The following is a 68,622-nucleotide window of genomic DNA, read 5'->3' on the forward strand; positions in this document are numbered from 1 at the left end:
ACTACGACTAGCTAATTCTGTGTATTAGATAGTATGTTAGAGGGTGATCTGAGCAACAGAAAATAAAACCAGACAAGGTAAAGAGTTTAGGAGCATGAGAGGGGTGTTTGTTGCATTAGTCAGGGTGGGCTGGAACAGTTCTCCTGTTAAGGTGACATTTGAGTAAACCTTGAAGGAGAGAAGGGAGGAAGAAGCCATGAGGGTACCTGTGTTAAGTGTTAATGTGTTAGTTGCTCAGTCCTGTCCAACTCTTTGCAACCCCATAAAGTGTAGCCTGCCAGGCTCCTTGCTGCTGCTAAGTCACTTCAGTCGTGTCCGACTCTGTGTGACCCCATAGACAGCAGCCCATCAGGCTCCTCTGTCCCTGGGATTCTCCAGGCAAGAACACTGGAGTGGGTTGCCATTTCCTTTTCCAATGCATAAAAGTGAAAAGTGAAAGTGAAGTCGTTCAGTCATGCCCGACTCCTAGCGACCCCATGGACTGGAGCCCACCAGGCTCCTTAGTCCATGGAATTCTCCAGGAAAGAATACTGGAGTGGGTTGCCATTTCCTCCTCCCAGGGATCTTCCTGACCCAGGGATCGAACCCAGGTCTCCTTCATTGCAGGCAGATTCTTTACTGTCTCAGCCACCAGGCGATCCCAAATGAATATGGGATCTTCCCAATCCAGGGATCAAACCTATGTCTCTCACGTCTTCTGTGCTGGCAGGAAGGTTCTTTACCATCGATGCCACCTGGGAAGCCCCATCTGCACTGAGTGCTTACTAAATTCCAGGTACCAGCAAACACTTTGCATGCATTATCAGATTTATTTTCCCCATTTTGAAATGAAGGGTACCTGGGGGAAGTCTATTCCAGAAAAAAGGAATAATCAATGTAATGACCTTGAAGTGGGAGAGCACCTGAGTTTTTTGTGGGGAGGGGGAAGAGCAAACCCATTGACTGGGCTTCCCTGGTGGCTCAGACGACAAAGAAACTGCCTGCACTGCCCGAGACCCGGGTTCGATCGCTGGTTTGGGAAGATCCCCTGGAGAAGGGACTGGCAACCCACTCCATTATTCTTGCCTGGAGAATTCCATCGACAGAGAAGCCTGGCAGGCTACATTCTATGGAGTCGCAGAGTTGGACACGACTGAGAGACTAACACACACATACACAAACTCACTGGCTAGAACCCAATGAGTGGAAATCACAGAAAAAGATGTCCGAGTTTAGTTTACGGGTTTTTTTTTTTACCCCCTTTTTTTTTTGTCGTCGTTGTTGTTTTTTACAAATGCCTGCTAAAAACAAACATAAAACTTACCAAAAAGATTAAGATCAAACAGTGTCTTGGTTCAGGGTGAAGTTCTCGGGCTCAGACTGACAGACGTCGTTCAAAACTCATTATTTACTTTCTGTGGTCCCCAAGCAGCTAGTTTGCCCCCTCTGAACCTCCTGCTGCTGCTGCTGCTGCTAAGTCGCTTCAGTCGTGTCCGACTCTGTGCGATCCCACAGATGGCAGCCCACCAGGCTCCCGTCCCTGGGATTCTCCAGGCAAGAACACTAGAGTGGGTTGCCATTTCCTTCTCCAATGCATGAAAGTGAAAAGTGAAAGTGAAGTCACTCAGTTGTGTCCGACTCTTAGTGACCCCATGGACTGCAGCCCACCAGGCTCCTCTGTCCATGGTATTTTCCAGGCAAGAGTACTGGAGTGGGGTGCCATTGCCTTCTCCGCCATTTATCTGCAAATGGGCATTAATATACAACACGGTTGTATTGAGCATTCAGCAAGAAATTTCACTTGGCGGGGTGTCTGACACATAGTAGTACACGCTTTAGAGCCGTTTCTGGCCATTATTACCCACTACTGGCTTTCACTCCCTAATTCCTTTGGGTGGAAGGTGGGATGCAGTTACAAGAGAATAGTCATTTTCCCCTTTAAGAATCCAAGTGGGCTGGGAGCCAGCCTTTCCAAATTTTCCAATCCCGGCTTGGCATTTTCCGTCCGAAGGTCTCCGATTGGACAACATGCACCAATCAGAGGCTGGAGAGGGCGCTGCCAGGCGTCCAGCTCCGCCCCTGAGCCGGCCCTGCCCCCTGCCGGGTCAGCCTCGTTGCTATGGGGACTGGTGGGCGGCGAGGGGGGAAAGCCCCGGATGTTCGTTGGGGATTCAACATGGCGGCGGCAGTGGCCGTAGCGGCGGCGGCGCCAGAGAGCTGAGGGCAGCGGGAGGGCGCCGAGTTCCGGGCCGAGCGGCCAGGCCGCGAACGACTGCGGTGCCGAGCCGGTAGGATAAGCTGTCTGGCCAGGGGGTTGGTGTGCGCTGGGCAATGCGGTGGGAGAGCGTTTACGCGAGTAGGGGGCGGGGCCGCTGGGGTCAAAGTTCACTCGTGGGGGAAAGAGTCGCTTCCAGGGGGTCGCGGGTCAACGCTGAGTGGGAGGGAGTTGTAGAGGAGGTCAGAGGTCAAACTAATGAAGGGGGCGTGGCGAGGGGGGCGCAAAATTCAAAGTTTGAAGCGGGAGCTCGTTGGAGGGCCACGGGGTGAATGTCAAAAAGGGGGGTCAAAATTAATAATTTGATGGGAGGATGTGCCCATGAGGGTCAGAGGTCACAGCCATGGGGGTGGCGGATTGGAGATTTAAGGCAGCAGCCAGTGAAGCAAATGAATGAGATTTGGCTTGGGGGGCATCTTTATGGGATCAAGGGTGGAACGTGATCAAATTGTAGAAAGAGCACAGATGATGGTCCCAAGGGTCAAAAGTTAAAACCCAAATGAGACATATTGCTGGAGAGGAGGGATAGGACACTCAAGAAAGAGGTCAAAGGTGCTTTCTGATGGGGGAGAAGGAACCTCCCCTCCCCCAGATAATGAAAAGAGTAACAAACACTCATAAAGCGCTTACTGTGTATCAGGCCCTGTTCTGAACGCTTACCGTGTATTTAGTCCTGACCACAACCTTATGGGCTTGGTGCCATTATTAAGGGGCTTAGTGTTTTGCCCAGGGCCGCCTAATGAGTTAGTTTTGCAGCTGAGATTTGAACTCTGGAGTCCTGGGCTCAGAGTTCTATGCCCTACTGACTCTCAAATACTCATTATGTTGGTTAATACTTAATGAGTGCTGAGGCTGTACTCAGCACCCTGTGTGCCTAGTCTTACTATACCACAATCTGGATAGACCCACTTCACAGCCAGGAGAAGTGAGGCACAGAGAGCTCCTGCTAAGTAATGGAGGAAGATTCCCTGCTGGATCTGAATAATTCCAGAGCTCCGGCCTCTGGTCGCCACACTGTATACAGCTGGAGGTCTGTTCCTGGAAGCAGGGAGCTGGGCAAGGCTGGGCCACCCCTTGGGCAGGAATAGATTGTCTCTTTGGCCTCCGTGGAAGGGTGTGATCTGGGAGGAGAGTTTCCCCTGGGCCTATGGGATGCGGTGTTTGTGGGTGGCCCAGAGTCCAAGTGAGTCTGGCAGGCTTCTGGCTAGGGAGGGTGTCCTTGGGTGGTACTCTGTACAAAGTTGGGTGTTCTCTGTACTTAAAACCGCAACCTCTCATCATGGCCCTCAGTCGCTCCCACCTCTTGTTCTGCTGCTTTCCCCACCCCTCCAGGAGGTCTAGCCACGCTAGCCTGCTTGCTGTTCTTTGGCCCTGCAGGCTCATGCCTGTCTCCAGGTCTTTGACCTTCCTGTTCCCTCTGCCTGGAATCCTGTCTCTGCTCTGTACCCTCTCACTCACCAGTCGCTCACAGCTTGACCGGGACCACTCTGTCCCCAGACACTCTTTATCTCACTGTTGTTCTCTGCCAGCCCTTCACTCTGTCCTTAACTTATTTATCAGAGCACAGTTGAGCTGCCTCCTGCTAGAAGGTGGGCCCATCACAGGCAGGAATTTTCCCATGTTCTTTCCCTGAATCCCCCCAGGGTTGGTGGCGATTGAATGTTGGGCATGGTGCTGGGTCTGCAGCAGTGGACAGGACAGCGGGGAGCCCCTGGCCCCCAGGGGCCCTCAGTGTCCCTTGGTGGGAGCAGACTGGGACCAGACCCCTAGCCAGTGAGACATGGCTACATCTCGCCCAGGGTGATGTGGCCTGCGAAAACATGCTCGGGGATGAGGAAAATGCCCCCACCCAGGGCCCCAGACTCGGAAAGTCCCTTGGGCAATCTCTGAAGGATGGGTAGGAGGAATGGGAAAGGGTGTGCCAAGCAGAAGGAAAGGCGTAAGTGGAGGTCAGGGGTGCAGAATTGGGGGCTTGTGGGCAGCATGGAGCCTGAGTGAGACCCCTAGGGTTCCCAGCTTGGAGTGGGGCGGGCAGTGGAGCAGAGGCGGGTGAGTGGCCGCCCTGTGTGTGTAGAGCTCTGAGGCAGTACTGGGGAGTGGTTCAGAGAGGGGACGCTGGGACAAGGATGCCTGGCTCACACCCAGCTCCATCACTCACAGGCTGTGTGATCGTGGGCAAGTCGCTTAACTTTTCTGGGCCTCAGTTTCCCCCTGTGCAAAATGGGCATAATGATAGTGGCTACCTCAGACCTGCTGTGAGGATGTGGAGCGCAGAGAGCTTGGCCCAAGGCCTGGCGCGTGGTAGGGGTTGTGTCAGCCCTAGTCTTCAGGCTACTGCTGCCTGGGGAGGGCCTCAGAGGTGGCAGTCAGGCCGTCTCCACCTGCCTCCTGGCTTGCTCTGGCAAGGTCACCAGGTGGGCACGTGGCCAGGGAGCCCTACCAGTCCTCACAGTGGCAGCTCGCTCGGCATCTCAGGGCTCCGCACAGATAAAGGGGGGGCTTTGGTGCTGGATAGGGATTTGGTGCCGGACACCCACATTCAGGTTCCCTCCCGGTCACTTAACAGCCATGGGACATTGGGCAAGTCATGTCTTATTTTCCAGTTTTGTTCTTATGATACATTTTAGACTAGTGGAAAGAGTAGAGCTTCAACATAGCAAAACACTGACGCTTCCAGCGTCCAGCCTGGGACCGTGGATACAGTTACAGGCCCCTGTTCTCTGCCCCGCCTTCCTGATGGTAGCCACGGGGCTGGATTTGGCCTCCAGCCTACCATCGCAGATTTTCCTACTGTTACTACCCTCGGAGGGATTCTCAAACGACAGAGTAATAGCTCTCAACCCTGGCTCCACGCTGCAGTCACTTGGAGAGCTTTCCAGAACGCTGCTGCCCCAGCCCCCTGGCCCCTCGCAGACTCTGGCCTGGGTGCCCTTGTCTGGGGCGGGGCTAGCCTCAGCGCGTGGTTGCAATGGCCGGCCAGGGTGGTCTGCTCTTTCACAGGTCGTTATCAATGGCGCCACGGGAAACAGCCCGCTGCTGCTTCTCTGCGTCAGTGTGGCTGTTTCTCTGTGTGGAGGGGTGTAGATCTAGAGCAGGTTGCTCATTTCCCCCTTGTGTGTTTCCTTTTGTGATGGTGCGGCACCAGAGTTACCCGTTTATCTTTTGGTGGCTGTTTAGGTGGTTCCCATTGGGACTGTAACAGACAGTGCTGCCACGAACACTCTAGAGCGTGTTTCCCTGTGTACTGCAGCTGGAGTCTCTTGGGCGTATGCCGCACAGTGGACATGCTGGACCTTCCCGAATTACTCTGTTCAGCATTCCTACCAGCGTGTTTCCCAGCAGTGCCTGAGGGTTCCCTCGGCTCCATGCGGCTTCGGGCAAGCTTGCAGTCTTTGCTGAAACAGTTTCCTCAGCTGTGAGGTGGTGGATTTTATACCACCTGCACCCCTTCCCTGGTCTGGTTGCGAACAGGGGTACGGTTCATGTGATGAGCTTAGCTGGGGTCTGACACCTGTTGAACCCCCACACCCAGAGGAGAAGGCAGGCTGGGAAAGGCTTTGCCTTTCCAGGGTATCCAGGACAGTGGCTGAAACTTTGACCCACCTCTCCTAGGGGATCGTCTCCAGGGCTGGCCTTTGGCAAGGGAAACATACTGACTTAAACCTCCTCAGGAAGGAGGCAAAGAGAAAGGAAGTGCCACTCAGAAGGGGACGAGCAGAACCTGCTTACACTGCGTGTGTGTGTGTGTGTGTGTTACACTGCTCATCGATCCCCGTGGTGACCAACACAGTCAAAGCCCTGTCCTCAGGGCTCACGGGACCGTGAAGGAGACAGACCTGGCCCCAGACAGTGACGGCCCAGAGTGGTCAGGCTGGGTAGGGATGCTCAAGCAGAGTGGTCAGGGCTGGGACGAGGTAGGGACTACAGGAACCCGGAGGCGGCTCCTCACTCCACCTGGGGAGCCAGCGAGGGCTTTCTGGAGAAGGGAGATATCTGACTGATGAGAGGGAGCCAGGCGCAGGAAGAGCTGGGAAGAACAAAGCAGGTAGTGGGTACAGAAAGTGTGAAGGTCCCGAGGTCCGAAGGAGCTTGGGATGTTCAGGTCCCACCAAAGAAGCCAGTGTGGCAGAGTCAGCAGCAAGACCAAGGACATGGGAAGGTCTGGCAGATAGGATACAGCAGGGGTCGATGGGCTGAGACAAGGAGTGTGGATTTCTTTCTGTGTGTGATGAGAATCATCGCAGGGCTTTAAGCAGCATCTGCTTTCCCTTTTATAAAGATCGCTCAGGCTGCCATGTGGGGAACAGATCAGGGAAGGCGGGGGAGGGAGAGGGATAGTCTGTGCCGGGGAGGGTGGGTAGCATGAGGCTGGTGGAGATGGAGAAGGGTCCTGAGTGCTGGCCAAGGTTTCGAGTCCTTTACTTGTATGAACCCATTTGATCTTCACAGCAGCCTACAGGCAGGCACGGCTGTGTGGGGGTGTATTCGCTCAGTCGTGCCCGCCTCCTCGCAGTCCCATGGACTGTAGCTGGCCAGGTTCCTCTGTCCGTGGAATTCCCCAGGCAAGAATGCTGGAGCGGGTTGCCATTTCCTCCTCCAGGGGATCTTCCCGACCCAGGGATCAAACCCATGTCTCTTCATCCCTGCATTGGCAGGCGGGTTCTTTACCACTGGCCACCTGGGAAGCTCATAGGTATGGTTATTAACCCCATTTAGGGATGAGAGAATGAGACCCAGAGAGGCGTGTGACCTGCCTGGGACACACAGCAGGCAGGTGGCAGAGGCAGGGCTTGAACTCCAGGCCTCCGGGCTCCAGAGTCACTGCTTGTTTTCACAGTGGCCCTCCAGTGATTTGGAAGCAGGCTACTTCCTGTTCTTAACCCAGATTCCTGTTTGGACAGAAACTCTTTAGGGGGCAGCCTGGGTAGTTTCTGAGCCCTGGGCCCGCGCCTCCCTCAGGACCTCCCACAGCTCCTTCCCCTTCTGGTCCACTTCGTCACCCCTCCTTGTCCTGCTGGCTCCTAGTGAGCCAGACTTCCTGGCCAGACGCCGCTCGGGGTGTCCCCAGCAGCTGTTTCTCCCATCACCCCAGCCAGGCGGCCACAGATGCTGCCAGCAGGAAGCGGTCTCCTTCCCAGTCACGACCAGGGAAATGGGACCCTTCCCGGCCCAGCCACCCATCCGGGGCTGGGGCTTATTGTCTCACAGCTGCCCTGGCCCACAGGAAGGTTGAGGGGGAGGCAAGGAGGGTCAGAAGGGGAGCTTTCCCAGGTCCCAGGGGAGCCAGCTACGGCAGATGTAGCAGAAGCCACCACTCACCGCTGCTGGCGTCACAGGGCCCTCTGGTCCCACCCTGACCTTCCCCGGGGTGCCACGTGCTCTGCTGCCGTCCTCGGAGCAGTGGCAGCTTCCTTGCCAGGGCCACGGGTTCCCCACACCCCACAGCCCGACCCCTAGTGAGGACCCCGGGGCTGCAGGGAGGCCGGGCCGCCGCGGGCCTCTCCTTCCTCACATGGTGCTCCTGCTGTTGCTTCGGTTGTGTCCAGCTCTTTGAGGTCACATGGACTGTAGCCCGCCAGGCTCTTCTGTCCGTGAGATTCTCCAGGCAAGAATACTGGAGTGGGATGCCATTTCCTTCTCCAGGAGAATCTTCCCGACCCAGGGATGGAACCCGCATCTCTTGCATCGCCTGCATCGCAAGCAGGTTCTTTACAGCTAAGCCACTGGGGATGCCCTCCTCAGCTGTTAAATGAGCTATTGGGAGGGTTGGAGGAGACTGATGTCGACGTGTTTGCATGTTGCCAGGCACACAGTAAACTCATCGGATGTGCCCCGCTCTGGGCTGCAGCCTCCTCTTCACCTGCTCCCAGCCCCTCAGGACACTGTGCCAGCCCCCAGCTCCCAAGTGCTAAGAGCTAGATGTGTGCTTTATAAGCATCTCTCAGCAGCTCGGCCCGGAGCCTTGAGGAAGGGGTGTTATTAACCTCATTTCTCTTTTCCTGCATTTTAATTTTAAGAAGGCCCATTTTTGCCCCAGCGGCATGTATGATCTGTTCGCAGTTGAGAAGCCACGCAAAGCACAGAGAGTGTGCAGCTGTAGGTCTCTTTCCCACCCCAGTGGTTGGCCCCTTCCCAGAGACAGCCTCGTTCCGGTTTCTCTTCTTTCCTGGACATTTGTTCCTGCGCGTCTTTTCTCCCACTTTTGTTTTGCTCACATGGAGCTGACTCTTCACGTTTGTATTCTGTCCTGCTTCTTGCACTTTTCACTCTTAAGTTCTGTGTCAGGAGGTCAGGGGCTCCCTTGCACTTTCTACTTAAGTTCTGTGTCAGGAGGTCAGCGGCTCCCTTGCACTTTCTACGGCTGGGGCAGGTTCCATGGTGTGATGTCTTCCTGCACGTGCCTGTGAGCTGTGCACACCCCTGGAGGTGCTTGGGGTCTGAGACGTGTGCCCGGGAGCCCTGCAGTAGTGTCCCGGTCTGCCAAGAGCCCGTGCCTATTCGCACTTCCCACCCGCTATGTCCAGGGGCGCCAGGGTCTGTCTCCTCCCATGCTCACCCTGCAGACGGGTGTCATCAGATGCTTTGACCTCGGCCAGTCAGACAGGTGCCGAGTGGTCCTTACTGTGGTTCTGATTTTAACATGAGCAAAGGGGAGCATCTTTGTTGAAAGCCATTTGGAATTCCTTTCCTGTCTATGTGTGATATTTTGCTTTCCCTAAAAAGAAGAAACTGAGGCAGAGGCTAGATACCCTACAGCATGTGAGAAAGGCAGATGTGGGACTTGAACCCAGGCAGGCCTGCCCTCTCCAACCCGGAGCTCTTCACGTGTCTGATGTAGTCGAGATTGAGGACACAGACTCTGGAACCTCCCTCTCTGTGCCTCCGTGTCCTCATCTGTAAAATGGGGATGATAACGGCACCTCCTATATGGGGTTGTTCTGAGGATATAGATGCCTACTGCTCAGGTGGAATGCATAGTCAATGTTCAAGACCGTCAGCTGCCAGCATTAGTCCTCATAGGATTTCTCTTTGTTATTGGTATTAGCAGGTACCGTTCTGTGTGTTTTGAGTAAATGAATTTATCCCAACCTGCTAGCAACCCCAAGATGTAGATATTTAGGGTTTTGTTGTTGTTGTTGTTGTTGTTGTTTGTTGGGGCTGCGCTGAGTGGCATATGGAATCTTAAGTTCCCTGATTGGGATCCGAGCTTGCACCCCTGCAGTGGAAGCTTGGAGTCTTAACCACTGGGCCACCAGGGAAGTCCTAGGTGTACATGCTCTTGAGTGAAGTGAGTGAAAGTCACTCAGTCGTGTCTGACTCTTTTTGACCCCATGGACTATACAGTCTATGCAATTCTCCAGGCCAGAATACTGGAGTGAGTAGCCTTTCCCTTCTTCAGGGGATCTTCCCAAGCCAGGGATCCAACCCAGGTCTCCCGCATTGCAGGCAGATTCTCTACCCGCTGAGCCACAAGAGAAGCCCAAGAATACTGGAGTGGGTAGCCTATCCCTTCTCCAGTGGATCTTACCGACCCAGGTTGCAGACAGATTCTTTACCAACTAAGCTGTCAGGAAAACCCCGTACTTGTTCTTCTCTCCCTTTTAAGAGGAGGAAATTGAGATCCCAGGAGACCAGCCTGGTGTCACAGAATCAGCAGGGCTGGGGTTTGGCCTGGGGCTCCTAACCACTGCGGGGCACTCCCTGAGCCACCCCCCTCACTGAGCCAGGGGATTAGGAGGCTGTCCCTCTCGCCCCGTCTGCCCCGCGCCCACTCAGGGCTGGCTGCAGCGGAGCTCGGAGGGCACACCTTGGCAGGTGGGGGTGCTAAGCAGGGGCCCCACGGAGAGAGCCTCCCTCCCCCGCCCTCTGCTCCCCTCCGCCAGCCCCAGCCCAGCCCTGGAAACTCCTGATAAAGCGGCATTGTGTGGCAGTTTCGGGCTGGCTTCCCCCAGCGGGTTTCAGCCACTCCCACCCTACGGGAAGCGGCCTGGGCCGCCTCCCCTCCCCCGCCCCTCCTCAATCAATGCTGGGAATGGGGAGGAAGTAGGACAGCAAGAGAGGGCCAGGCTCCCGCAGTCCCCCAGGTGAGGACCACCCCCCATCAAGCCCTAAGCGCACGCGCTCTCTTTCTGGTGCTTTCTTTTTCCCTAGGGACCCCTCCTCTGCTGCCTCCAGCGCCTCCACAGCCCCCTTCTCCCTCCTCCCCGTCTTCAGCAGAAGCCTGGCCCCAGGTCGCTGTGTGTGTCTGTGTGTGTGTGTGTTTAGGTATATTGATAATTCCACCTCTTTTTCAACCTTTAATAATTGTGAAGCTTAACTCACCTACAGAAAAGTGCATCAGTGCACATATCAGTCTAACAGGTAATTATAAGGTGAGCAGCATTTCCCCACACCTAGGCGGAGACTGAGAACACCCCACCCCAGGGCCTCCCTGTTGACCACAACCTCAGTAGCGACCATCTCCCTAACTGGGGGTCACCGGCTCCCTGCAGTCTGTCGGTTTTACCAGGTGTGCATCCCGAGTCCTAGCCTCCACCTTGGCTGCTTGGGCCCTTTGCATGAACGCCCTCCTTCAGCATGCCCCCGTCTGGTCTCCCTCATCCTTGGTCTGTGAGGCGCATCCCTGTGGTCGTGGGTGTGAGTGGTCTGTTCGCTGTGCAGTGTTCTAACCGACTTACTTCTCCACTCCCACTGCCCGGGTGTGAACGTGCTCTTTGAACATGTCTGCCAGGATGTCTGTGCCCACACTTCCCCAGGGATCACGTCCAGGGTCCAGTGCTCGAGTGGGGAGTGGTGTGTCTCTTCACCTTTAGCAGACCCCACCACGCAGCTGTCCAGAGCAGGGGTAACCGCACTCGCTCCTGCCGGCAGCTGCACAGCCTCCGTCCCCAACAAGAGGCCTGTCAGATTCTGTAATTGACCTTGGAACATTTTATATTCTCATCTCCTGCAGAAGCTTATCACCAAGATGAGTCCTCTTGTGCTTTTCTCCTCCCTGGGGTTCCCGTCCATGCTGGCTCTTACCCATCCCACCTCTTATGCTCGCCTCTGGGCTCTTGAGACCCACGGTGAACACAGCAGGCTCCCTCACTGCGCTCGGTCTGGCAGGGGACTCTATATGGCCCAAGAGTGACGCGGAGACACGGAAAATAGACCAGGCTCCGGGCCCCATCTTCTCCCAGCGGCCCTGCCTCGTTCACGGGTGCCCCATCCGCCCTCAAGGTCGGGCTGGGGGTCTGATGTCATCCTGACTCCTCTTGGCCTCTTCCTCCACATCCAGGATGTCCAGAAAGCCTGCTCTTCTACCTTCAGATTAGAACCTGGGGCCTCCCACTCTTTGTTGTCACCCCCTAGTTCCAGCCACCCTCAACTCCAGCCTCGACCGTGGGGACAGCCCCCAGCCCGCCAACTGCCCCACAGTTGGTCTGCACGCCCAGCCGGAGGGGGCCCGGGTCAGATCCCGTCCCTGTCCTGCGGGGGACCCCTTCCCTGGCTTCATCTCTTTTGAGGAACAGCCTTCAAGGTCCCAGAAGATTCTGGCCCAGCTTCCCTGCTTGCCTTCACTCATCTGCTGCTGCCCTGTCCCTGGAACATTCCGGGCCGAGTCCTGCCTCAGGCTCTTTGTTCAGCGCCCCCTCCTAGGTCTACAGGAGCGATGTCACTCTCTCCCCACCTTCGCCTGCTTGGCTTCCCTGGTCCGCTCACCGTCATTACTGTTCCAGTGTGACCCGGTGTGTTGGTTGGTGTCCTCCTCACCCACCCACCCCCACAACTTAGCTTCGTGGCGGGGGTACGGGGCGGGGGCAGGTAGGCGGCTTACTGTGTCCCTTGCTGTATCCTCAGGGCTTGACTTTCCCTAGTCAAGCCCTGGTGGGCTGAATGAATGAATGAGAGGTTGTAACAAGTGGAGTACATCTTTGCCAGGGTGTATGTTGGGCCAGTGGGGAGGAAGGGTAGTTCCCCTCAGGTGAGGATTACAGAGCAGGCTTTCCTGAGGAGGAATTGCCACTTGAAGGGTAAACTCGGGGAGGTAGAGGGTCATGGGTTCGAGGCTGAGAGAGCTGCCTGTACAGATGTCCTAGGCAGGAGAGCGCAGGGCACCTTTGAGGAACTGAAAGAAGACTGTCCTGTCTACTCTGGAATTGAATCTTGACAGCCACTTGGGCCTCTCCGTGTCCCAGTTTCTTCCTCTCTAGAACCGAGGCTCCTCTGGGTGTCCCAGGACGTATCTGAGGTTCTGCTCCTAACACACTTATCCTCGGGCCTGGCAGAGAACTAGGAATGTGATTGGTTTATTATCTTTTTTCCAACAAATACTCAGGAGTGCCTGGCCCTTTGTGGCCTCCAGGGACACTGTACTGATAAACGAACCCAGTTGCTACCCAGTTGGAGCCTGTCTCTTGGACTCTCAGCCTTCTGGCCACACCCCTGACACATCCCAGCTCCAGCTCCGAGGCAGGAGGAGGCCTCAAATGACCTTGAGCCTGGGGAGTCCTTATTCCTGAGGCGGATTAATAGAGAGAACTAATTGAGGGCTTGCACGTGCCAGGCCCAGTGCCTGTACAGAACTCCCACGCTGCTTCTGCTCAGTCCTTCCCGGAAGGATTCGACCCATTTCAGAGATGAGGAAGCGAGGGCAGCGCCAGTGGTGAGTGCTGGGCCCTTCCTGCCCACTGGTGCCGAGCTGGCGTGGTGGCGTCTCCTCCCGGGGCCAGAGCAGCCTTGCTTGCTCTGTGAACATCTGGAGTGCACATCGGGAGCGCCCCCTGTGAAGGGCCCATTCCAGCCACTTGCCTCTTTCTCCTCCAGGCTGTCTGCATTTTCATTTTGAATTTCTGTGAGTTAAGTCTTAAGAGTCTGGACCAGAACCTGTGTTTCTAAGATGGTCCTCCTTACATTCTCTCATTTGGTGCCCTGTCTTTTCAGTTTCTTTAAATTGTGTCTTTTGATGAAGCTTTTAATTTTACTGTAGCCAGATTTATCATCTACTTCCTTTATAGTTTTATAGTTCTACTTTTCACATGTAGCCGCTCTTTGTTCTGGAATGTGTGTGTGTGCGCGCGTGCACGCAAGTGTGTGGTGTGAGGTAGTCACCCAGCTTCACATTTTCCACGTGGCTCCCCAGTCATCCGTATACCGTTATGACAACAGCCGTAGTTTCTCCTCTGCACCTGGGCCATAAAGTCAAGTCTCTGTAAGTGGGTCTGTTTCTGGGTGCTCTCATTCTTTGTTGTGCTCAAGTTTGCCTATTCCTGCATCAGTACCCCGCTATCCTAATTCATATCGTTGTCTTTTTTCTTAATATTTTCATTTAAATGGCCATGCCGGGTCTTACTTGTGGCGCAAGAGATCTTCAGTCTCTGTGGCAGCAGGCAGGATCTTCAGTTGCAGCATGTGGGATCCAGGTCCCTGACCAGGGATGGAACCTGGGTTCCCTGCATTGGGAGAGCGGAGTCCTAGCTACTGGACCACCAGGGCAGTCCCAGTAGTTGATAATAAGTCTTGATGGCGTGGAGAGCAAGCCCTCCCACGCACGCGTCCTTCTTCCCAAGTGTCTCGGCCAGTTGACTTTTTGTAACGCCACTTAGATATGAGACAAGCCTCGTGCCCCAAAAGCAGACATGACATTGAGTCTCCCAGTCCATGAACGTGGTCTGTCTCTCGATTTGTTTAGGTCTCCTCTGATGTCTCTCAGCAGAGGGTCACACTTCTCCAGCCGGGCCTTGCCCACCTCTTGCTGGGTTTATTCCGGGCACTTGGTGACGTGGCAGAGGGGAGCCCGTGGCCACCTCTCCCGCGCGGTGCCTTGCTCCCTGGCCTCGGCCCGGCTGGGTGAGGCCCTCAGAGCAGAGGCAGGAGCCTGGCTTCCCCGTGCTCTGCTTCCTCCCAGGCACCGCCCCTGGGCCCTGGCAGAGGGCGGGCAGGTTGCCCGGAGAGGAGGTTGTAATTTTCCTGAATGATTTCAAGGGCTAATTAAAGGTTTTCCTTGACTAATCAGCTTACGGTTTAATTATCAGGAAACAGGCTCAGGGATGCAGGAAGCAGCTCACTGGGGTCTCCTCACAGAGTGGCCAGAGGGAGCCAGGGCTGGGCCGCTCCCCCCGGGGTGGTGGTGGGATGTGGGGACACCTGAGGACCCCCCGAGGCCCGCCGCGGTTCTCCAGCCCTGCGAGGGGCCCAGGTGCGGGGCAGCTGGTGCCTGTGGTTGCGATCTGCGTGCATCCCTTCCCGGCTCTGACCCTTCCATGGCCCTCTCTGCTGGGCTGGCCCTCCGCTTGCCTCCCGCGCTCCAGCCTCGTGGGTCTTTGTTTCCTGCTCTCACCTCGGTTATTCTCTCGGGCTCGGGCTAAAGGTCACCACCTCTGGGCAGCCTTCTCAGGCCACTCCTGCCTCCAGAGCGGGTGATAAACTCTGCCCGCCACATGCCGCTGTCAGCATCACTCACCCCACCACCGATAAGGGCTCCACGCCTGGGCTGCGCCCTGTGGTCCAGCACTGGGGTCACGGGGGACCCAAGAGGAGAAAGGGGCTCAGGACGGGCACCCCGAGGAGAGGGCTGGGAGTGGGCTTCAGGCCCGGAGGACTGAGTGGTTGCCAAGGCCTTGGGGGAGCAGGGGGCGGTTGACAGCCTGGCCAGTGACCTGGCCAAGGATGGGCTCTTGGCAGTTTGCGAAGGGGGAGGGGACCTGGGGATGGCCGTGCCAGGCCTGGCTTCATTCCTCGCATTCCTCAGCCGGCCCCAGACTCCGGTGGGCAGGCAGAGAGGGGCCTCCTGGGCGGCGTACCCTGCCCTTCCCTCCCCTTTTCCTTTCCGCCCCCTACCCTGCCCCCCATCAGTCTGTCTCACTTCTACCACCCCCTGAGGACTCAGTCCTGGGACTCTGTGTCCAGGCTCCCCCCCGCCCCCATCCCATGCTCCTTAGGGTTACCTGGCACAGGTGTACATCACCGACTCAACGGACATGAGTCTGAGCCAACTCCCGGAGATGGTGAAGGACAGGGAAGCCTGGCGCGCTGCAGTCCATGGGGTTGCAAAGAGTCGGACGCCACTGAGCGACTAAACAACAAAAGGTCAGGCCACTTGAATCTGAATCTCTGGCTGTGGGGCCTGAGCATTGGGTTTTGTGTTATTTGGTGTTTTTTTTTAAGCTCCCTGAGCGACTGTAGTGTGCTTCTGAACCGAGATGAGAGCCACTGGCTTACAGAAATGGTAGAAATCACGTATTAGCTTTCGCAATGTTTGGACACTTTTCTAGGCTTCTGACATGGCGTGATTAAGTCGTGTCAGCCCTGTCACCCCCACAGCCTCACTACAGGAAGATGTGACTATTATTCCCACGTTACTGACGAGGGAGCTGAGGCCCGGAGGAGGCGTCAGGGCCTCTTCATCCCTGGGCCCGCCAGCCCCTGTCTGGGCAGCCGACTGTCCCCTCCCGCCTCCTGTCTTTCTCTTCCCGAGTCGCTGCCTCTTGTCTCTCCTCTCCTCTCCCTCAGTTTCTACTCCCCCCCACTACCCTGCAGAGGCTTCCCTGCTTGCAGGCAGGATCCTGCCGAAGCCACACAAGGGAGATGGTTTCTGCAGACCCAGGATGAGTCCGGGTGCTGGTCCCCCACACGCCAGCCACTCCTGGCTGTTCCTGGCACCTGGAGGGGGAGGGGGTGAGGGGCAGGGCATGCATGCCTCTGCTGGTGGGGGGCCCAAGAGCAGGGAGGAGCGCCCAGGCTGGTGGACCCCCCAGATCCTGTGGGCCCCCAAATCTGATGTTGTCATCCGTTGCGGTTACCATTTCAGGCTCCCATGGAGTGGCTGATAGTTTAATTTCAGGAAAAGTTTGTGCTCAGATGTGACTGTTGCATCGCAGGAGCTATTATGATTCACTCAGTGGGAATGAGGGGAGCTGAGAGTCCAGAAGCCCCTGTGCATCCCCGCTGTGCAAGGGCTCCTGGCCTCCTCTCTCTCATCCCCTCTGGGCAAGGACTGGGCATCCAGCTTCCCTGCTGGCCTCACCCGGCTCCCCCAGCCTCCTCTGTGACCTGGGGCCAGGCCCTGAGCCCCCGGTGTCTCTGCACTGGTTCCCATTTAGAGCGACTCTCAGCCCAGGTCTGCCATCATCATGTCATTATAGTTACTACTGCCGTGACGTCTGTTACAGTTATTAGAGGCAGGATACATGTTTGGATTTAGTAATTAAGGTTCACAAGGTGAGCGACCCACGAATTCTTCACTGTTCTGACTAGGTCACATTCCTTTTTGCAAAGTGTTTAAAACCTCTGTATGATGGGAGTGCCCACACGGTCTTCTGAACAGTGGCCTGCCGCCCTCCTCAGGACGCCCGCCCCAGCTTCGGCAGTTATCTGTCACCACCAGGCTTTTTCATCTGTACCCCATCCCCACCTCCCTGATTCTTTGGAGGCAGTTCTTAAACATCGTATACTGTGGCCATAAATATCTCAGATTTTTTGCATATAAGAGATAAGGAGTCTGTAAACACACCCACACAGACGAGATACCATGGTCACAGGAGAAAAAGAACCAATACTTTCTTAATAGCCTCACATTTCCCCAGTTGTCTTGTCGTTTTTTCCAATGTGTGCGTTTGACTTGGCATCCGGACAAGGTCTGCTCTGCGTTTGGTCGACAGGCCCCTGACGTCTTCTGTCGTCTGTAGGCTCTTTCCTGTGCCCGCTGATCGGGTCATTGATCTGTTGAAACCCCTGATCCTCTGTCCTCTGGAGCTTCCCACGGCCCGGGCCTCACCGGGCACCCTCGTGGTGTCACTTCACGGGTCCCTCTGTCCCTGTGCTTCCTGTATGTTGGGCCTTAGGTCTAGAGGCGCGATTGCATTCGGGTTCCACTACTTCATAGATGGTGCTCTGTAGGAATTCAGGCCAGCCTTCATGTCTGGGTGACTATCTTGAAGTAATTTCTTTTTTTTTTTTTTTGTAAGTGAGTGGATTAAAATGGAAATTCTTAAGTTGCTCTTAGTTAGGCTGGTACGCAGTACAGCAGAATGGGGCAGGGGGGAGCTGAAGGTCTGAGGTTCAGAACACCCGTAGTGTGGGAGCACAGGGCTGTGCGTGAGCCCCTGGCTTCCAGTGAGCCTTCTTCACAAACCGAAGCTTTGGGCTCCTGCTCTTCTGGGACCAGAGGCCCCCAGCTGAGAGCCATCCGTCCCCCCCACCCTCATTCTTCACCCTCCCTCTGCTTATCTTTAGGGGCTCCTGCCCCAGCTCTGCCCTTGGCCAGCTGGGCCCCCTGGGGAGCTTTCCTATCCCCCGCCTGCTTCCTCCTCCTTAACATAGCATGATGGTGGGAGGGCAGCTGCACCTCCGGGAGGGCTGTGGTCAGGAGGTCTGGGCTCCGCGAGCGGCTCTTCTGCATTCAGTGTAGACTCTCTTGACCTCAGCCACACCACCCTCCCCTCACACCCTCCCTCCCTTCCTGCCACACAGGCCTCCTGGGCCAGCCTCAGGCTTCAGTCCTCAGGCCTTTGCAGTTGTGGTTCCTTCTACTCTGAAAGCACTTCCCTAGGTTCCCCACATGGCCCCCTCACTTCCCCTGCTCCTGCTCAGGGACACCCACCCCCCTAGACACCCTGTCCGCCACACACACCCGTGCTCTGTCCCCTCTCCCACTGGTCATGTACTTCCTTGTTTACTTTTATGTTATCTTATCTCCCTCACTCACCAGCGTGTCACCTCTGGGAAGGAGGGACTGGCTTATTCACTGTGTCCCCAGTGCCTGACACAGTGCCTGGCGTACACTGAGTGTGTAATCAAGAATTGTCAGTGCATGACCAATGGGAGTGTAACATGGTTAAGCGAGTGGACTCCGGCCTGGGTCAGACCTGCCATGGCATCCTGGTTCTTTCTGGTTTTTTAATTGAAGAATAATTGCTTTACAATATTGTGTTGGTTTCTGCTATGTGTGTCTGTGTGTTAGTTGCTCAGTCATGTCCGACTCTTTGCAACCCCGTGGACTGTAGCCCGCCAGGCTCCTCTGTTCATTCTCCAGGCAGGAATACTGGAGTGGGTTGCCATTCCCCTCTCCAGGGGGATCTTCCTGACCCAGGGAACCGGGGTCTCCTGCATTGTAGGTGGATTCTTGACCATCTGAGCCACCAGGGAAAAGCCCTGGTTTCTGCCGTACATCAACATGACTCAGCCATAGGTACACATATGTCCCTTCCCTCTTGAACCTCCCTCCCCATCCCACCCCTCTGGGTTGCCACAGAGCCCCAGTGTGAGCTCCCTGAGTCACACAGCAAATTCCCAAGAGTTGCAAGGGACCCAGGAGAGCCGCTGCTCTGATCACAGGACCAGTTCCAGTCTTGGGGGGGCGGTGGAGAGAAAGAGAGTGTGTGTGTGTTAGAGACAGATGGACAGAAAGAGAGCGAAAGAGACTGTGTGTGAAAGAGATCAGAGAGCCACCTGATGGCCTCCCCTGGGCCTGTTGCCCAACTGAGAGAGGAAACACACTTGCTGTGGTTAGAGTCCCCGGGGTCCCTCCCGCAGGTACCCCGGCCTCACTGTGATTCCTTGTTGCCTCCCTAAACAGTATCCCATATCGTATTGTGCTGCAGGTTTGAAAACTGGAGGTAAATGGTTCCCTGCTCATCTGCAGCTTGCTCTCAGTATTGTGCTCTGGAGACTTCTCTAGTGGAGCGATGAAGTCGCCTGCCAGTAGGAATGCTCCCCAGCACGTGTCAGAGGGAAGCCCCTCCCCACAGCCAGATGAAAGCAGCCCTGCCCTGGGGGAGCCTCAGGAGGGCGCCTGGGGGCTCCTCTCGGCTCGCCACCCTCCCTCCTCCCCACCCTCCCCCTTCCCCTGCCCCACTCCATGGTTTGACACTACTGCAGGAGACATAAGAAATGCAGGTTCGATCCCTGGGCTGGGAAGATCCCCTGGAGGAGGGCATGGCAACTCACTCCAGTGTTCCTGCCTGGAGAATCCCATGGGCAGAGAAGCCTGGTGGGCTGCCGTTCATGGGGTCACAAAAGAGTGGGACACGACTGAAGAAACTTGGCACACATGCAGGCACACGTCCAGTGAAGGTGGGCACTCCTCTCCGTGGAGGGCACTGCCGGCTTCCCAGGTTGATAAATGGGATTCAGTTAGAGGCCCTTGACATGGAAGAGGCCTTCCCGGATGCCTGTTAGGTGGGAAGGTGGTTCTGGTACCATTCTGGGTGTGTCAGTTCCACAGAAGGGACCTTCCATGGAGGAGGGTGAGGCCCCCCCGACTCTACGTGGGAATGGACTGGGGACTAGGGAGGAGGCAACAGGGTCTCTTCCCCTGCCCCCCTGCCCCTTGGCTTCCCCCTTCAGCTGGTCTCATCCAGCCTTTCCTGGAGAAACCTTGTGGTTAGTGATCCTATCAAAAGCCCTGATCCAAAGGCGTGGGTTTGCTTCCCAGCTCTGTGACCTGCTAGCTGGATGACCTTGAGCTTGTAGCTCCTCCCTCATCCCTCCTCCACCACCACCCCCGGCGGCCTCAGTTTCCCCATTTGTAAAATGGGATTGTTATACAGATTATTTTATCCATGCAAAGCTCTCAAAACAGATCTAGCACATAGAAATCTCTGTAACAAGTGTTAGGAGAAGGCAATGGCACCCCACTCCAGTACTCTTGCCTGGAAAATCCCATGGGCGTAGGAGCCTGGTAGGCTGCAGTCCATGGGGTCGCGAAGAGTCAGACATGACTGAGCAACTTCACTTTCACTTTTCACTTTCATGCATTGGAGAAGGAAATGGCAACCCACTCCAGTACACTTGCCTGAAGAATCCCAGGGACGGGGGAGCCTGGTGGGCTGCCGTCTGTGGGGTCGCACAGAGTCAGACACGATTGAAGCGACTTAGCAGCAGCAGCAGCTGTCAGTAATGTTGTCAGTACCACTCACTCTTGCACTTTGTAGATAATCACTGCGCTCCTCCTCTGACCTGTCTCCCCACCAAGACCCTGCCCTCATGTCTAGTGATAGAAACAGACATGGCACCAGGCAGTGACAGCCCCAGAGTGACCTTGAGGAAAGCACAGGCCCCCGTGTCATGGCTTTGGTGGGGGAAGCCCTGAGGACTGAGACAAGCCCTGGCTCCAGCCTGGGAAATCAGGGGAGGCTTCCTGGAGGAGGAGACATCGGAGCTGAGGGCTGTACGAGCAGTCAGTGTGTGGAAGCCTGTGTGTTCCAAGGAAAATGAATAGCATGTTCTAAGGTGGGAAAGGGCCTGGCATTTTTAATAAATTATTAGTAGTCATGTATGGATGTGAGAGTTGGACCATAAAGAAGGCTGAGCGCCGAAAAATTGATGCTTTCAAACTGTGCTGCAAAGACTTCTTGAGAGTCCCTTGGACAGCAAGGAGATCAAACCAGTCAATCCTAAAGGAAATCAACCCTAAATATTCATTGGAAGGATTGAATGCTGAAGCTGGAGCTCCAGTACCTTGGCCAGCTGATGTGAAGAGCCAATGTATTGGAAAAGACCCTGATGCTGGGAAAGACTGAGGGCAAGAGAAGGGGGTGACGGACCATAAGATGGTTGGATGGCATCACCGACTCAGTGGACATGGGTTTGAGCAAACTCCGGGAAATGATGAAGGACAGGGAAGCCTGGCATGCTGCAGTCCATGGTGTCGCAGAGTCAGACATGATTTGGAGACTGAACGACAATACTAGTAGTTTTTCATGAAGCTTTTCATTTTGAGATCATTGTGCTTTAATCTGGAGGTGTGAAAAATAACACAGGGAGAGCCCCTCTACCCTTTAGCCAGCTCCCTCCAATAGTAACATTTTGCAAAATTAGAATCAGTACAAGATCACAACCAGTATGTTGTCATAGATACAGTCAGGATGGAGAACACTCCATCACAAGGATCCCCCATGCCCTTTTTACAGCCACATCCTGTCCCTGCTCTGTCCCTCATTCCAGGCAGCCATTCATCTATTTGTTCCCCATTTTTATAATTCTGTCATTTCAACAGTGTTACGTAAATGAGATTGTACTGTACATAACCTTTGGGTGTTGGCGTTTTTTTCACTCAGCATAGTTCTCTGGAGATTCATCCAGGTTGTTGGCTGTGTCAATAGTTGGTTCCTTTTTTTTGCTGAGTAGTGGATGTGCCATAGTTTATTGAACCATTCACCCACTGAGGGACATCTGGGGTGTTTCCAGTTTTTGACAATTAGAAATGAAGCTGCTGTTGACAATCTTGTACAGGTTTTTGTGTGAATGTAAATTTTCATTTTTTCTGGGACAAATACCCAGAAGTGCAGCTGCTGGTATGTAGGTGGATGCGTGTTTAAAGAAACTGCCAAACTCTTTTTCATGATGGCTGTACAACTTTACATCCCCACCAGCAGCGAATGAGTGCTCAATTTCTCTTCGTCCTGGCCCGCATTTGGTGGGTCACTATTCTTTATTTTAGCTATTCTAATGAGCATGTAATGATAATTCTCTGTGGCTTTAATTTGTATTTCTCTAATGGCTAATGCTGTCAGACATCCTTTCATGAGCCTATCTGCCATCTGTGTATCCTCTCTGGTGAATCATCTTCATGTCTTCTGCCCATTTGCTAATTGGATTGTTTGGGTTTTTTACTGTTGAGCGTTGAGAATCCTTTATGTCTTCGAAATATTAGTCCTTTGTCAGGTATGTGGTTTGCAAATATTTTCCCCCAATCTGTTACTTTTTTATATTCTTTACATGGACTTTTGCAGACCAGAAGTTCTTAATTAAAAAAAAAATTTTTTTGTTATTATTATTATTTTAATTTTGGCTGCTCTGGGTCTTCGTTGAAGCACATAGGCTTTTCTCTAGTATGGGACACAGGGGCTTCTCCCATCCCAGTACTAACCAGGCCCGACCCTGCTTAGCTTCTGAGACCAGACGAGATCGGGTGCGTTCAGGGTGGTATGGCCTTAGATTGGGGCTTTTCTCCTTGCAGGCTTCTCATTGTAAAGCATAGGCTCTGGTGTGCGAGGCTCCGTAGTTGCAACGTGTGGCCTCTAGTTGTGGTGCTTGGGCTTAGTTGCCCCACAGCATATAGGATCTTAGTTCCCCAACCAGGGATCAAACCCATGTCCCCTTCACTGGAAGGCAGATCCTTAACCACTGGACCACCGGGGAAATTGTCCAGAAGTTTTTAATTTTGATGAGGTCTATTTTAATAATTTTTCCTTTTATGGGTCATGCTTTTGGTATCCAGTCTAAGAAGTCTGTGCTTAGCCCTAGATCTTGAAGATATGTTGGTTTGTTTTCTAAAAGTTTTGTTAAGGTTTGTGTAAGTGTGAAGTTCAGATAAAGGTTCATTTTTTTAGCATATGGATGTCCCTTTGTTCCAGTACTGTTTGTTGAAAATTCTGTCTTTCCTCCATTGAATTGCTTATAGTTCTTTGTCAAAAATAAATTACAATAATGAGATATAGCTTCGCACCTACCAGGATGGCTATTATCTTAAAAAAAAAAAAAAAGAAAGAAAACTAACGTGTTGGTGAGGAGATAGAGAAATTGGAGCCCTCGTGGATTGCTATTGGAGATGTGAAATGGTGCAGCTGCTGTGGGAAACAGTTTGGTCTTTTCTCAAAAGGTTAAATATAGAACTACCATATGACCCAGCAATTTGACTCCTAGATACATATCCAAAAAATTGAAAGCAGAGACTTGAACAGATATTTGTACACTTTAATGTTCATAGTTGCTTTATTCACAATAGCTTAAAAGTGGAAACAACCCAGGCGTCCAGCAGATGAATGGGTAAACGAAATTTGGTGTATACATGCAATGGAATATTATTGAGCCATAAAAAGGAATGGGGTTTACATGCATACTACACAATGGATGGACCTTGAAGCATCATGCTTAGTGAAATAAGCCACATGTAGGAAAGATATTGTAAGAGTCCACTTACATATTCCGCATAGAACAGGCGGATTCATAGAGAAGGAAAGTTGAATGGGGGTTGCCAGGGGCTGGGGGGAAGGAGGGAGTGGGGAGCTGGCGTCCATGGGCACAGGGTCTTTGCTGGGGATGATGAGAACGTTTGGAGCATGAGTCACGGTGGTGGTTGTACAGCATTGTAAATGTGTTCAGTGCCACTGTGGTTCACACTCTAGGATTAAGGTTGGTTAAAATCATAGATAGACGTATAATAGTAACCCCATCATGTCTGACTCTTTGTGACCCTAAGGACTGTAGCCAGCCAGGCTCCTCTGTCCATGGTATTCTCCGGGCAAGAATAGTGGAGTGGGTAGCCATTTTCTTCTCCAGGGGATCTTCCTGACCCAGGGATCAAACCTGGGTCTCCTGCATTGCAGGCAGATTCTTTACCATCTGAGCCACCAGGGAAGTCGTTATGTATACTGTATAGGCAGCAGTAACCAAAACCATCCCCAGGAAAAAGAAATGCAAGAAGGCAAAGTGGTTGTCTGGGGAGGCCTTACAGATAGCTGAAAAAAGAAGAGAAGCTAAAAGCAAAGGAGAAAGGGAAAGATATACCCACCTGAGGAGAAGGCAATGGCACCCCACTCCAGCACTCTTGCCTGGAAAATCCCATGGACGGCAGAGCCTGGTAGGCTGCAGTCCATGGGGTCTCGAAGAGTCAGACATGACTGAACGACTTCACTTTCACTTTTCACTTTAATGCATTGCAGAAGGAAATGGCAACCCACTCCAGTGTTCTTGCCTAGAGAATCCCAGGGACAGGGGAGCCTGGTGGGCTGCCGTCTATGGGGTCGCACAGAGTCGGACACGACTGAAGCGACTTAGCAGCATACCCACCTGAATGCAGAGTTCCAGAGAACAGCAAGGAGAGATAAGAAAGCCTTCTCAGTGATCAGTGCAAAGAAATAGAGGAAAACAATACAATGGGAAAAACTAGAGATCTCTTAAAAAAAATTAGAGATACCAAGGGAGCATTTCTGGGAAAGATGGGCACAATAAAGGACAGAAACAGTATGGACCTAACAGAAGCAGAAGATATTAAGAAGAGGTGGCAAGAATACACAGAAGAACTGTACAAAAAAGATCTTAATGACCTGGATAACCATGATAGTCACTTACCAGAGCCAGACATCCTAGAAGTGTGAAGTCAGGTGGACCTTATAGTAAGTACTACTACAAACAAAGCTAGTGGAGGTTATGGAATTCCAGCTGAGCTATTTCAAATCCTGAAAGATGATGCTGTTAAAGTGCTGCACTCAATATGTCAGCAAATTTGGAAAACTCAGTGGTGGCCACAAGATTGGAAAAGGTCAGTTTTCAGTCCAGTCCCAAGGAGGGGCAATGCCAAAGAATGTTTCAACTACCATACAATTGTGCTCATTTCACATGCTAGCAAGGTAGTGCTCAAAATCCTTCAAGCTAGGCTTCAGCAGTGTGTGAACTGAGAAATTCCAGATGTGTGAGCTGGGTTTAGAAAAGGCAGAGGAACCAGAAATCAAATTGCCAACATCCATTGGATCATAAAGTATGTATGTGCTTAGTCGCTCAGTCATGTCCAACTCTTTGTGACCCCAAGGACTGTAGCCCGCCAGGCTCCTCTGTCCATGGGGATTCTTCAGGCAAGAATACTGGAGTGGGTTGCCATGCCCTCCTCCATGGGATCTTCCCAACCCAGGGATCCAACCCAGGTCTCCCACATTGTGGGTGGATTTTTTACTGTCTAAGCCACCAGGGAGCCCTTGGATCATAGAGAAAGCAAGGGAATTGCAGAAAAACATCTACTTCTGCTTCAATGACTGTGCTAAAGCCTTTGACTGTGTGGATCACAACAAACGGGAAAATTCTTAAAGAGATAGAAATACCAGACCACCTTACTTGTCTCCTGAGAAACCTGTATGCGGGTCAAGAAGCAGCAGTTAGAACTGGACATGGAACAATGGACTGGTTCAAAATTGAAAAAGAAGTACGACAAGGCTGTTTATTGTTATCCTGCTTGTTTAACTTATATATAACATCATGCAAAATGCCAGACTGGATGAATCACAAGCTGAAATCAAGATTGCTGGGAGAAATATCAACAGGCTCAGATATGCAGATGATACCACTCTAATGGCAGAAAGCGAAGAGGAACTTAAGAGCCTCTTGATAAGGGTGAAAGAGGAGCGTGAAAAAGCTGGCTTAAAACTCAGCATTCAAAAAACTAAAATCATGGCATCTGGTCCATCACTTCATGGCAAATAGATGGGGAAAAGTGGAAACAGTGATAGATTTTATTTTCTTGGGCTCCAGAATCACTGCGGACAATGACTGCAGCCATGAAATTAGAAGACGTTTGCTCCTTGGAAAGAAAGGTCCATATAGTCAAAGCTATTGTTTAACCAATAGTCGTGTATAGATGTGAGAGTTGGACCATTGAAGAATTGATGCTTTCAAATTGTGGTGCTGGAGAAGGTTCTTGAGAGTCCCTTGGACTGCAAGGAGATCAAACCAGTCCATCCTAAAGGTAATCAGTCCTGAATATTCTTTGGAAGGACTGATGCTGAAGCTGAAGCTCCAATACTTTGGCCACCTGATTCGAAGAGCCACTCATCGGAAAAGATGGTCATGCTGGAAAAGATTGAAGGCAGGAGGAAAGGGGAGTGACAGAGGATGAGCTGGTTGGATGGCATCACCAAGTCAACGGACATGAGTTTGAGCAAGCTCTGGGGAGTAGTGAAGGGCAGGAAAGCCTGGCGTGCTGTAGTCCATGGGGTCACAAAGAGTCAGACACAACGTAGCAACTGAAGAACAGACAAGGTGTATTTTACCACAGTGAAAAAAAAAATCAGTGTTTTAAAACCCAGCTGGGTGTATTTGTTTGGGTCTTTGTCTGGATTCTCTATTCCATTCACTGACCTCTGTGTTTTTCCCCACTGTCGTGATTACTGTGGTTGTACCCCAGGCCTTACTATCGGGGAAAGTGAATCTTCGGGCTTTTTTCATCTCTTTCACAATTGAGTAGTTCTGGGGCCTGGCATTTTTGGAGCCCCTCTGGCGCACCCTTGTGTGAAAGATGGCAGTGTGACTTACCGACTTTCAGAGTCACGCTTGGCGCCTGCCTTGCCCTCGGCCGCCATCTGACAGGAGTTGCACATTGTGGGCAGACACACCTCTGGTCTGGGGCCCTCCCTCCATGCCAGGCCGTGGCCACCTTCACCATTTGCCCGGAGCAGTGCTTCGGTCTCGTCACCTGTCCCCACATCCACTCAGGCCCCCTTCATCCCGTCCTCAGACGTGCAGCCAGAGTTATGTCTTCCAGATGCAGGCCATCCTCAGAACTTGCCTTGGCTCCCCTGACTCCCCTGGCGGCCTGGTCCAGCCCGGCTCCGCTGTGCTCTCATCCCTCCAGCCACCCTTCTCAGCTGGAATGTCACATTTCACTGGGTGGTCCTGGACTGTAAGCCCCGGGGGCCGGGACCATGCTGCACCACTGCCCCAGCCTGGACGGCACATGGTGGGCACGTGTTCTGCTTCTGTTGACAAAATACACGAATGCAAGATGGAACCCGTGAATGGGGTGGTGGTGGGGAGACGAGGCTGGAGAGGTGGGAAGAGCTGGGGTGGGTTTACAAAGGTCTTGACCCTCACAGAAAAACAAAGGCTTTTTTTTTTTTTTGGCCACACTGTGTGGCATGTGGAAATTTAGTTCCCCAACCAGGGCTTGAACCCCCTGTAGTGGAAGTGTGGAGTCTTAACCACTGGACTACCAGGGAAGTCCCAAAATCAACCTTTTTTTCTTTTTCATTTTTGTCTATGTCATGCGGCATGTAGGAGGTAAAGGCTTTGAAGAGACTGTTAGCAGAAAAGGAGTTCTGGTGACTTTTACAAATTTAAAAGGATGCGCAGTTACTAAGTGCCTGTGTGCTCAATCGCTAAGTTGTGTCTGACTCTGTGACAGCGTGAACCCACCAGGCTCCTCTGTCCATGGGATATCCCTGGCAAGAATACTGGAGTGGGTTGCCATTGCCTCTTCCAGGGGATCTTCCCGACTCAGGGGTTGAACCCGAGTCTCCTGCATTGGCAGGCAGATTCTTCCCAGGTGCTGCGCCATCTGGGAAGCCGGCAATTACTAAGCACCAAAAGGCGAATGAAAACAAGGCCAAGAGGGGCCAGACTTCACCTGTCTGAGTGGGGAAGATGGGAGGGTGTGAGAACACCCTGGGCCTGAGGCCAAGGGAAGGGCTGAGAGTGGCAGCCTGGCGGTGCTGTGCTTTGCCTGGCAGTCCTCCTGGTAGGCACTTGGCCCACAGACATGCTGGCACACCTGTGAGGTGACTTCTGCCCACGGTTCTCACTGCCGCACCATGTGTAAGAGCAAATGACTGGAAGCCACTGACCTGGCCCCGTGGGGACTGGCTCAAGGCATCGTGGCCCTTCCACGCAGCTGCTAAAGCAGCGGGGCTGTGCTTTGCACAGATGGAAGCCTGGTAAGATCATTAGACGTATCTATCTTTTTTTCATTTAAAATCACAATTAGCCTACATGTGGAAAGCGCATAAAGTAGAAATGTACAGTATGACCAATGACTTTAAGGGGAAGACCCACGTAACCACTTCCTCCAGTTGAAGTAACAGATGGTGCCAGCCCCTGCCCCCGCCCCTGGAGGCAGCCCCTTCCCTGACTTTTGAGGCAGTTGCTCCCTCCCTTTTCTCTTTGGTTTTGCCCCCTTTGTGTGCATCCCTAAGGAGCATATTTCATTTTACCTGGTTTTGAACTGTTTCTGAACAAAGTCCTAGGATGTGTTGGGTTTTGTTTCACTGCTTCTGTTTAATATCATGTTTGATGTCCGTCCACACATGGCTGTGGGTCGCTCGTTCTCGCCATTGTGTACTCTCGTGTGGGGCTAGTGGATCACACAGTTCATTATCCACCTGCTGTGGGCGAGCGTTGGTGTTGTTTCCAGTCTCGCCGATTCAGACTGTGCCGTGTGCACCTCCCCGTGTGTGTCCCTGGGGGTGGATCCAGGAGAGCGCGCCAGGTCCCCAGCGTGTCTTCACCTCCACTGGACGCTGCCAAACGCCTCCTGGTGCCCGCGGCGCAGACGAGCCAGGAACGGTCTTGAGAAAAGCAAAGTGCAGTTGAGTGTGTGGTGTGCAGCCATTTATGATTGTTTTTTAAGTGCAAAAGCATCTGTGTGCACATGCATGTGTGTACACACACACACGCTCACACAGGTATGCATAGGCTCTCAGAAAACAACAGAATCTCTAGTAGAGGTGACTCCACGGCCGAGCTGGGGCAAAGCAGGAGGGCGCCGACCTGCCAGTGTTTCCCCTTCGGGGCCACTGACTTTTGAACTATGTTCCATGTTATAAAGAGACAGAGACTGAGACAGAGAGAAGGGGAAGAAACGGAGGGGAGAGAGGAAGCCTAAGTATGGTAGAACTTATAGTTGAGAATCTGAGTGATGGGGGTTCGTTAGTTTAGTCTCTCTCTGGGAGCATGTTTTAAAACTTCCATTATGCAGTTCTGTTCTGGCGTGAGAGATCCTTTTTCTCCCCCTTTAGCTGTTCCAGGTGTTTGGTTGTGGCATGCAGGCTCTTAGTTTCGACATGCAGTCTCTAGTTCTCTGACCGGGAATTGAACCAGTGTCCCCCTGCACTGGGAGCATGGAGTCTTAACCACTGGGCCACCAGGGAAGTCCCTGTGAGGGGTTCTTGAATGGACATCTCCTTGCCCCTGAGGCCAGTCCCCAGGAGGACCCCTTGTCTCCAGTGAGACTTCCTTTTGGAGGAGGGGTGCTCCCTCCTTCCCCCGCCCTCCCCTGTCCCTTCCCTGTGGGACCTAGTTTCCTTGGCTGGTCAGACCTACCCAGTCCTGACCGCCTCCCTCACCAGAGCCCAAACCAGCCGGTCCGGTTTGGGGACCCGCCCCATTTGGCTCCTGTCTGGGTGGCTGCCTGACAGGTACTTCATGCTGCCGGGGGAGGGGGTAGCCTGGGCCCTGGGGAGGGGGCCCTGAGACCTGCCCTGCAGCGGCCCCAGGCTCAGCTGGAAGCCCCTGGCTTAGTGAGCAGGTGGTAGACCGAAGGGGTAGATGGGGTTTCCAGGCCAGTCAGGCCTCCTGGTCCACGTGATAAAATGGCCTGATAAAGTACCTGCCCATTTAGGGCAGTGGTAAGCTAAAGGACTTCATGCATGCTGAGAGCACGCCCCAGCCCAGAGGAGGTTCTCCGGAAAGTCAGGCCACTCATTTTCAGAAGGGTTAATTACACCCTGGCCAGCCAGCCAGCATGGCACACAGAAGTCCCGGCCCTCTCCACCTTTCTCCCCATTGCCGTCATGGCCTTCCAGCCCCCCTCACACCTAAATATGGCAGTGAGGGGGCGGTTCACCATGATCTCCCCTGGCGAGCCTGCAAGTCTCAAGTTCATCTTGATGGGCAAGGGTGTCGGAGCAGGAGCGCCCCGGTCACTGTGCCCTCTGAAGTTCCTGCTAGAATCGCAGCCTGGGTGCCAGGGGACGCAGCAAGCCCCAGATCTCCCACCACCCTCCCCATCAGAGAGGCTGCTTATGCTGCGGTGCCCTGTCCCGCACCGCAGCCCTGGCCACTGTTTCACACCTAACTGGCCCGGCAGCCCCTCTCAGACGTGCAGCCCCGGGCTGTGTAGCCACTGCTCCCCTGGCACCTCGCCTGGCCTGGGCTTGAGATGGGGGCATGCGTATGTGGTGGGAGACTGACCCTGCCTACGCAGGGGCAGTGGTTGGGTCCCCTCCCCTCCACGGGGACAGCTGTGGGCCACGTGGCCCAGGCTTTCCAGGCTCAGCCCCGCCTCCCTCCGCCCCGCCCTCCCCCTACCCCTCCCGGGGGTTGGAGCCACAGCCAAAGCTCAACTCCTGCCAGGGCAGGGCCGAGTTGCCAGCCGCTGCCAGGGCAGCTGGGGCACAGAGGCCAGCCAGCTCTCCTCGGTGGGCCAGGGGAACCCCTCGATCCCGGCTCCCTGCTCCGTTTCAGCTGGGAGCCCCCTGTCTGCTGGCCTGCCCCACTGCGGGCAGCCCAGGCCCGAGGGAGGGCCAAGGATGGTGGAGGTGAGCTGGCCCGGCCTCGAGGAGGAGGGGGCGGGCCGCCTGGGTGTGGGGGAGGGCAGCCACCTGAGCGCATGCGAGGGGCCACACCTTTCTCTGGGCCAGGGGCGGGGTCTCGTGTGTGTTTCAGGCGGAGATGGCAGGTGTCTGTCTGCTGGGACTTAGCCCAGGCCTCAGCACAGGTTCCCCCTCCACACATACCCCTCCCCCGAGCATCTCTGTGGGAGCGTGTTCTTGGGGTCTGGTTTGCATGGAGGTGGTTCTGAGGGGTCACTGGGTGACCACAGACTTGGTGGTGTGTATGCCTGGGTCTGTGGTAGGTCTCATTACCCACTGTGTGTGGATCCCATGGTCTCCTTCTGTATCAGGAGGGCTCCTAGGTGGATGGGGTTTTGGGGTCTGCCTTCCTAGGTGAGTCCAGCCGTCACGGAGTGTCTGGGATTGTGTGTGTGCATGCGTGTGTGTGAGTGTGTTTGTAGGTGGCGGCTGAAGTCTATCTTTGTGTCGTCGGCTTCCCCCAGGATCCTTGTATGCGTCTCCAGATCTCTCCGGAGCCCTTGCATCTTTGGAATGGCTCTTTACACTGTTTGTGGAAGGGCTTCTGGGTCCTTAACTTCCTGGGGTCCCGACCGTGGGTCCCCAGTGTTGTGACCCTCTGTTCCCAGGGCTTCCTCTGAGCCAGGCCCCTCTTAAGACTGCTCCCCACCTTCTCCCACTGACGCCACGCAGTCGGCTCCGGCCACTTGCTGGGCCCGAGTTCCCGAGGCAGGAGCTGAGGCTCAGGGCGGGCTGGCCCTTCCTGCGCCCAGGCTCCCACTGTCCCGTTTCAGGGGCTTTGCCGTGTGACCAGAGGGTGTGTTCCTGTGGTCTGGGGATGTGTGGCTGGACGCCCATGCTGCGTGTCTGTGTCAGCTTCTGTGCACTGTGGCGTGACCTTGTGTGCTCTGTATCTTGGGGGTGTGCACGTGTGTCTGTGTGGGAGGGCGGAAACCCTTAGGTTAGGGGGCCGGGGAGGCCTCTGGAGCCTCTTTTCTGCCTCCCGCCCCCCCTCCTTCCTGCCCCACCTCAGGGGAGGAATGAATGAAGTCTCAATCTGGTTTCCCCAGTCTCCGGGGGCTCGCCCACACTCTCAGGTTTGTTATGGCATCCATTCCCCTCCCCGGGGGGCTGAGGGACTCCAACAGTGTGCCCTTTGTGTCTGTGCCCTGTGGAGCCTGGCCGGGGGGCGGGTGGCAGGGGGCCAAGCCTGGGGCTGCCACAGGAGCCGCCTGGCCTCCCGGGGGGCTCGGAGCACCGTCTCTTCATCCAGCCACATTCTCTGAGCTGTGCCCAGACCTGTGCTGGGCAGGGTGGCGGAGATGGCCCCAGGGCCTGTCCTCCAGGGGGACACAGTCTAGCGGGAGAGGCAGACCGGCCCTCGGAACATAAAGGGGGCCCACTGTGCTGCCCCATCCCAGCCCTGGAGAGGGAGCGTCTTAACAGCGACAGGAGGACTGGCACGTCTGCTATGGGGACCCTGCTCGGGGGGCCCTGCTCTGGGGACCCTGCTCCGGGGACCCTGCTCGGGGGGCCCTGCTCAGGGGGCCCTGCTCGGGCGACCCTGCTCTGGGAACCCTGCTCTGGGGACCCTCTTTCCTTCATCTGTTCCTTTATTCGCGCGGAAACAACAGCAGCGCTAATAACCGCAGTCAGCCTGTAGCGGTGAGGACCCACTTGGTGCCAGGCACTGCTCTGAACACTTTGCCAGGTCACCTCTTTCCATCATTCGAACATCCCCTGGGGAGAGAGGAACCATCATGACCCCCCAGTTTGCAGACAAGGACATAGAGGCCCAGAGTCACGATCTCCCGGCCCACGGCTTGACGGTGGTAGAGGAGCCACAAGCCTGGGTGTCCACTCTTCCTCACCAGCTGCCCTCGGAGTCCTTGTGGGCAGAGGCCTGCGGTGTGGCCGGAACACGGAGAGCAGGCTGCCCCTTGCTCCCTGCACGGCCAGCTCCAGGCCCTGCTCCCCCAGGCCAGGGTGGCCCCGGATATGTGTCTCTTTGTGGGGTTTCACCCATCGTGGGGACTCACGGTCTCTGGCGGCGTACCCTCTGTGTGATGTGCCTCTGGCCGAGATTTACTGCCACCTGCTCAAATTGCCTGCCTAGGCTGCATGGTGGCAGGGCCTGGGGAAGTGGGCTTACAGCCGGGCACCTCTTGTGTTCGGAACAAACGCCAGGTTATTTGCTAAATAGCCAGACTCTAAGGAAGCGCAGTTCCTTTGCAGGCGTCAAGGTCAGACTTCCAGGCAGTGTGAACAGGGCTTGGGGACTCCTGTCTAACCCTCTGCCCTGCTGCTCCTGGAGTCCAGCCTCATCACCGCGGCAGTGGCATCACTCAGTCACAGCACAGCTATTACTGGTGCCTGCTGTGCGCCAGGCCCGCTCTAGCTGCCAGGGGTGCAGCAAGAACAAGACAGACAAAGGCCCCTGTTCTTGGGGAGCCACCGCTCCCCTCCTGGGGGCAGGGATGGGAGGCAGGACCTAGGATCAACCGGTATATAAAATGCAAGATGGTAATAAATGCCACGGAGAAGTATAAAGCTGGGTGCAAATTTTGTCAGGGGGCCAGGCAATGTGTTTGCACTAAGACCTGACGATCGAGGAAGGTGGGCCGCGGGAGCAGTGGGTACCGAGGCCCTGAGGCTGGAGCAGGCTCCGCGTGTCTAGGCCTGGAAAGGAGGGGCTCTTGTGGCAAGGGTGAAGTGTGGGGAGGAGGTGAGGCCCCGCGGCGGGCGGGGCCCTGCTCAGTCCCAGCGGGGAGTCTCATCCCGGTGGAGGGTTTTGTTTTCTTCAGATTCCCTCCTAACCATGCGGCCTTTCTGACCTCGGTCCTGGTCATCAGAGGCTGAGTTGTTTCTTGTGCGTGTTCTCGCCCCATAAACCTCTAGGTCCTGCATCTGGAGCAGAAGCTTTGGCAGGAGCCAGGGTTGCTGGGAGGCAGGAGGCTAAGGGGGCAGTGACAGGTCTTCTCCAGGGGGCAGAGTGGACACTTTTGTGCCCCGGCGCTGGGCAGCCCTGGCAGGGACTTCCTGTCTCTGGGCCTCAGTTTCCTAGTTTGGGAAACAGGAGAGGAGAGGCCTCTCCACCCGCACACCCAGGAACCACCCAGAGGGTTTAGCATGGTCAGAGTCAGCACTGAAACCCGTGTGTCCCCTTCACCCACCCAGTAACCACACAGGGCAAAACCCTGTTACTGGGACCCAGCTATAAGAGCCGGAACACGATTCCTGCCCACGCCGAGCCACCGACTTAGCTGAGAGACAACTGACAGGATCGTGACCATGTAACATGTTAGGTGATGCTAAGGGCCGGGAGAGAACGGACCGGGTGCCAGGCTCTGGGGGGATGCAGCCATGGGCAAGACCAGACCAAAGCCTCCAGCCTTCTCGACCTGTCCAGCGCACCCAGAGCCTACCCACTGCTCCCGCCTCCACAGGCCCCACGTGTCCCGTCCACCCTCTTCCTGCTGGCCTCTCGCATCCTCCGCCTCCGAGCCTCCCTGCTCCTGCCCTGCTCACAGCCTTCCTGCGGCTCCATCTCACGCAGGTAAGAGCCGAGTCCTCCCTGTGCCCCCCGCCCCGCCCCGGCCACTCGGCCTCCGCTCTGTTCTTTGGCCCTCAAGCACTCTGCGGCCCCAGGCCTTTGTGCTGGCTGTTCTCGCGGCCAGGGTCCTCCTCCCCCAGGCACCCACTCCTCTCCCCACCCTGCTCTAGTGTGACCTCCTCTTCGAGGCCCTCCCTGACCGCTTCACTGAAGATCCCCACGTCCCCTCAGCCTCCACACCCAGCTGATCCCTGCTCTTTTTCTTCTCAGCACTCACCATCTGACTCACTAGCTGGCTGTCTGGTATATCTGCTGTGAACTGTCTCTCCTTTCCCCTCGAATGTGAGCTTGGCAAGGGCAGGGACATCCCTGGCTCTCCTGGCCTCTGCTGTGGGCCCTGCCCCGGGCTTGGCAGAGCTCAGCTCTCACCCGACAAGGATGATGGAATAGATGGTGGGTGGGTGTGATGGGCCCTTTGTGGGGAGAGCAGGTGTCTGCCAAGGAGAGAGCTTGGGCACATGTCAGTCCCAAAGCTTGAGGCGGCGTCTGGGGACAGTACCTGAGGATTCCCTGCAAGGACTAGGCAGGAGGAGAATGGGGGGGCGGGCACGTGGATGGGCAGCAAGAGCTGAGCAGAGGTGTGAGGGGAATGGTCTGGAGTTTCAGGGGGGCCGTGAGAGCCTGCCAGGGCTGCCAAGGTGAGCCAGACCCCTGTCCAGCGTCAGAGCACAGCGCAGGGAGGCAGGCAGCCAGGGGGCCTTTGGAGACAGTGGGTGCAGATGATGGCAGAAGGGTGAGGGGGCCGGTGAGCGCGTCTCCGTTGCCCACTTCCTGCTCTAGTTTCACTTCAGTGACTAGGAAAGGGCGGCCGTGGCCCCTGCTGCGTCCTCCACTCGGGCCCCAGGACCCTGGCCGAGTCAGCACCCTCCATTGCCCTGTTGGGTGGGGGCAGTTTTATTCGGGGCTGCAGGCAGGGCAGGAGGAAAGAAGTCTGCGTGCACACACACACGTGTACACAACACACTCCCGAGCACGCGGTCACACTCGCAGACCTGGCTCCTCCATGGGCATTCGTTTCCTTGGTGCGGGGAGCCGCAGCGTGGTGCCATTTTTTTCTCACGGAAGGTCAGCAGGCAGAGCCTTGTGAGTGCAGGGGGTGACTGGAAAATGGGAAGGTTTTGCTTGGACAGGTGCAAAACCTTCACATCCCACATGTGAAATCATTCACAAGTTTTTTTTTTTTTAATTGAAATAAACATTTTAGAGTAGGATCAATAGGTGTCTGCGTTGGGGAACAAACAGTGAGCTTCAGATGCTTCTCTGCCCGCGTCGGTGGCTGCAGGCTGCGCCCTGCCCTCCCGTGTTCCACGTCGCTGGGGTCACGGCTTCACCCTCCGCCTCTGGGTTCCAGGCCTTTCTCTGCCAGAGAGAGACCCTGGGCAAAACCTGAGGTGTCTGAGCAGGGGCGCCACGGAGCAGGTTCAGGTGAATGTATTCATTCACCAGATGTTCGAGTGCCTGCCACGCTGCGTCGTAGGCACTGGGGTCATAGGCAGTGGGGAACTCGACAGAGGTCAGGCCCTGCTCCCCTGGAGGAACTGACATTCTCGTAGGAGCAGACACCGAAGGCTCACCCACACACACAGAGTTACTTGGTGAGTGCAGAGGGGAAAGATAAAGCAGGGAGGGCGCTGAAGGTGTGAGGACGGGAACAGGGACATTCATGCCTAGACTTGGGCAGAGACAGAGAGAGAGGGAGGGAGCTATGTGGAGATCAGTGAGAAGAGAGTTGGTGGGGGCCCAACTGCAAGAACAAAGGCCCTGAATCGGGGCATGTCCGGGGTGTGAAGAACAGTGAAGAGGCCAGGTGGCTGGGCCAGAGGGGGCAAGGGGGCCTGTGGGAGGAGAGCCGACCGGCCGATCGTGCAGGGGCGAGGGGGCCATGGGGCAGAGTTTAAGGATGTTGACTCTGCAGTGGAGCAACTGTCTTCCATGCCCACCTCTGCTTGGTGATCGTAGCAAGAGGTTTCACCTTTGTGAGCCTCAGTTTCCGCATCTGCACAATGGGAGTGAGGTCAGCCACTCCACGGGAGTCCTGGGAGGCAGTGAGCTCAGCATCGGCATCTGTGCAGGCTCAGGGTCCCCCATGGTGGTAGAGGTGGTGGTGCGAGTCCTGGGGCTGAGCCGCAGTAAACCACGTTTGGTGGCTGGCACTGGCTCTTGGACTGCTTTCTCGCTGCAGACGGACGTGCTGAAGGCCTGTGGAATAGGCGAGGGAGGAGCCCTGGGGGGTGGAGGGTGGCGGCGGTGGGTCCCCACTTTACACCGCCTCCCACCTACCACTGGGGCCTGGGCAGGTCGGAGGAGGAGGGACCCTCTCCGCCAGGACGGGTCAGGGCAGGAGAGAAAACGCAGTGTCTGGGTGGACAGAGGAAGGGGAAGGAGGGAGGAAGGGGCAGAGACCAGGGACAGCCTGGGAGTTGATGACGATGATGACACGGAAGCACAACCACAGGATAGGCAAGTCTCCAACTGCCTGGGTTCAAATCCTAGGGTTCCCCTCGCTGGGCCTCAGTCTTCCCACCTGTGAATTGGGGATGATGGCCATGCCTGTCTCACAGGTTAGGGGCAAGGGTGGAATGCGATTAGACACAGAGCAGGCCCGGGCACACTCGTGTCTCCGAGGATGTGGCTGCTATCGTTCCGAGAACTGGCGGGGCCCGGACTCGGGTTAGGCCAGCCTGGTGTCTTGAGTCCACTCTGCTTCCCAAGCTGTGTGTGCCCTCTCTGTGCCTCATTCTCCTTGTCTGTAACACAAGGCCCAAGTTGGCCCCTTCCTCCGGGGTCGGGCGTGCAGACTGTGGGTCGAGTGCTTAGCAGAGGGGCCGGCGGGACCGCTGTTACTGTCAGGGTGACCGATGTCTACTGCCCGCTCCCTTGTTGTGTGCACCGGCCCTGGGGCCAGGCCATCGCGCTGGGTTCTCTGTGACTGCTTGCAAGAACTCCTGGAAACAGGTACTATCTCGGTTCTCCTCTAACAGAAGAGGAAAATGAGGCATAGAGCTGCTGGCCCAGGGCCACGCAGCGTGCTTCCCCCGTGGGCTGGCTCAGCCTCGCAGCAGAGCCGGCCTCTGGGCCCTGTGCTGTCTGACTCCTGAGTTCTGGGCGTGCCTGGGAACCCAGCGCCCACTCCTTGACACCCCGCTGCTCCTGGCCAGGCCCCTCCCTTCACATGTGGCAGCTCCTCTCCCTCCCCTCTGTGGCTCCAGTAAAGTCAGGTGCTTGGGGACTGCTGGAGGGGTCAGGGGAGCCCGCAGTGCTCAGAGCTGCCCGGGGTGGGGCTCCCGCCTGGCCACTATAAACACGGCCAGTTCCTCTGTTTGTCCTGCCCTCTGTGCAGCGCCCAGAGGGAAGGGGTGGCCCCAGGCAAATATCCGGAGGTGTGCCCCTCTCTCCCCATCCGCAGGGGGCGGGGGCTGGGGGGCCTGGGGGCTCGCGGGTGGGCATCCTGGGTTGGCTGCCCCCTCTAGCAAGCTGCCTCCTGCCCACCCCGTTTGGATCCTAAGCTCCTCCCTCTCCCGGGTTTAGTGAGGGGTCATGCGGCTAATCCTGTCCTGCAGAGGGCTCAGAGCTGACTTGGGGCCCGCAGGCCACGGGCTGGGGGGTGGGGATGGGCAGGCAGAGTGAGAGAGGCCAAGGTGAGGAGTGAGGCTGGGCCTGAAGCCAGATGGGGGCAAATCTGGGCAGACAGGAGGCAGTGGGACCAGGGTGGGCGGGTGAGGGGGGCGCACGTCTGGGCAGATGGGGGAGAGTCGGGGTGTAGGGACGAGTAGAGGAGCTGGAGCTGCAAGGGAGGCGAGGGCAGAGAAGCCTGGAGGGAGAACGGGATTGGTCAGGGTCCCCGAGGCCTGGGAGGGTGGAATGCACAGTGTTCTGGGGGCTGGAATGGGGGAGCCGCACTGAAGGGGCTCCTGGCTTGGTGGGGGTAGAGAAGAGGCTGGGGCAGAGGGCCCCTGACCCTGGCCAGGTCTGTTCCCCTGGCAGAGCCCTGGCTCTGGCCACCTGCTGGCCAGGAGGCCCAGGCCAGTTGAGACAGGTTGGCTGCTTGGGTCCCCACCCGCCTCCCACTGGGCTCCTGCTGCCAAACCGGTTCTCCTGGATGGCTGCCCACCGATGGCCCCACCTCTGGGCTGGGGATGGCGGCCTTTCCGCCCTCACGCCCTGCTCCCGGGAAAGGAGCCGGGAGGACAACCAGGGGCTGCCGGGCCGCATCGTGGATCCGCTCACGAGCGTCCTCACTGGGTCACGAGACTCACTGTGCTGGGGCCGACCACATGCCGGGCACTGTGCCAGGTGCTGAAGAGCCAGCCTGAGCCAGATCGAAATCCCCACCCAGTGCACTTCCCCTCGTCCTTCGGGTCTCAGTTCACACAAGCCCTTTTCTGGGAAGCCTCCAGTATCCCTACCCTGCCGTCCCTGCAGGCTGGGTCTGGTACTCTGTGACCCCAGCCCCGACCATCCTGGGCCTTCAGAGGCTGTCTGGGTCACCACTCTGTCCCTCACACGGACCAGCACAAGGCTGGCCTCAAAGGAGTGAGTTACTGATGGCTGGATGGATGAGTAAGCAAAGGATGTTTTCTTCCCACTTTACAGATGAGTAACCCAAAGCCCCAAGAGGAGACATCACCCGCCCAAGGGCACTTGTAGCAGAGCCAGCAACAAAGCAGGTCTGTGGGGCTCCAGGGGCATGTGTGTGGGACCGGGGTTCTGGGGGGCGCAGCACCTGGGCCCCTGACACAGCTGGGAGTCATCCTCGGCATCAGAAGAGCAAAGGCCAACTGGGCCCTCCTTCCATGCCCCGCACCGAGCCCTGCTCATTAATTAACTCATTAATCCTCCCGGCAGCCGCCCCATGGGGGTCAAGCCGAGTCACAGACAGGCTAAGTCACTTGCCCAGGGTCACAGTAGGTGGCACAGAGAGATTTGCACTCTGGCCATCTGGTTTCCCTGCTCTTCATGTCTCCGGCCCCCTCTGTGGGACACCACCATTCCGCATGTCCCCTTCAGCCCCTTTGGTTTTTAAATTCAGCTTTCATAGGTTCGGGAAGGGCGTGGGTACCCACTCCAGTATTCTTGCCTGGAGAATTCCGTGGACAGAGGAGCGTGGCGGGCTCCAGTCCAAGGGGTCACGAAGAGTTGGACTGAGCGACCTTCACTTTCGCTGAGCATTTACCACTGTTGCGCCAGGACTGTTGTGAGGACCGGCCTGGAAACCACGGGCCCTAAAGACGGGCAGTTTAGTCTTTTAGGATCCTTCATGAAGTGGGTCTTGCCCCACTCTGTGAGGAACTTGCCTCCTCCTCTAAGCCTCAGTCTCCTCATCTGTAAAGTGGGGGTATGTTAGTGAGGCTGCCTAGGAGTCACGCATCGGACAGGGGCTTGGTAACCATGTGTTGAACAAGTAACCAGAGGTACATGCTGTTTCTAGCCCACAGTCCAGGGTGAGAAAGCAGGCACAGAGGTGGCAGGCCTTAGGCACCAGTCACAGAGCACATCCTGTGTGTTGGGCGGGGGCTGGGACGGGGGGCGGCAGATGAGACCGGGCCTGTGGCACCGGGAGTCTCGATGGGAGTTGTAAACGCTGAAATGTAAACACAAGACTGGCTGTGTGTGTGTGAGTCGCTCAGTCGAGTTCGATTCTTTATGACCCCATGGACTGTAGCCGGCCAGGCTCCTCTGTTCGTGGGATTCTCCAGGCAGGTACACTGGGGCAGGTGGCCGTTCCCTTCTCCAGGGCATCTGCCTGACCCAGGGATCGAACCCAGGTCTCCTGCATCACAGGCGGATTCTTAACCATCTGAGCCACTAGAGAAGCCCAAACATAAGACTGAGCAGCGCAGTTTCCAGAAGTTAGACATGCTGCGAGATGGGGTGGAAGGACAGGGGGCCTGGGGTATGTTCAGGAGAGGAGCCACCAGCGACTGCCACCTGAAGCGGGCGGGAGTCAGGCGTCAGTCCCCACAGAGGGAGCTGCCACGGCAGAGGCCCTGAGGTCAGAAGCCACCGTGAGCCAGAGGAAGAGCTGAGAGCAGAGAAGCCCACTGGGAGTGCTCACCTTTTTACCTGAGTGGGGTGGGGCCGCCAGTGGGCTCTGAGCCAGGGGCCTGACTGGAGTGTTCACAGGGTCCCTCGGGCTGCAGATGGGGTGCGGTCTGTGGAAAGGGTGGGGGCGTGGGGAGACCAGGGAGGGATGGAGGAGAAGCAGCAGGTCCTGGCGAGCCGCGCCCTTCCTCAGGCTGCCAACCGGGGCCCCACTCTGCACTCTCCACGCAGAGAGCCTGGAGCCATGTTCGGGAAGAAGAAGAAGCGGGTCGAGATCTCGGCGCCGTCTAACTTCGAGCACCGCGTGCACACGGGCTTCGACCAGCATGAGCAGAAGTTCACTGGGCTGCCCCGCCAGTGGCAGAGCCTGATCGAGGAGTCGGCCCGCCGGCCCAAGCCCCTCATCGACCCCGCCTGCATCACCTCCATCCAGCCTGGGGCCCCCAAGGTATGCTGGCGCCCGCTGCTGCTTCTCCTGACCTGCGCCGACCCCTGTGGGGTGACCCCAGGCCTCAGCACCACACTGGACCCTCCCTTGCTGCCCACCAAACAGATGCACCCCAACCACACCCCCCATCCTCACCTTTCACTCACCTATCCACCACTGATCCCTCACCTGGCACCAGCGCCAACCCACCTTCCCTTCCTGAGAAGCCTCCGCTGACCTTGACCCTCTGACGATCCCCCATGCCAGCCCCAACTCATTTGTCTGTCCTGAGCCCTGTGCTCCTGTCCCCAGGACCACAAACTCGTCCTGGGTCTTGACAGGCCTCCCATCGCAGGCAGAGGGACAGACCAGTTCCCACGTGGTGACCGCCCCAGTGGTCAGGGCTGGGCCAGGAGAGGCCCGAGGGGCCGTCTGACCCAGCCCCAGGGTCCAGGCCAGCTTCCTGGAGTCAGGGTCACCTGAGCTGAGCCCTGAGGGCAGAGGACAGGAGGAGTCATTCAGGCAGATGGTGGAGAGCCAGGGCTTGTTAGTGGAGGAAACAGCCCGCGTGAAGCTCAGGGGGCGGGGCGGGGGGTGGTTTCAGTTTTTTCCCTGCCATCTAAGCAAACGTGCCGAGCTGGGATTTTAATCAAGGTGCGTTTCCAAGGCCCATGCTCTTAACCCCGTTCCTGTCTCCATGGTCTTGGCTCCCCGGGCGTGGCCTGTGGTGAGGCTGTTCTAGGGGCAGGGGGTGTGGCCCCCACAGCCTGCAAAGCCGGCCTCGGAGCACAGACTTCACCTGAAGGGCAGTGGAAACCAGGAAGTCAGCCTGGGTTGTTCCGAGGGGTGGGGGTGGGAATGTGTGGGCTGGTCATCAGGCCTGGGGCTGACTCATCCTCGCTGGTGCCCTGGGTGCCGTGCCCAGCCCAGCCTGGCGGGAGGAGCCGCAGGCAGATGCTCTCCTCCAGGGTCTCCCACTGAGGTGTTTGTGTGCCCCAGGCAGGGGGCTTGGGATACTTTGAATTCTTTGCCACTGCCTAGAAAAGCAAGACTTTACATCCAAGTCTGTTTCTGCCTTCTGATGAATCGGCTGGGGCCACTGGAGGGGCAGCCGCCCACGCAGGCAGGGTGCTGGCTCTTCTGGGCCCACTGGCCGCACCCAGCCCACTTTGGTTCCACCCCCCTGCCAGGCCCTGTGGCTGCATGCCTGCTGGTCATGCCCTCATTCAGGCACTTCCTAAAAATCCTCCCCAACTGCCAGGGATTCCTGACCTCTTATTCCAGCACCGAAGCTTGAGCAGGTGTCTCCCTTGTTTCACTGGGCCCCTGGGGCAAGACCAGGCTGCCCTACTAGCAGCCAGGGTCCAGGAGAGGCAGGGGCAGGCGCTGCCCACAGGGCACGGTGGCCTGTCGGTGGGTTTGCGGGGTTCGAGTTTTCTGCACATATCAGGCAGTGCTGGCCTCAGGTTGTCTGGCAGCCCATGGCTCTGCCTGCCAGTGACTGACGCACAGGACTGGGGCCTGTGCTCTGCACCGGCAGCCCCTTCCCAGCCTGCCCGCCTCACTTGCTCACTCATGGGCTCAGCAGGTACTTACTGAGGCCTTCTGCGTACCAGCCACTGTTCTGGGCCTCAGGTGCAGCCAGGAAGAAACAGTGGCCACCCTCACGAACACTGCACCAGGGGAGCAGGCCACGGACAGCTGTACACATGCTTCACGTCCGCTGGTTCTGAGTGCTCTGAGAAAAGGAAAGCAAGAGAGCGGGATAGGGAGGGTTCGAGGCTGGCGTTTTAGACCACAGGAAGTCAGGGAGAGCCAGCAGCAGAGATCTGAAGGGGGCGCACTGAGGAGGGGAGCCCCGGGCAGACGGGGGCGAAGGGCTCCAGGCTGAATGAGCAGCCAGTGCCTGAGGCTGCGGTATGTCTGGTGTGTCTGAGGAGCAGTTAAGAGGCCCCGTGTGCCTGGAGCTGGAGGGTGGGGGCCCCTAGGGGGAGCCTGGAGGCAGTGCGGTGGATCAGGACAGTGGCCACAGCAGGCAGGGTGCGCCTGGGGCACACAGGGTGCTGGTTCGCGTTCACTGGCACCGGCCCTCGGGCACTCTTGCCCTCTGCTCCGGGCCCAGACCTTTGTCACTTTACCTTCACCCCACCCTCAGCCTCCACGGAAACAGAGGGCGTGTTCGGGGCTCACAGCCCTGCCAGGCTGCAGGGAAGGAGGTGCCAAGCCGGGCCCTGGCCCCCACATCCTGTAATTTGCAGCTTTCCAGAGCTTGTTATGGGCTGGCGCAGTCTCTGCCCTCCTTCCCCTGCACCCCCCCAAGTCTGGAGAACAAGGAAAAGGCAGGGGGTGCTTCTCTGAGGGGCATCCTGGGAACCGATGCTCCCAGCCCAGGGGCAACAACCTGATGGGGGGCAGCTCCCCTCCTGTCACGAGGCTCGGTGCTGGGGGAGGGACTGTGGGGCCTCCCCCGCCGCCCCGCCCTCCCAGCCCACCATCACCCATGGCATTTCTTCATTCCGTCTCTGTCTTGTCTCTGTGTGTGTTGTGTTGTCCTGTCCGCCTGTGTTGGATGCACGTCCTGTGTCCCCCTCCTCCTTGCCCGGCCCCCACCCTGCCATTGCCCTGGACCCCAGACCATCGTGCGGGGCAGCAAAGGCGCCAAGGATGGGGCCCTCACGCTGCTGCTCGACGAGTTCGAGAACATGTCGGTGACGCGCTCCAACTCCCTGCGGAGAGACAGCCCGCCGCCACCCGCCCGTGCCCGCCAGGAAAACGGGATGCCCGCGGAGCAGGCCGCCACAGCCAGAGGGGGCACAGAGAAGGCGGGCAGCCAAGGCCGGGGGGCCAGTCATGGCGAGGCGGGTGGCAGCACTGGAGACAGGCAGCGGGCGGGGCCAGACAAGAGGCCCAAGTCTTCCAGGGAAGGCTCGGGAGGGCCCCAGGAGTCCTCCCGGGACAAGCGCCCCCTCTCTGGGCCTGACGTCGGCACCCCCCACCAACCCGCCAGTCTAGCCAGCGGGGCGAAAGTGGCGGCTGGCCGGCCCTTTAACACGTACCCGCGGGCCGACACGGACCACCCGTCCCGGGGCACCCAGGTAACCACTCCCCCACCCCAGGACCCCTGACCGTTGCCTTGCCCACCCTGTTCCCACCCACCAACTCCAGCCTGCCCCAGCCCACTGTCCATCTCCATCTTGACCGCCATTGTCTGTTCCGCAGCCGGGATCCCTGTCCCCCAGCCCCTCCCCTGACAGCCGCCTCTCTTTTCTGTTACAGGGGGAGCCTCACAACATGGCCCCCAACGGGCCATCAGTGGGGGGCCTGGCTGTCCCCCAGTCCTCCTCCTCCCGGCCCACTGCCCGAGCCCACGGCGCCCCCAGCCCTGGAGTGCTGGGCCCCCATGCCTCTGAGCCCCAGCTGGCCCCTCCAGCCCGTGCCCTCGCCGCCCCCGCCGGGCCCCCCCCCCCCGGGCCCCCCGGCCCCCGCTCACCACAGCGGGAACCCCAGCGAGTGTCTCACGAGCAGTTCCGGGCTGCCCTGCAGCTGGTGGTGGACCCTGGCGACCCCCGTTCCTACCTGGACAACTTCATCAAGATTGGCGAGGGCTCCACCGGCATCGTGTGCATCGCTACCGTGCGCAGCTCCGGCAGGCTGGTAGCCGTCAAGAAGATGGACCTGCGCAAGCAGCAGCGGCGGGAGCTGCTCTTCAACGAGGTGGGCCTGCCGCCCCGTCCCCATAGGGCTCCCCTGCCCCCCATGCTCCTCCTGGGGCCCCCCTGCTCCCCCCAGGGATCCCCCACCCTCCCACCTGCCCCACTCCCCCTAGGGCTCCCCTGACCCCCGGCTCCTCCCAGGGCCCCCCGGCTCCTCCCAGGGCTGCCCTGCTTCTCCCAGGGCTCCCGCACCTGCCCCCATCCTCCCGGGGCTCCCCGCCTCCCCACCTGCCCCCCCCAGCTGTCCCACTCCTCCCGGGGCTCCCCTACCCCACGGTTTAGAGGGCATGCAGGGCTGAGAACCAGGAGAGGCCCTATGGGGCTGGGGTTTGCCAGGTGTGAGTTCTGAGCCCAGCTCCTGTCCTCGCTCTTCATGCCTCCCCAGGCTGTGTCCTCTGTCCCCACGATACCCACTGCCATGCCGTCCTGTCCTGGCCAGGCCCTGAGCCCCAGCTCCAGGCCCTGAGCCCCACTGACCCTCTGTGTGCCTTCCAGGCCCCTCACCACGAAGTCCCATACTGGCCCCACACTGTTGACCCCACACCTGCCTCTCCTGGTTCCCCATCTCGGAGAGGCCCCACCACCCCAGTCCCCAGGGTTAGCCTCCCCGTTGCTACCCCAGCCCCCCAGGCCTGAGCCTGTCGCCCCTCCCCCAGTGCAGCACGCAGGGCGCACGTTTAACATGGCTGCCGGAGCTGCACGCAGTGAGCGTCACGCTCCCCCTCCAGGCTTTGCCTTGCTAGGCCTTCCTGCCCCTGGAATCTAACCCCCACCCCCACCTTGTGTCTGAGCCGCCTGCTTGTCCTGGTCTCAGCCCTGTGCTTAATGCTCTCGTCCCAGCGCCCTCTCCCAGTGCCAGCCTGGCCATCAGGGCTACTCGCAGACCCACTCAGGGCTGGTCAGAGATCAACATCAGCAGCGTGAGGTGTGCATGGGGTGGGAGCACCCCGGAAGAGAATACAGATGTCAGGCCCCTCGCTGCCTTCTGGGTTTCTTGGCTTCAGGCGTGGGAGGACAGTCCCTGGACTGGACCTCGATGAGCAGGAGTGGCGGGTGCAACTGGACCTGCAGTTTGGCAGGGCCCCCCGAGGCCGAGAGGGCGGGCTCTGGCAGCAGGGGCTGCTGGTCCTCCCCGCGCCGTGCCGACCCCGCCTCCTGCATGCAGGTGGTGATCATGAGGGACTACCAGCATGAGAACGTGGTGGAGATGTACAACAGCTACCTGGTTGGGGACGAGCTCTGGGTGGTGATGGAGTTCCTGGAGGGAGGCGCCCTCACCGACATCGTCACGCACACCAGGTACAGCCGGGCAGCTGGACGCTGCTGGGTCCCCAGAGTGCCCCCAGACCTCGCCCATATCAGGACTGCTCCCCTCCAGACGCCTTAGGGTGGGGCCACCTCTCAGAACCAACACACTGTCCCCATCACACCTCCGGGGCGGGGCCGTGTCCCCATCAGACCCCAGGCTAGGGCCCCTGTCTGCCCCTCTCACTCCCCTCCCCCCACCTGCCCTGCCCTCCCAGGATGAACGAGGAGCAGATCGCCGCCGTGTGCCTGGCCGTGCTGCAGGCCCTGTCTGTGCTCCACGCCCAGGGAGTCATCCACCGGGACATCAAGAGCGACTCCATCCTGCTGACCCACGACGGCAGGGTGAGCAGTGGTGGGGGGTGGCTTGGCCTCCCCCGGCCTCTGCCCAGCTCTCCCCCTGCGGGTGGGTGAGCCCAGCCCCCATTCAGTCCCTTGAGGAGCAGTACGTGTATTCATTCCTCGTGCATCAGTCCAGAGTCAGGGGTCCAGGTGAGTGGGGGCCTCTGCCGTCATCAGCCCCAGCCGCTGAGAGCTGGAGTGTAGCCCTGGACCCAGAGCGGGGAGACTGCATCTGGGTGGCCGGCCACCGCTCTCAGCCACGTGACAACCTGCTCCTGGCCTGGCATCCAGGACTGGGCTGCGGACTCTCAGTCCTGTCTTCTGGACCGAAGCTCCGAGTTTGCAGTCCATGGATGAGCTTCCTGATCCTAGAACCTGCATTCGTATTCCAAGAGCAGATGTGATTTTTCAGGGGGATGGGGCCCTTGACTTTCACCAGATTCTGGTTGGTGATCTGCCTGCCCTCCCCCAGGAAAGTTAAGCCAGTTCACAGAGGCGGGGGCTCGGGGGAAGGCTTTGCTTCCCAGGGAGTCTCAGTTGGGGTCATGAACACCTGAAGATTCTACAGATGTGTTTGGGGGACACGGGTGAGCACAGAACTGTATGTGCAGTGTGTGAGCAATGCTCTCTGGAGGGTCCATTGACATCCTCAGGAGTCTGAATAGGGCCCATAGTTCCCAAGAAGGTGTAAATCCTTGTTTCTGAGGAGGTGGTTGTTGCAGAGGGACAGGCAGCATCCATCTCACCCCCTACCAACTAAAGACATGCCTCCTGCCGGGAAGCCAGGGCCCAGGGCACGGCATTGGGAGCCAGCCTCAGGCCGAATCCCTGCCCAGCCTTTGGTACTCATGGGACTCGGGCTGCCTCCCCCAGGAGTCCCAGCACAGACCCTGTCAAGGAGGCAGATGTGTGATCTCAGGCAGCTGACACCGCTGAGGGCCCCGGCCAGGAGACGGCAGAGCTCAGCCGAGGTCAGGCTCTAACCTCTGGGCAAAATGTAGAAACCCAGCGTGTCGGAGGCTGAGGAATTAAACAGGCAACTGCCTCTGCCCCACCAGCACCTCTGACCCCTGCTTCTGCACCCTGCTCCAGGTGAAGCTGTCAGACTTCGGGTTCTGCGCCCAGGTGAGCAAGGAGGTGCCTCGGAGGAAGTCCCTGGTCGGCACACCCTACTGGATGGCCCCAGAGCTCATCTCCCGCCTGCCCTATGGGCCAGAGGTGAGCCAGAGGCAGCCAGTCGCCCTGCACTGGTTTGCGCTGTTGCAGTCCAGAACAGCCGGAGTGTTGGGTGAGGGGGCTTGGTCACCAGGGACTGTTTGGGGGGCGAAGTAGACTTGCCTGCGTGCACTCCTCGCCGGCTGAGTGCTAGTTCGGAGCCAGTGCTTGGCAATGGGAACAGGAGGCTGGGCAGAAGGGGCCCTGGCCCTGCCTGCCAGCCTGGGGCAGAGGCTTCAAACTGGCTGATGTGCTCTGAAGATGCTCTTGCAAGCGTTTTTTTAAAAAGAGCTCTCACGTGAGTTTGAATTTGATCCCCTGGTGGCAAGCCAAGTGATATGGGCACAGAAGGCTGCATTCCCTCATGGCAACAGTCAGGTGCTGAGGAGCAGGGGAACCCTGGTCTTGGTCACAGCCCCCACCCATCTGTGTTGCCTACACTGACCTGCTTCACTCCCTGCCATTCTCTGTCTGGCCCTGAGGTCTTCCAGCTGTGCCTGTGGCTCTGAGGACAGTCAGTCAATAAGACTGGACCCAGTGCCTGGCCAGGGTGCCTGTGGAAGCATAGCTTGGGGAACCGCAGGCAGGAGTGGGGTCACACTGGGAGGGGAGGCTGGTAGGAGATACTGAGGGACCATCTCCACCAGGACTGCCTGTGACAAAACCTTCTCAAGAAGGATTTAGCAAAGTGGAAAACCGTGGGTCCCTAGGACTGTAAAGTTTGGCGGGGGCACAGGCTTCATGCCCAGCTGTGTGCAGTGTCCCTCCCGCCTCTGATTGTCCCCGTGTAGCCCTCACTCAGGCAGGTGCTGCCCCATCAGAGCAGAAATGAGGACTGTTTTCCTGACTATCTTGTTTAAAGTCTCAGGGTCAACTGTGATTGGCTCAGCTTGGGTCACGTGTCCATTCCTGAACCAGTTACTGTTTCCGCACTCTGCTGATTAAGACAGCTTGGTCATGCACCATGGACTGAAGTAGCGAGGAGGGGGTTCTCCAGAGGAATCCAGGGGCAGGGGGAGGGGGTAGCAAAAAGAAGGGGATGGATGCAGGGTGGTAGAACCCTTCAGAGGGTTCCCTGGGTGAGGAGTGCATAGGGTCTGGCAGGCTGGGTCCCAGTATCAGAGGCAAAAATGGAAGCAGGGCCACCTGTCTGTGGGTGTCCCCTGAGCGCTGGCCACACCCACACAGCTCAGCCCTTCTGCCCTGCCCCCACCACAGGTGGACATCTGGTCTCTGGGGGTGATGGTGATCGAGATGGTGGATGGGGAGCCCCCTTACTTCAATGAGCCACCCCTCAAAGCCATGAAGATGATCCGGGACAACCTGCCACCCCGACTGAAGAACCTGCACAAGGTGGGCCCCTCCCGCAGGCAGTGGGCGTGGGGGAGACCACACGTGGGTGGGGGAGGGCACCGCCCAGCCCCAAACCCAAGGAGAGCGCTGGGTGTAGGCGGGGCTCGGTGCTGATGGCTCTGAGGTGGTGCTTACTGCGTGCTGAGTCGCCCCCATGCCCCCCAGGCCTCGAGCGTCCATGTGGACTCTGCGCCCTCAGCCCCTCAGAGCTTGCGCTCAGGCTGGCTGGTGAGGTCCAGCAAGGGGACCTTCTGGTGGGGAAATTGCCTGCTGAAAAAGGGGTGCCTCCAGGGCCCAGCCTTTGCCAACTCCTGCCGAATCATGAAAGTAGGGAGGTGGTGAGCCCCTGGGGCCAAGCTGTCAGTGCTGAGGGCCTCTCTGCCCCTCCCTGGGCAGTAAATGCCATCGGCCTGTTGGGCAGGAGGAAACTGGCGACCTGACAGCAAGTGAGCAGACTGCTCACCTACCCTCTCGCCCTGCTCCCGACAGGTGTCACCGTCCCTGAAGGGCTTCCTGGACCGCCTGCTGGTGCGTGACCCGGCCCAGCGAGCCACAGCGGCCGAGCTGCTCAAACACCCGTTCCTGGCCAAAGCGGGCCCTCCCGCCAGCATCGTGCCCCTCATGCGTCAGAACCGCACCCGATGAGGCCTGGTGTCACCCCCACCCCTGAACCAAAGAGCCCCCTGGGTCACCCCTGCCCGGCCAGAGGCCAGTGGGGGGCCGGCCCCCGCTCCTCCCAGCCCCGGAGACACTCCGTGTGGCGCCGCCCTCCTTGCCAGGGGGGTGTGCGGGACCCTACTACTGAACTCCGGTTTTGATTTTGTGACTTTGAAAGAAACACAGGGACTCGTGGGAGCAAGTGAGGCTCCCAAGACGCCCCCACCCTCTGGGACAGGCCCGTCCCCCGGGTTTTCCTGTCTCCAGGAAGGGCAGGCGGCCCCCCATCACTGGAAATCTGCCATGGGGACTGCCGGGGGTGGAGACAACACTACGAAAGGTGTGCGTGTGTGTGAGTGTGTGCGTGCGTGCGTGTGCGTGTGGAAGGTCCAGTTCCGCTGTCCTCCAGCCTACAAGTGGGGGTGTCTGAGACCTCGCCTGACACGCAGCCCCTCCCCCGAGCCATTGCAGGGGTCGATCATGAATGTCTGAAGAGTGGCCTTTTCCCGCGCCCCGAACCCCTCTGTGTGGCTGGACCTGGGATCCAGGGGGCGGGGCTTCCCACCCACCCCCAGCCTCTGCAGAACATGACTACTGCACCTGGACAGCCTCCTCTTTTCTAGAAGTCTATTTATATTGTCATTTTATAACACTCTAGCCCCCATCTGGGGACAGACAGTCCTTGGCCTGCGGGGTGGCTCCAGGGACAGAACCACCGCTTGAAGAATCAGGTTCCTGGCCCCTCAGCGCAGCCCTGCCCTCCCCTCCCTCAAGTTAGTTTTACAATTAAAACATTTTCTTGTTTTGTGTGTGTGCAGTGTGTGTAGAGCTTCCCCCCACCCCAGGTCCAGGCCTGCTGGTGGGGAGAGCTGATGGAGCAGGGCTCTAGGCTTGGGGGGAGGCTTGGCTGACCCCAGGATTCCAGCCGCACTAAGGGCCAGGGCCATGTCTCTGGCAAGGAGGTCGGGGGACGGGGCGGCGGGGGCGGGCAGTGAGTTACAGCCCAGCAGCCAGTAACCCGCCTTCTCATGGGGACCAGATCGACGACCCAGGCCTGGAAAGGCAGCCAGTTTACCAGTCCACATGCTAGGATGATCAGCTTGCCATGTCTGCAATTTGCTGGAAACATAAAGGTTGGGTGGAGTGCGTTCAGTGGAGGACTGATCCTTGGGACCTGACGTTAGGAAACTGGTCAGCAGGCAGATGGGCTTTAGGGGGATAGGCTACAACGGAGGGACCCAGGGCTGCCAGCCTCAGAAACACGCCATTGGCTGAGTCCTTCCCTCCAGGCTGCGGCTGGGGACGTGGGGGCCGAGCCTGGGTTTCAGGAGAATAGCCAGCCGACAGGTGACACCGCTGCTTCTGCATTCTGGGCAGTGACCACCCCAGGCTGGCTTGGGCTTTACGCACGCCCTCTCCAGCACCTGGGAGAGCAAGGAGGGAACCCCCTACCCAGAGCCCTCCAGGCATCAGTGGCACCAGGGACCTCAAGGTGGTGTGTGGGCAGAAAGTGTGGAGCAGACGCAGAGAATCCAGCTTAGTCCTGTCTCTGCCCCACCCCCGCCACTGTCAGCACCTACCCCTTAGCACCCCTCGCCACAGGCCCTGAATTCCCCAAGAATCGGGGCTCTGTTTCTGTGACCGCCTGGCTGAACACAGGCATGACAGACAGACAGACATAGAGATTTAAAACAGCAGTACAGCCAACTACTGCTGTATATGAGTGTGTTTGAGGCCTGGGTGAAATGGATACATTTTCTGTGGGGAAAAAAATATATATATATGCCAAATGGTGTGGGGAGAAACAGTACGAGAAAAGACTGAAGTACACCCTCCACACCCACCCCCTGACAACACACACACACAACTTCAAACTTGAGTGCTTTTACAAATGAATTCCACCCGACAGATGGATCAGGTAATTCCCACCTTATACAAGTTGTTCCGGAAAATAGAAAAAGAGGATAGCTCCCAGCTCCTTGTGGAGGCTGCTACACCCGTGAGCTGAGAGCCAGATAAGGCCAGTGGAGAGAAGATGGCTGTCTCTAACTCAGTCCTGTGTGATGAGCTCACGGGATACCCAGAGAGCTCTAGGTTTCGGGATGGGAATCACTTGCCCGTCCATTGCGTGGTGGGGGCAGCTCTGCATGGTTCCATGGAGACTCCGCTATTATTGTCACCTTCAGTCACCATCACTGCTGTATCAAGAAGGGTCTTGAGTGGTGTGAGGGCATCTCCTCCTCCAGACCTCCCTCCAGATACCATGCAGACGGGGTCCCAGGGTATCAGTCAGCCTCTCCAGTTTCCAGTGGGGTCTAGGAGCAGGGAGGGGCAGGGCTTAATCCAGGGGGTTGGTTACCAAGGCACTGGGAAGACTGGAGGAGCCAGAGGACCCAGCCGTGCAGTGGTCAATTGCTCCATTGTGTCGCTGTTTGTGACTAGCCCGCCAGGCTCCTCTGTCCATGGTATTGTCCGTACAAGAATACTGCAGCAGGTTGCCATTTCCTCCTCCAGGAGATCTGCCCCACCCAGAGATTGAACCTGCATCTCCCGCATTGCAGGCAGACTCTTTACCGCTGAGCCCAGCCAGCAGTCATTAAAGGCGGGGGGCCGCCGCCTCCTGGAAGCTGGAGTAACAAAGGAGTCAGTGGCACGACCAGAATCCCAGAATGGGTCAGCCGTGGCTGGAACGGGGTTACTCTCTCCATTTCTGCCTTCTGCTCCCATTCCAGTGCCTCCTACCGCCAGGACCTCACTTATGTCCACTGGCAAGGGAGTTCTACGAGGAGTTTTCAGGCTTCCCGCCTCTACAGAACAAGGGAGCTCTTAGAAGCGCAAGTGGGGCAGAGCAGCAGCGGACACGTCCCTCGCAGCCACGTGGCCTGGAGGACTCCCTCTGTCCACACGTGACTGACCAGGCATCGAGTGAACGTTGCCTCCGCTGCGGCAGGGGGCGCTCTGGGTGCTGGTCTGAACTGCAGACGCCCAGGAAGGGGCGTCAGGGATGTATTCACCTGTGGGTCAGCGGTGTGTTTACACCGACCCAAAATGAGTGATTGAAACAAGTCGGACCGGTGGCTCTCAAAGTGTGGTTCCTGGACCAGTACCATCCCTGGGAACTTGCTGGAAAGGCAAATTGCTAGGCCCCACGCCAGGCTGAATCAGAGACTCTGGGTGGCGCCAGCAATCTGTATTGTAACAAGCTTTCCAGGGGACGCGGATGCCCACTCAAGTTTGAGAACCACTGAGATCCACAGTTGCTCTCGGTAAAAGGCCAAGGAGCATGGGACGCAGCCCTGCTCAGTCAGCAGGGTCCCAGCCTCCTTCCACCTTGCGGCTCCTCCATCCTAGGATTGCGGCCCCTCCCACGTGAATAGAAGGGCACGCCCCTTCCCTTTAAGTACGTGGCCCAAAGATTTCCCCGTGGCCTCTTTGGCCTGAGTTAGTCACACGGCCACGCCCCTCAGCAAAGGAGTTTGGGAAATGTAGTCTTTATTCTGGGCGGCTGTGTGTCTAAAACTTCTATCACTGCAAGATCTTGCTATTAACTAAATACGCCAGGCTTCAGCGCCAGAAAACTCAGAGGAAGACCCAAGTGTACGCAAGAGCAAACTGATGGGGAGCGGGGGCAATAGATGGTTTAATAACAGTGTTGAGGAAATTGGTTCATCTTATCACTTCATGGGAAATAGATGGGGAAACAGTGGAAACAGTGTCAGACTTTATTTTTGGGGGCTCCAAAATCACTGCAGATGGTGACTGCAGCCATGAAATTAAAAGACGCTTACTCCTTGGGAGGAAAGTTATGACCAACCTAGATAGCATATTCAAAAGCAGAGATATTACTTTGCCAACAAAAGTCCGTCTAGTCAAGGCTATGCTTTTTCCAGTGTTCATGTATGGATGTGAGAGTTGGACTGTGAAGAAAGCTGAGCACCGAAGAATTGGTGCTTTTGAACTGTGGTGTTGGAGAAGACTCTTGAGAGTCCCTTGGACTGCAAGGAGATCCAACCAGTCCATTCTAAAGGAGATCAGCCCTGGGTGTTCTTTGGAAGGACTGATGCTCAAGCTGAAACTCCAATACTTTGGCCACCTGATGCGAAGAGTTGACTCATTGGAAAAGACTCTGATGCTGGGAGGGATTGGGGGCAGGAGGAGAAGGGGACAACAGAGGATGAGATGGCTGGATGGCATCACCGACTCGATGGACAAGAATTTGGGTGAACTCTGGGAGTTGGTGATGGACAGGGAGGCCTGGCGTGCTATGATTCATGGGATCACAAAGAGTCGGACATGGCTGAGTGACTGAACTGAACTGAACTGATGGAAAAAAAACTGACTCCTTACCAAATACAATACAAGGGAACCTGAGGTCGGTACTGTGCAGGGCAGTAGCTGCTATTCTCATGTGCTTATTTACTTTTAAATTGAAATAAAATTAAGTATTTAGTCTCTCTGTTGCACTACCCACATTTCACATGTTCAGTTGCTGCTTCTGGCCAGCAGCTGAGAATTACACATTAGAGATGTGAAAACTATTACCTTAGTTTATCAGACAGTGTTTCTCTAGCTGGATTAAACATCACCATGAAAGGTCAACTATAAAGTTGATGGAGGAAAATAATTGATAACCTAGGGGCAGAGAAGGACTTCTGAAAACCCCAAAGGAATAAATTACAAAGGAAAAAAATATCAATTTGATTATGCCAAAATTTATTTTGTTCAAGGAAGGACATAATGGGCAAATGTACTGGGTTTCAGAATGGGAGAAAATATTTGCAAATCCTAACATCTTTAAGATATATTTTTTTAAACAAGAAAAAGAGCATTCCTTACAGAAAAATGGGCATTCACAATGGTATAAACAAGCAACTAAGAAAAAAAATTCCAAAACCAACAGGGATGTGCACAGGTGCTCAAACTCATTAGTAATCAGAGAAACACAAATTCCAGGGACTTCCTTGGTGGGCCAGTGGCTAAGACTCCAAGCTCAGAATGCAGGGGGTCCAGGTCAGGGAATTGTTAATATATCCTGCATGCTGCAAGTAACTTTCCATGCCGCAACGGAAAAAAGAGCCTACTTGCTGCAACTAAAGATCATATGTGCTGTAATGAAGACAGATCTCAAGTGCTGCAACTGAGACCCAGTGCCACAAATAAATTAATAATAAACATTTACTTTTTTTTAAAAAAAAAAGCAAATTTTAACAATGAGCTGTCATTTTAACACTACGAATCTGGTAAAAATTAAATGTCTGGCTTAGTCAAATGAAGTGCTGCAAGTACGAATCTCCTAACAATTCCACTCTGGTTGACTTTCCAAAGAAATTCTCTCTTGGGACCGTGAAGGGGTGTGCCCAAAGATGTTCGCGGCAGCAGTATTTATGTGGGAGCTGAGGGCACAAGGCAAGGTTCCTGCGACGTCATCAGGAGCCAGGGCCCACCTGTGCCCATAGCAAAAAGCCAAGCCAAAAATTGTGGATATAAAATAGTCCTGGCTTCGCAGGTGGCTCAGTGGTAATGAACCCACCTGCCAATACAGGAGACTCGGGTTTGATCCCTGGGTCAGGAAGATCCCCTGAAGAAGGATATGGCAACTCACTCCAGTATTCCTGCCTGGGAAATTTGACACATAGAGGAGCCTGGTGGGCTAAAGTCCATGGGATCCCAAAAGAGTTGGACACGTCTAAACAGCAACATTTGCAAAACCAGAAAAGAGACTTGTTCACACAGTAGAATGACTCCCATGAGCAGAATGGAAAAAGGGGGGGCACAAAAGAAAGAACGAAAGAACAAGAGAGGGGTTTTGGGAGGAGTAAAGGCCTTGAAGGCCACGACGAAAGTCTGTTTTGTAAGCAAAGGGCAACCCCCTCTGGTGTGGGTTGGGGTCTGGTTACAGGTATATAAAATGAGAATTATCCAGGAGATTCTAACATGCAGCCAGGAATGAGAATGGCAGTTTATCTGCCGCAGTAAGTCACTCTTGACCTCAAACCTCGTGCCTACCTCCCACCATGTCCCACAGGGGAAGGGCCAAGGAATCATTCCACACCTTCCCCCATTTCACAGACGAGGAGACTGAGGTCACATGGCCTACAACGGGCAGGCCTAAAGCCGTGAGTCCCTCATTGGCTTTCTTCTTTAAAAAAAAAAAAAAATTATTTATTTATGGCTGTGCTGGGTCTTTCTTGCTGCCCTGACTTTTCTCTAGTTGCATTGAACGGGGCCTACTCTCCAGTTGCGGTGTGCAGGCTTCTCTTGCTGCAGAGCACGAGCTCTAGGGCCCATGGGCTTCAGCAGTTGCGGCTGCCGGGCTCTAGCGCACAGCCTCAATTGTTGTGGCATGTGGGCTTAGTTGCTCCTCGGCATGTGAGATCTTCCCGGACTAGGGATCGAACCCCCGTCTCCTGCATTAGCAGCGGATTTTTTTTTACCACTGAGCCACTAAGGACACCCTCATTGACTTTCTGAGCCAGGCCTCAGGCTGGGCAGAGAGGCTGCAACAGTGAGCAGGACGCTCCGACTCTGACACACCAGGGCCAGACAAATGCCATGGGGCAGGGGGAGGAAGTGGCCACACGCAGCTCCCTTTGAAGGCCAGTGACTTCTCAGGGCTCCACAGCCTTGCAGAAGTTTGGTCTGATGATGCCAAATGTTCTGATTTTCCTCAAGAAATCCCCACGTTCATGTGAAAGTCCTTGAATCTCAAAGGTAGGTCACTAATTAAAAACATTCAACAGTATCATATGGGCCAAGCAAAATCGAGGGAATAGTTAGCATTCATCAAAACCTTACTGTGTCCAGCGCTTTGCTGAGTTCCTGGTGTTACCTCATTTAACACTGTAGAGGCTTGAATAGTGTTCCCCTCTTCCCCCACCACCCCAAAAAAGAAAAAAAACAGATACATCCCCATGGAACCTGTAAGTGTGACCTTATTTGGAAAAGGGGACTTTGAGATGTGATTAAGGACCTGGAGGTGAGATCTTCCTGGCTTATCTGAGTGGGCCCTAAAACCAGTGACAAATGTCCTTATAAGAAAAAAACAGGGAAATTTGAGACACCCATGAAGCCCTTGTGAAGACAGGCAGAGATTAGAGTCCTACGGCCATGAGTAAAACCACACCAGCAGCCTCTGGAAGCTGAAAGAGGCGAAAAAATCTCCCCCTAAAGCTCCAGAGGGAGAAAGTCCTTGCTGACACCTTGATTTCAGACTCCCTGCTTCCAGAACCATGAGAGAATACATTTATGCTGTTTCAAGCCACCCCAGTGTGTGGCAATTCATAATGGCAACCCCAATCCTCCTAGGGCTTCCCCAGTGGCTCAGGCAATAAAGAATCCACCTGCATTAAAGGAGATCTAGGTTTGATCCCTGGGTCAGAAAGATCCCCTGGAGAAGGGAAGGGCAACCCACTCCAGTATTCTTGCCTGGAGAATTCCACGGACAGAGGAGCCAAGTGGGCTATAGTCCTTGGGGTCACAAAGAGTCGGATACAACTGAGTGACTAACTGTCCAGGCTCACCAACCTTCCTAGCAGCCCTCTGAGGAAGTACCTTCCTTGTCCTGTTTTACAGCTGGGACGCTGTGGAACAGAGACTCCAAGTCGCCAGCCTGAGGTCACACAGCAAGAAAGTGGTCAAGGCAGGATTCAAAGCCATCACCATGCCACAGCCTCCTGAAGACTGAGAATCTCTCATGACTGCACCTGAGGGACCACAGGTCTGAGCAGGAAAGGGTCAGCCTCTGTCTTCTGGGGCTGCAGTCAACCAAACTAGGCCAGACCCCCAAAAAGAGACTCCAGAAGAGAGACGGCTGTTCTTGGAAAATGCTGAGGGGTTGTTGGGTCGGGGCAGGGGACAAGACGGGGCAGCAAACAGGGTCCTGACCTGTTGCTTGGGGGTTAGGGACAGCTCACAGCCTTTTCCAGGTTGACCAAAGGTATCTGCAGAAGTCTGGGAACCACTGGGTTAGACAGAATTAAATTCTCTCTTCCTTTCTTCCCCTCTCCCTCTCTTCTCTACACCTTTATCCCCAACTTTCTCTCTTATTCTGCCATTTAATCGTATTGAGTATTTGAACAGGTAACAGAAACCTATGGTACAAAATATAAAAGATTCCAAAGGGATTAAATTGCAAAGTCAACCTTCCTTCCTCCACATGCCCTGCCCCCGGGTCCCCATCCCCCAAGGCAGCCACTGAGACAAGTTTCTTGCATCTCCTTCCAGAAATGTATGTGCATACCTAGAAATACCTACATGCGTATACTGGCATATGTTCTACTTTGCACAAACATTCGCAAAATGTGCACATCCTTCTACAACTTGCTCTATTGCGACCTAACGGTATATTCTGGCGGTCGGTCCCAGGTGGGGTACATAAGCAACCTCGCCCGTGGTCATGGCTCAGTAGTATTCTGTGGTGCATATGAACCCTGATTTCACTGGAACAGCCTCTGCTGATGGACATTCAGGGAGCTCGCGGTGCTTTCCTAAGCAATGCCACAGGAGAGACCTTGCACATACTTTCTATCTGGCAAATTTATCTTGCCCCCTCCCCTGCCTGCCCCTGGACTCCCACCTGCCCGCTGCCCCCAGGTGATGCCTTCTGGATATCTCTGACCTTCTGGATCCTTCTCTGGATCTGGTCAACTCCATTCTAGTCTCCATAAGCATCTCTGTTGTCTATGTCTCTGCTTCAGCCTCTCTAGATTTCTCTGCCTCTCTTTCTTTCTGTCTCCATCTTCATCTCTGTCTGTTTTCCTCCTTACCAGCTTCCCTTGTCTTCCTCTTTCTCTCCCTCCATCCCGTCTTGTTTCCCTCCTGTTATCTCCCAACTCATTCTGCCTCTCTGTCACCCCCTGCAAGGTGAAGCTGGCTCAACACATGTCCCCACCTCAGAGCCCAGTGGTTTCTCCCCGGGGATGTGGTACCCAACCTAGAACACCTTTCTCCCAGTCTCACGGCCCTCTTGACCTGGCTGGGCTCTCCCATCCTCTGTAGTCCTGATGGAGAAGCCACCATCTGCTCGTCCAACCCTGGTGCCCTGGTGCCCGCCCCCCACCCTTTCTTTCTCTGTACCAGCAGGATTGGACCCTGGGCCCAGCTGGCACTCCTGGCGGTGATACTGGTTTTTCATCAGGAGTCATGGGAAGCTAGACTGAGGCAGGTTGGATGTGGCTTCTGGGCTAGACAGAGCCTCATCCTCCTGTTGGGGACCCAGCCTTCTTGCCCTCCCTGCTCAACAAACAGAGCAACCAGTCTGTGTCAACCCTGAGCTGGGGACAAATAACAAACCCCCACCCAAGGCCCTGCCCTGGTGAGGTTGACATTCTCACCGGGTGACACAGTTCATGACCAAGTGAACGTACCCATATACTCATAGGTATTTAAAGACCACACGAAGTTCAAGAAAGAAAGAACAGGGTGTGGTGACAGAGGAGAGCAGGGGGTAGGAAATTGACCTGGTGGGGCAGTGTCCAAGTTGCTTTATATGAACCAATAGGGAACAATCACTGAGACGCATTGTTAGATAGAATAAGGAAGAGGGGTGTGTGCCTTATGAAGAGATGACATTTGAATGGAGAGGAAGTAATCGGTGGAGGCATGGAGTGGAAGACCTTGTAGCCAGAAGGCGAGGCATATGCAAAGATTCTGAGGTGGGAAAGAAGATGGCAGGTCAAGGACCAGCAAAAATACGGGACTTATGGTGAGTGAGGAGGAAAGTGTGGACCACCTCACATAGCACTGTGGGGAGGAGATAGACCCATTTTACAGATGAGAAGCTAAGCTTTGGAAAGAAAGGAAAGTCCTTTGCCCAAGAACACATAGGGTAAGGGTGAGGACTGCTGAACTCAGGCAGCCTTCTGCTCCTCACCACTAGGACAGTGGTTCTTAGTGAGGGATCCCAGACCAGCAGCACAGCATCACCTCTTGGGTCCACCCCAGAAACACCGAATCAGAGACTGGGGGTGGGGGCTTCGCCAGAGATCCAGGGCTGGAGACTCCACAGTTTCACCGCAGGGGCCGTGGGTTCCATCCCTGGTTGGGGAACTAGGATCCCACAGGCCGCAGAGCAACTGAACGCCACGACCACTGAGCCCACAACTCCAGAGCCTGCTCCACAACTAAGACCTGATGCAGCCAAATAAATGACTTTTTTCAAAGGAGTGAGACATAAGGAAATGAGAGCGAAGGAAGGCACGTGACCACAGAGGCAGAGACTGGAGTGATATGACCACAAGCCAAGGAATGCTGGCGCCACCGGGAGCTGGGAGAGGCGAGAAAGGCATCCTTCCTAGACCCTCTGAGGGGTTGCCACCTGCCAACTTGATTTCAGACTTTTGGCTTCTAGAACCATTAGAGAATAAATCTGTTTTGTAAGCCACCACATATGTGCTAATTTGCTGAGGCAGCCCTAAGAGATGAATCTACCGTTTGATGGGGCAGACGGAGCAGCGGACTCCAGCTTGACTTCCCACCTGGGGCAGAAGACAGAGCCCACCCAGGCTTCCCCCTGACCGCTTCTGAGAACTCAGAATCTTCTTATGTGTGGAATTCAGAGATGCTGGGATGTAATGAAAGGGACAGAGATGGGGATGAGGTAAACTGAGACCAACTCAAAGGCTTAGAAGCAGGGCTGCAAACCAGAATCTGGGGCAGGGGAGAGTCTGGGGAGCCGGGAAGGGTTTCAGGAGAGCAGAGATGACTCACCAGATGGCTGGTGAGAAGGATCAAGATGCATAAGGAGCTTGGGCCCTAACCTGGGCCACCCTTGCAGGGGATGCAGACTCTGGGGCCAGACAGCAGAGGTTCAAATCCCAGCTTTGCCACTTTCTGGCTGTGTGACCTTGGGTAAGACACTTCACCTCTCTGTGCCTCAGTTTCTTCATCTGTAAAGTTGGTTTAATCATAATACCTACCTTACAGGGGGCAGTTCATTTAATGACATAGAGCGCATAGTGCCGGGCACACAGCAACTGCTCCATTATAGCTATTACTGTTTTTATCATCTCATTCTGTTCCTCGGGTGTTGACATGGTGATGCCTCTCAGATTTGTGCCTCAGCCCTGATACCTGTCTTTGAACTCTGCCTTGTACATCCAGCTGCCCCTACCCCCAATATTGCTCCTTTAGATATCCAGTACTGACATCTGGGGCTTCCCAGGTGGCTCAGTGGTAAAGAATCCTCCTACCAGTGCAGGAGACATGGGTTTGTGTAGCAACCCACTCCAGTATACTTGCCTGGGAAATCCCAGTGACAGAGAAGCCTGGTGGGCTACAGGCCATAAGGTCATAATAGAGTTGGACACAACTTAGTGACTAAGCAACAACAATAACTGACATCTGAGACAGAATACTGCTTCCTGCTTCCTCCTCACCGTCAATCCTGTTCTGGCCTCATCTTCCCCTCTCTGCAAATGGTACCACCTTCTTCTGCCCGTTGCTCAACCCTCAAGGCCAATCAAGCCTTTCCCCTCTGTCAAATCAACAAAGATATTCAATCTGTCCTCGACCCAGCAGTCACTCCATGGCACCACTCTGGTCCTGTCCACCCCCAGCTCCTTCCTTATTGTTTCCCTGCACCCTCTGCCCACACTCAGCTAGAAATCAGTTCATCACTTCCTAGCTGAAACTTTCCCTGCAGTTTCACTGTGAATTTATTACACTTAGATAAATCCTACAGAGCTGCCCCCAGCAATGCCCTATCTGATCTCATCTCCCCTGCACTCCCTCCATTTCAGCCACACTGGCCTCCCTCCTGTTCCCCAAACCCACCACTCCTGGTCCTACCTTAGAGCCTTTACACTTGCTGTTATCTCCTTTTCAGGTCTTTGCTCAAACATCACCTCCTCCAAGAAGCCCTCCCTGACCACTTCAGCTAAAACGGGCTTCCTACCCACTCCTCTGCCCTGTCATTACAACCTTTTTCACCATCAGAGCATTTAGTGCTGCCCTTTAATTAGTTACTCAGTGAGGGAATTCTCTGGTGGTTCAGTGGTTAGGATCCCATGCACATCAGGGTGCAGATTCAATCCCTGGTCAGGAAACTAAGATCCCATGAGCCCAATGACTTAGCCAGTAAACAAAAGAAAGAAAGAAAGAAAGAAATTCTTAAATTGCTGAAATCCATCCCTCTTCCCACAAGGAAGCTGCACAGGGATAGGAATCTGTTCTTCCACCATTATATCACCAACACAGAGGGATTGGACACTGTGGATGTCTAATAAGTATTTATTGAAAGAATAAAAGGTAGTAGCCTATGAGGCCCACTGTTCTACATCTTGCCTTTTTCACCCAATAGACTTGTGGCTAGTGGTAAAGAATCTGCCTGCCAATGCAGGAGATGCAAGAGACACGGGTTCGATCACTGGGTCAGGAAAATCCCCTGGAGATAGAAATGGCAACCTACTCCAGTATTCTTGCCTGGGAGATCCCATAGACAGAAGAGCCTGGCAGGATACAGTCCATGGGATTGCAAACAGTCAGACGTGACTGAGCGACCAAGGGAGAGGAGGGGGAGGTTTGTTGCTATTTCCTTGTCTGTACATCAGGACTGCCGTGTCCTTTTGCCTTTTTTTCTTACTGGGATATAATTTACATACAAGAAAATACACTCACTAATTTTTTTTTAATTTTATTATTATTATTTTTGGCTGAATGCAGGATCTTAGTTCCCCAACCAGGCATCGAACCTTTGCCCCCTGCATTGCAGCATGAAGTTTTAACCACTGGACCACCAGGAAAGTCCCTAAACCCTTTTCTTCTTTCAGTTGCACTGGGTCTTTGTTGCTGTGCTCAGGCTTTCTCTAGCTGTGGCAAGCAGGGGCAACTCTTTGTTGCGGTGCTCAGGCTTTTCATCGCAGTGGCTTCTCTTGTTGCAGAGCAGGATCTCTAGAGCACAGACTCAGCATTTGCGATGCTTAGGCTTAGTTGCTCCCAGACATGTGGGATCTTCTCAGACCACAGACCAGGGATGGAACCCATGTCCTCTGCATTGGCAGGCGGATTCCTAACCATTGGACCACCAGGGAAGTCGCCCCCCTCCCCCAACACACACACACCCATTCTAAACATACAGTTTGATGAATTCTGGCAAGTGTATACTCCCATATAACTACCACCACAATTAATATATAGCTTTTTTCTCACCCCAGAAAGGCCACCCCTCTGCCCTACAGCCCAGGCAGCCACCAACCTGCTTTCTTTGATTCTAGATTGCTGTTTCAGAGCTTGAGTCCCCACACTGGAACCTTTGCTGATCAGAAGGTGAAGAAAGGAGACACTGGAGATCTAATGTTGAAAGACACTTGGCTCTGTATGGCTCCTGGATCACTCAGATTTAAGTAAAACTATTTCTCATAGTATGGGGTGGTAGGGTGGGTGTTTCTAAAATTTCAGATTCTGGGGTCCACAGGGACTAAATTAGACTCCTGGGTGTAAGGTTTGAAAATACACTTTTTTTTTTTTCTTTTGGCCATGCCATGAGGCATGTGGGATCTTAGTTCCCTGACCAGGGATCGAACCCATGCCCCCTGCATTGAAAGTGCAAATCTTAACCATTGGACTGCCAGGGAAGCCTGAAGATACACATTTAAAATAAGTTTCCTGGGTGAATCTGGTGAGCACTAAAATTTGGGGATCGCGTGGTATGAGGATATGGGTGAGACAGAAGGGCATTCTGGCTAGAAAGAACTTTCTGAGCAAAATCCCTGAGATGGGTGAGAACAGGGACCAGAAATCCAGGGCCTGTAATGCTGGCAGAGAGCTGGGATTTTTCTCCTGAGGGCACTGGGGAGCCATGGCAGGTTTAAGCGGGGGAGTGACTACTTGTGTTGAACCTTTCATAAGACCCCTTTAACTGTGGCCCGTGTGTGTGTGTAAGAGAAGGAGCTGAGGACCCCAGGAGTGAGATAGTGTGGACACCATGGCAGGAGGGGGGCAGACAGAGGAGGGGTGTTGATCCTGATTCTACAGATTTCCTGCCTTTTTTTTTTTTTTGGTCTCTGGCTCTGAGCCACTCCCTGCCCTGGATTCTGACCTGGGGACAGCTCTGACTCCACTAGACAGACACTCCTCCTCCTGACTCTGTCCTTTCTTCCTCCTCCGATGAAGACAGGCAGGCAGCCAGGCAAGGGTGTGGGTCTGTGCGCTTGCAGTGGTGGTGGGAGTGTCTCCAGTTATGCATGGATCATGGGCTCTGCAAGTATTTGGAAACCTCTTGGGGACTTCTGGGTGAGCAGGAATATTGCACATAAGTTAGTTTGTCCCCTTCTGTGGGTCCTGCCTCCCCCCAGGGCCCTGGCTAATTCCCAGCTTTCCCAGGATAGGTCACTTCACCTCTCTTGCCTCTCAGTTCCCCAATCAGTCAGTGGAGGAACTATTACCAGTGCCCACCTCCCAGGGTTGTTGTAAGACATAATGAGTTAAAGGCAGACACTCAATAAATGTAACTATGTTCTCCCATCTGTTTCCCTGTGAGCCACTGTCTCTGGGGGTAATTTGAATCTGTATCCCTGTGTATCACATGAAACTCCGTGTCTAATTTGCCACATACCAGCTGTGCAACCTTGGGTGAGTTACTAGACCTCTCTGAGTCTCAGTAACTGAGACTTCTACTCTCAGTTACGGAGACTTCTACAAAAGTAGAAGTCTACAAAACGGGTATAACTATAGTACCTATTTCCTATGGAAGATATGGAGATTGAATTAATTACTCCACCTAAAGAATTTAGAACAATGCCTGGCACACGGGCGTTAATTACATGAGCATCATTTGGGTGTGAGCTCCACTCTGTGTGTCTGCAGAATGTGTCTGTCAGCATCTTGCGGGAACCTGGGGCGGGAAGCATATGGGGTTATCTGGGGTGGTATGGGACCAGGCCTGTGAGGGGGCCCTCTAGTTTTTCATCTGTGAAATGGGGATAACAACAGCTCCCTACTCAGGGTTGGTGTGCAAGCTGGATGCTGGGGTGCATGTGGCTGGCCCGCAACTCCATGTTCATTCACTATTATCTTTTCTTATGTATAAAATGCCCGTAATAATAGCACCTAAGTTGTTAGAGGATGAAATGAACTTGTAAAAGCTTAGGACAACATCAAGCAAGCAGAAAGCATTCACTGTGGCACTTGTTACTGGTAACTTATGTGGGACTGAGCCTGTGCTTACCTGGGCAGGCTGTGGGATGTGGCAAGGGCAGGCTGTGGGCGTGGGCATCTGGCCCTTCAAGTTCCTCCGCCACCCCACTTCCTCCGCACCCCCGACCTCCTACCCCCGCCATCGCTCCAGCCCTGACTCCAAACTCCCTATGACCTCCCAGGGAGGAGGTCTGGCCAGCCTGCACCGCCTGCCCAACCCCAGGAAGAGATGCAAGGCACCCTCCAGGAGGGGTTACTACCTCCCTTTCTGACACTATCTCAGTGTCTCCCTTGGGTCCCCCATCTCTGTGACTCCCCATCTCTAGCTCAGAGTCTCTCTGGGTCTCTCTCTGTCTCCCACCCCACGCCTCTATGCTTCTGGGACAAGAAATATCAGGTCCCAAGTTCGTGTCCCAAGTGAGGACAGAGGAGGAACAAGCAGAGGCGGGACTCCCCTCCCACTCCCCCCCCCCCGCCCCGCCCCTTACAGCATGCCCAGCTGACGGGGAGGTTGCGGGGGGAGATGGGGGCTTCATTAATTAAGCTTTTCTCCAGCCACGCGGGATGTTAACGAGGTGGATGGGCCTCATTAGAGAACCGAGCCCTGGCATTAACGCCTTGGTCACACCCCTCTCCAGGGCTGATGTCTGGGGAAACTGGAGCAGGAGGCTTGGGAAACACAGCTGGGCTGGGACCCGGACTTCTGCAGGCTGGGAGAAGGAGGGGCTGGGACCTGGGCTCCCGAGCCTGAGGGAGGAGGGCCTGGGGGCCCGGATCCTTCCCCCAACACACACCTCTACTTAAAGGCCAGTCGAGGCGCTCCGCCCTCTCCCGCCCCGGGTGCACCCCGAACCCTGCGGAGGAGCCCGGACAGTCACCCAGACCCGAGCGATGGAGGAGGTGCGGGAAGGACCAGAGCTCGGCGGCGGGATGGAGGAACCCGCGAGCCCCCAGGAGCCGGCGTCGCCGCCTCCGCCCCCGTCGCCGCCTTCGCCTGCGGCCCCCGAGACCCCCCGGCTCCCTGCGCCCGAGTCGCCAACCGAGGCCCACGCGCGGCAGCTGCTGCTGCAAGAGTGGGCGCCGCCGAGAGGGAGCCTGGAGCTGCCCCCGCGCCTCACCTGGAAGCTGCTCTTCCTGAGGCGGCCGCTCTACCGCAACCTACTGCGCTCGCCCAACCCCGAAGGTGCGGGGCCGTGGTCCACGCAAGGCTGGAGCAGCCGGGAGGCCGCCACGCCTCCGTTTCCTTCCCCTGGGCTCGCTCACCTAGACCGTCGGTCTCGTCTTCTCTTTGTTTCCTTGTCTCTCTTAACTCTGTTTCTTCATCTCTGTCTCTTGATGTGTCCCTCTGTGTTTTTATTCCTCTGCATCCTTCTCTGGGGCTTCCCCGGTGGCACAGAGGTAAAGAATCCACCTGCACTGTAGGAGATGCGGGAGACGCAGGTTCGATCCCTGGGTCAGGAAGATCCCCTGGAGGAGGGCATGGCAACCCACTCCAGTATTCTTGCCTGAAGAATCCCATGGACAGAGGAGCCTAGTGGGCTCCAATCCATGGGGTCGCAAAGAATCTAACAGCCCTGAGCGGCCGAGCAGCCATGAATTCTAGCACTTCCTTCTCTGTCCCTTTTTCTCTCAGCGTGTCTCTCTGTCTCACTTGCATCTCTGTCTCTTTCTACATCTTGTGTCTCTATCTCTCACAGGGTCTGTATCTCTCCCTCCCTCCTCCCATGTTACCGTTCAGTCGCTCAGTCATTCCGACTCTGCGACCCAATGGACTGCAGCACGCCAGGCTTCCCTGTCCTTCATCATCTCCCAGAGCTATCTCCCTCCTCCCGTATTCTCTCTCTTTTTCTTGGTTCCTCTCTCTCTTTCTTCCTCTGTTCCTCCCCTCTCGCCACAACGCCTTCCCCCTCCAAGCACTGGCCCTCTGACCCCAGGACATTCTCAGGGCTCTCCTAGGGCCCTGACTCACTCCCTGCTGCCTGGCTGGGCTGGTCTGGCAGGCGGGGCACTGATTCCCGTCCTTCTAGCGGCGTCCAGCGGGCAGGGAGTGGGGATCCTGCAGGAAGGAGGGCAGCTTCAGCACGCCTGAGGCTCCGCTTCCCTGCGCTTTCAGGCATCAACATTTATGAGCCAGCGCCCCCTACCGGTCCCACCCAGCAACCCCTGGAGGCTCTGGGTAAGCGCCCGGAGGCTAGCCCCGTGCTGTGGAAGGGTGGCCCTGGAGAAGGGGCAAGTTCTAATCCGTTGCTCCTCCACCCGCCAGGCAATTTCCGCGGCTGGCACATCAGGACTGAGAAACTCCAGCAGAACCTCAGGTGAGTGGCCGGGACACACGTGGCCTGCATTTGATTCCCTCTTCCGGCCTCCCTCGCTGTGGGACCTGGAAAAGCTGTCTTTACCTCTCTGGGCCCTTGTCTCCTGCTCTGTAAACAAGATGTCATAAGAGCATGCCCATAAAACACACGGCATAGGGTCTGGCTAGTTTGCACGTAGTAGGTGTTCCATGCCGTGCTTAGTCACTCAGTTCGCGTCCAACTCTTCGCGACCCCATAGACGGTAGCCCACCAGGCTCCTCTGTTCATGAAATTCTCCAGGCAGGAATACTGGAATGGGTTGCCTGTATTGGATGGGTTGCCTGAATGGATCTTCCGGACCCAGGGATCCAACCTGGGTCTCTGGCACTGCCGGCAGATTCTTTACCGCCTGAACCACCAGGGAAGCCTAGCAGTTAATACTGTTCCTATACTCAGCCTCTTTCTGTGGGAACGGGAGAGTCACCTAGGCCTTTAAACCGGGCCCCCTTTCTGCATAGTGGGTGGGATGCCGCAACTCAGGGGCTCCGAGTCACAGGCACTTGGGTTCAGCTCTACCACTTCTTTGCTGCTCGATCTTGTAAGTCACTTCCCTGTGTGCACCGCGGTTTCCCCATCTGCAACACAGGGTTCAGGATGCATCCCCCTCAGAGAAGCTCATAGGAGCCGATACTGTGAGGTGCTGAGTGGCTGCTCAGCCCCCCTAGGCCAGCGCCCTTGATGTCTTTAGGAGGGTGGTACCATCAGGGTGTCCCGCTTCAGGGGGCCGGCTGACCTGGGAGAATGCCAGCAGATGGCAGCCCTCCCCCTTGCCCTCTCTCACAGCTGGACGGTGAAGCAGCAGTGCGTGGACCTCCTGGCCGAGGGCTTATGGGAGGAGCTACTGGATGATGAGCAGCCACGTATCACAGTCATGGACTGGTACGTGCCTCCGCCCCGCCCACCTGCCCAGCCAGGTGGCACACGTGGGCTCCCCAAAGCGCATGCCTCACCCCGTGCTCCCTGAGACCCTCCTGCCACTGAGGGACCCAGCCCTTTCCATCTCTCTGGCCCCTTTGGTCTGAATCTTTCTGTTCTTAAAATATTCCCGCCCAGAGCCTCTTCTTTCTTCCTTGGATGTTGGTCACCTTCTTTTCTTGAGATGGATTCCCCCCTGTATTTGGCTGCGTCTCACAGCTTGAGGGATCTCAGTTCCCCAACCAGGGATTGAACTCAGGCCATGGGGAGCCTTCCCTGACCACTCCCAACCTGGGTCAGATGCATTATGCTCTAGCACCCCGCATGTCCCCTATCCCAGCCCTGACCATGCCTAGTTGTCGCTTCCTAATGACATGTCCATCTCCCCCACTGGACCACTATTAATCCCATGAGAGCAGGGCATAGGGTTGTCTTGGTCACTGCCGTGTCACAAGCAGCACCCAGCCCCGGTGCACATAGTGGGTGCCAGTGGGTGTGTGTGTGGAATGGCAACCGTACCAGGAGTGGGGGCTGTGGTGGCAGCTGAAGGCCTGCCCCCCACCCCAGGTTCGAGGACAGCCGACTGGACGCATGTGTGTATGAGCTGCACGTCTGGCTGCTGGCGGCTGACCGCAGCACAGTCATCGCCCAGCACCACGTGGCCCCCCGCACCTCTGGGAGAGGCCCTCCCGGGCACTGGATCCAGGTGAGACGCTCTACCCCGGCCACCACCTCCACATGTGTTTTTGTGTCCCAAGACCTCACAGAGGGAGGAGGGAGGAGGGCAGGGCTTATGGGTCCCTAAAAAGAACTTCTTCCTGACCCTGGTGCTGCCCCAGGTATCCCACGTATTCCGCCAGTATGGCCCTGGTGTCCGCTTTGTCCACTTCCTGCACAAGACCAAGAACCGGATGGAGCGTGGTGGGCTGCGGCGGACTAGGGTGACCGACTCCTCTGTGTCTGTGCAATTCAGGGAGTGATTGGCTGACCCTGGGCCCCTCCTGACGTCTTATATGATGATACAAGATATCAACCCCTCAGTGACTTCTTATTACTTTATCACTTCTGACATCTTAGCATCTCTCTGATCCCCTAGCAGCTCCCTAAGCCTTAGAAGTCCCTAACCCTTAGTACCTCCTGACCCTTAAGCTCCACCATGTTTCCTGAGCACTCCGCTTCCCCCTTTATACCCTCCTGTCCCCTTGGCTACTCCTGGATCACGTACTACCTCCTATGCCCTGTAATCCTGTCTGGGCCTTGGCT

General features: G+C 56.0%; 2 protein-coding genes across 13 annotated transcripts in view; both read left to right on the plus strand.

Moving 5' to 3' along the window:
• The first annotated feature begins 2,156 nt into the window (after positions 1-2,156).
• Positions 2,157-49,763, plus strand: PAK4 (p21 (RAC1) activated kinase 4). Of its 12 annotated transcripts, none has more exons than XM_061388226.1 (11): positions 2,179-2,267; positions 33,738-33,847; positions 38,498-38,571; positions 40,178-40,394; positions 43,007-43,468; positions 43,650-44,087; positions 45,252-45,385; positions 45,610-45,736; positions 46,826-46,951; positions 48,167-48,301; positions 48,791-49,763. In XM_061388226.1, the coding sequence occupies exons 4-11, from the start codon at positions 40,191-40,193 to the stop codon at positions 48,944-48,946; spliced, it is 1,782 nt and encodes a 593-aa protein (XP_061244210.1). In that variant the 5' UTR covers positions 2,179-2,267; positions 33,738-33,847; positions 38,498-38,571; positions 40,178-40,190; the 3' UTR covers positions 48,947-49,763. The 12 variants fall into 12 exon arrangements, with proteins under 12 accessions (XP_061244207.1, XP_061244218.1, XP_061244217.1 ...); XM_061388231.1 differs by lacking the exon at positions 2,179-2,267 and adding an exon at positions 30,064-30,258 and having other exon boundaries at positions 40,140-40,394; XM_061388224.1 differs by lacking the exon at positions 2,179-2,267 and adding an exon at positions 30,065-30,258.
• A 14,996-nt stretch (positions 49,764-64,759) lies between these two features.
• The window catches only part of NCCRP1 (NCCRP1, F-box associated domain containing), a 5,018-nt gene continuing 1,155 nt past the window's right edge, over positions 64,760-68,622 (plus strand). Inside the window, exons 1-6 of the mRNA XM_061388235.1 lie at positions 64,760-65,273; positions 66,204-66,266; positions 66,354-66,405; positions 67,228-67,323; positions 67,927-68,065; positions 68,199-68,622. The exon at positions 68,199-68,622 is cut by the window's right edge and continues 1,155 nt beyond it. Of these exons, the coding sequence (XP_061244219.1) occupies positions 64,982-65,273; positions 66,204-66,266; positions 66,354-66,405; positions 67,228-67,323; positions 67,927-68,065; positions 68,199-68,339 (783 nt within the window). The 5' untranslated portion in view covers positions 64,760-64,981 and the 3' untranslated portion in view covers positions 68,340-68,622. The remainder of the gene's footprint in view (positions 65,274-66,203; positions 66,267-66,353; positions 66,406-67,227; positions 67,324-67,926; positions 68,066-68,198) is intronic.

The sequence above is a fragment of the Bos javanicus genome, chromosome 18 (assembly GCF_032452875.1).
Source record: "Bos javanicus breed banteng chromosome 18, ARS-OSU_banteng_1.0, whole genome shotgun sequence".
NCBI classification, from domain to species: domain Eukaryota; kingdom Metazoa; phylum Chordata; class Mammalia; order Artiodactyla; family Bovidae; genus Bos; species Bos javanicus.

Bases quoted from the DNA above. Each gene is read 5' to 3' on its own strand.
- PAK4 (XM_061388223.1), top strand. From the start codon at position 40,191: ATGTTCGGGAAGAAGAAGAAGCGGGTCGAGATCTCGGCGCCGTCTAAC. The intron at 40,395-43,006 runs GTATGCTGGCGC...CCTGGACCCCAG, and splicing joins TCCAGCCTGGGGCCCCCAAG to ACCATCGTGCGGGGCAGCAA. The intron at 44,088-45,251 runs GTGGGCCTGCCG...TCCTGCATGCAG, and splicing joins GGGAGCTGCTCTTCAACGAG to GTGGTGATCATGAGGGACTA.